General features: G+C 49.8%; 2 protein-coding genes and 1 non-coding gene across 3 annotated transcripts; all 3 read left to right on the forward strand.

Moving 5' to 3' along the window:
• Positions 1–12,852: 12,852 nt before the first annotated feature.
• On the forward strand, positions 12,853–12,927 carry Trnas-cga. The gene has a single exon. It is a non-coding gene; the product is annotated as a tRNA-Ser (tRNA).
• Positions 12,928–49,044: 36,117 nt separating this feature from the next.
• LOC124605927 (nuclear pore complex protein Nup98-Nup96-like) lies at positions 49,045–50,454 on the forward strand. Its single transcript, XM_047137884.1, has one exon. It carries the CDS (start codon positions 49,045–49,047, stop codon positions 50,452–50,454), a length of 1,410 nt encoding a protein of 469 aa, XP_046993840.1.
• Positions 50,455–59,796: 9,342 nt separating this feature from the next.
• On the forward strand, positions 59,797–61,185 carry LOC124605928. Its single transcript, XM_047137885.1, has one exon. It carries the CDS (start codon positions 59,797–59,799, stop codon positions 61,183–61,185), a length of 1,389 nt encoding a protein of 462 aa, XP_046993841.1.
• The last annotated feature ends 9,874 nt before the right edge of the window (positions 61,186–71,059 follow it).

The raw sequence follows: 71,059 nt of genomic DNA on the forward strand, positions 1-71,059 counted from the left end.
CGAACTAAATGTTCAAAAAGATTTCGTGCTACCCGGCAAATTAGCAAGGCACTTGCAATTAAGCCAAAGAAACAGGGAGTGGAGAAAGAAGAGAGCACGTCTACTAAAGCTTTTCTTCCCTTTGTTGGCAACATTTCCTTCAAAATTGCAAGAATCCTCCACTGTTTCGAAGTGAAAGTGATTTTCCGTCCACCATCGAAGATTTCCGACCTGCTGGGATCAGTGAAAGACGATCTGGTATTGATGAGGGCGGGAATTTATAAAATACCTTGTCAGTGTGGCATGACATATATAGGACAAACATTGCGAACAGTAGAAGAACGTTGCACTGAACATCAACGCTGTACTCGCCTTTTGCAACCTAGCAAGTCTGCAGTTTTGCTGAGCATTGCATTTCCACTGGACACTCAATGGAGTATAACAAGACAACAATTTTGGCCACAGAAATATCCTTTCGGGACTCCGTCATAAAAGAATCAGTGGAAATTCGTATGACAGACAATCTTATGAACCGTGACAATGGCTACCAGCTAGATAATGCGTGGAACCCCGTCATCTCTAAGATCTGCTCCAGACGAAACTGTCAGAGTACTGCCGGCCGAAGTGGCCGTGCGGTTAAAGGCGCTGCAGTTTGGAACCGCAAGACCGCTACGGTCGCAGGTTCGAATCCTGCCTCAGGCATGGATGTTTGTGATGTCCTTAGGTTAGTTAGGTTTAACTAGTTCTAAGTTCTAGGGGACTAATGACCTCAGCAGTTGAGTCCCATAGTGCTCAGAGCCATTTGAACCGTTTTTTGTCAGAGTACTCCGATGTCCGCGGCAATTGACAACGCCGAAGACAGCTGACAAGGGAACCTCCCCATCGCACCCCCCTCAGATTTAGTTATAAGTTGGCACAGTGAATAGGCCTTGAAAAACTGAACACACATCAATCGTCAAAACAGGAAGAAGTTGTGTGGAACTATGAAAAAAATAAGCAAAATATACAAACTGAGTAGTCCATGCGCAGCATAGGCAACTTCAAGGAGACTCTGAGCTTAGGAGCACCGTGGTCCCGTGGTTAGCGTGAGCGCCTGAAGAACGAGAGGTCCTTGTTTCAAGCCTTCCTTCGAGCGAAAATTTTAACTTTTTGTTTTCAGACAATTATTATCTGTCCGTCTGTCGTCCGATGCGAGGTAACTGCGCCGTAGTATCGGGCAAGGTAGAAGAATGTTTTTACCCATTCGCCAAGTGTACAAGTTAGTTGGGTCGACAACATATTCCTGTCATGTGACGCATATGCCGTCACCTGTGTCGTATAGAATATATCAGACGTGTTTTCTTGTGGAGGAATCGGTTGACCTATGGCTTTACGATCAAATGTTTTCGGTTCGCATTGGAGAGGAACGTCCTTTCGTCTACTAATAGCATGGTTTTGCGGTGCGGTCGCAAAACATAGACACTAAACTTATTACAGTGAACAGAGACGTCAGTGAACGAACGGACAGATCATAAATAAAAAAAAAAAAAAAACGAAAGTAAACTGTTCACTCGAGGGAAGACTTGAACCAAGGACCTCTCATTCCGCAGCCGCTCACGCTAACCACGGGACCACGGCGCTCCTGAGCTGACAGGCTCCTTGATGTTGCCTATCGTGCTCATGGGCTACTCAGTTTGTACGTTTTGCTTATTTTTTTCATAGTTCCACACAACTTCTTCCTTTTTTCTCGATTGATGTATGTTCAGTTTTTCAAGGTCTATCCACTGTGCCAACTTATAACTAAATCTGAGGGGGGTGCGATGGGGAGGTTCCCTTGTGAGTTCTGCAGTTCCACCAGCGAGGGCGCTGCTGGCGGGCGGTGTGCTTCGTCTGTCAATATGATTTTGACGCACGCGCGGAATACTAGCTGCACGCTATATATTGTGGAACGGAGGGCGTCTTCGTCGGTCTTCGATGGCTCACCTGAGGATAGCTGGCACTTGTCCAGTCGAAATATCGTGGATGGAAGCTAACGACGACCGGCTGCAAGACCGAAATCTTTTTGAATAAGTCAGGAGCTAGCGTTGCAAATGAACTGTTAACCGGACGCTGAAAAGAGTATAATTAATGGGAAACAGTAAGATAGACTACAAACATTTGACAATGATATCGGACTAGATCAGGAGCAGCTCGTTGTTTCCATACTGGGAAAGGCTGCGACATTTACCGATCGCGACAATGGTCCCACGTCTCTCTGAAGGTGTAAAAACTGTGGCTCCTATCCTTTCATAAACAGCTACTAAATAAAACTTCCTGGCAGATTAAAACTGTGTGCCGAACCGAGACTCGAACTCGGGACCTTTGTCTTTCGCGGACAAGTGCTCGCAGGAGAGCTTCTGTAGTTTGGAAGGTAGGAGACGAGGTAATGGTGGAATTAGAGCTGTGAGAACGGGGCGTGAATCGTCCTTGGGTAGCTCAGTTGGTAGAGCACTTGCCGCGAAAGGCAAAGGTCCCGAGTTTGAGTCTCGGTCCGGCACACAGTTTTAATCAGCCAGGATGTTTCATATCAGAGCACACTCCGCTGTAGAGTGAAAATTTCATTCTAGCTACTAAATAATTTCAAACTGATATTCGAGTACGTTTTGTAGCCGCAATAGTCACATTTCCCGACACTAAAGCTCAACAAACTGTACTAGAAATGGCGCACTTTCGAGGGAACTTTCATTAAATTGCATCTTCCTTTGGACTGCATATATGGAACCACGAAACTAAAGCTTCGCTGCATGCTTGATATTTTTCGAGTTTTCAGTTCTGTTTTTAATGTGTGTTCAGTTCGCGACGAAACCTCGTGGCATCACAGATCCTCTGCTGTATTTAGTTGACAGAATGGCTCTGAGCACTATGGGACTCAACTGCTGTGGTTATAAGTCCCCTAGAACTTAGAACTACTTAAACCTAACTAACCTAAGGACATCACACACATCCATGCCCGAGGCAGGATTCGAACCTGCGACCGGAGCAGTCGCACGGTTCCGTACTGCGCGCCTAGAACCGCGAGACCACCGCGGCCGGCTTAGTTGACAGAAGCAACATGCCGCATTTATCACGTTTCGTATTTGTGCTTGCCTATTGCGAAAATAAGCAGTTTCAGTGAAAAACCGCACTAAGGTCTCTCCAAAACGCGTCAGTTTTTAGTACGGTTCGATGCAAAAAAAAGTGTCAGTAACTATTGCATCGTTGGCTAAAAATGTTACCAATGCATACTGTGCTCTTTCGAGACTCAAGGTATGCTTCAATTACTCAAATGAAAATAAAACTCATAAAAACTCAGGCAGAATACTGTCACAACAAAGCGAAACTTGCTAATAACGCACTTCATCCCACGAACACCATCAATCAGCAATTAAATTGTTAGCAGCTGAGGGTAAAGGCACATATCTCGCGCCTTTATTTGATTCTTGTTACTCTTGCCCGGCGGTGACATATCCGTTACAGTATTCTAATGCGCACTAACGAGACATTTACAGACTTAGCATTTAGCATGCATTTGCTGCACTGGCTAGAACTGCCAGTGTCAGAAACAAGAAAAGTATCTTTAATATTATCAAGAAAGCGATGTTAAACGTCGATTAATGAAGTATCAATACTTATTTCTTTCATATTATAACAATGGATGTAGCAGTAGATATCTCTGTGTGTTTCACATCTCCTCCTGAACCACTGCCGGCCGGAGTGCCGGTTCTACGCGCTTCAGTCTGGAACCGCGCGATCGATGCGGTCGCAGGTTCGAATCCTGCCTCGGGCATGGATGTGTGTGATGTCCTTAGGTTAGTTAGGTTTAAGTAGTTCTAAGTTCTAGGGGACTGATGACTTCAGCTGTTAAGTTGAACTATTTGAACCTAAACCACTGGTTCGTTTTTAACCAAACTTGGTACGCTTACCGCTTATTGTCTACAAAGAATCGCCATGTGTGTAAGAACCACCTTCCCGTCAATACGGTGGGGTTGGGGGTGAAAACGAAGTATAGACCACGACGCGCGAATATCCAGACTTTCATCCAGTATTTGAGAATGAGAACACTTAGTGACTTTCAATAAACCTGACACATAATTTCAAACGTCTACGAAAGTTTTTGTCACTGATAACGCCCACCAAACGATGAAAGGGAAACAGTTTATTGCTTACTACATTTTCGCTGTTCATGTAGTAAAACTGCTATTTTAATTTATTGCTTCTTTACTAACAAATCTATTTGCAAAACATTTTGCACGCAGTATTCGCATATACCACTGCGTGTACCTACAACATTATATCATTTTATGACAATTAAGAAGATAGGATGTCACCGGGCGGTGTAGCCGAGCGGTTCTTGGCGCTTCAGTCTGGAACCGCGCGACCGCTACGGTCGCAGGTTCGAATCCTGCCTCGGGCATGGATGTTTGTGATGTCCTTAGGTCAGTTAGGTTTAAGTAGTTCTATGTTCTAAGGGACTGATGACCTCAGATGTTAAGTCCCATAGTGCTCGGAGCCATTTGAACCAAGATAGGATGTCATAAACATTGAACTGCGTGAAAACGAAAGTGCACAGCGAAATCGCTAGAGATATAAGTGAAATAAGTGTACAAATATGAATGAAATGTATTAAATATGTCTGCAGCTCGTGGTCTTGCGGTAGCGTTCTCGCTTCTCGCACACGGGGTCCCGGGTTCGATTCCCGGCGGGGTCAGGGATTTTTCCCTGCCTCGAGATGACTGGGTGTTTTGTGCCGTCTTCATCATCATCGTCATTCATTCCCATTAATGTCGGAGGAAGGCAATGGCAAACCACCTCCGCTAGGACCTTGCCTAGTCGGTGGTGAGGGTCTTCAGCATCGTCCCTTTAGCTCCTCAGAATATGGGACCTCATCATCATTATATTAAATATATGCGAGATTTAGATGACAGCTGCATATTCGTGGAAAACTGCTGTGAAAGAACTGATCTGAATCACGTGGACCGATTTGAACCAAACTTTGTACACATATCATTTACAATCTGGAAAGCAATAGTGTAAAGGTAAGAACGAGCAAACTCCTACTGGGGATAACATAGAGAGAGGCAGGGGAAGGAAGAGATGGATGGAGTTGGGGACGGAAAGCGGCGAGAAAGATATGGGGGAGGATGAAATGCAGAGGGAAAGAGAGGGAGATGGAAAGTGAAGAATGGATGAGGAGGAGATGGATAGAGAGAGGGTGGAGGAGGAGTTGGACGAAGTGTGGAGGAGGAACTGGACAGAGAAAGGGGAGACAGAGAGATTGGGAGGGGGGGGGGGAGATACGTGGTGATTGAAAGAAACAGGGGGAGGAGGAGGCAGAGGGGGCAGGATGAGAGGGCTCAGAGGGAGTAGGAGGAGATGGAGAGAGGGCGAAAGAGGAGAAGGGCCAAGTGCGGAGGAACAGATGGACAGAGTCGGGTGGAGTAGATGGACAGAGAGAGGCAGGAGGAGATGGACTAATAGAGTTGGAATAAATACATAGCCGGGCTACACCTGGTACTCATACAGCAGAGATGTACAGAGGGAGGGTTTTGAGAGTGGAAGGTTCATGCATTCTGTTGATTCCCTTTGACCACATGCAGCGCAATGTGAACATCGTGCGGAGACTGGTAACACAGATTTAGGCTGAAAAACTGGTCCTTTGGAAAGCCCATAAGAGCTGTACTCTGTAGAAGGCACTAATAGACGTGGAGGCACTACTCATGAAGCTAACCAGCATTTCAAAACGAAGCCTTAACGCTAGCTACTACCCTTTCGAAAAACATAACTCGATATCAACAGTCCCGACAGAGTTGAATGTCATTATTAAAATCAGTGTGGAAAATATTAGGAATGATTCCTGAAAATTTAAATTCTGTAATAACATCATTGAAAACATATTCTGGGGCTGCTCCGGCTAAGAGCCTTTAACTGTAAATCGTGTCTGCACTAGACAATAATCGAGCTTGTGAGAATAAAATAAAATCCACGCTCAGGGTGAAAAAAGAGGTGGTACCTGATTGGTTGAGGGTAATGCTGTCGTAGGAGCAGCGAGGACGACTGTGTGTTCTAGCTCCTCTTCATAGGTGGCATTATACGTACGGAACTTACACGGTGACGCCGGAATGTTAATCATTTGTATATCCATCTATGTAGCATACCTCATGCTATTTTATTTTTTATTTTTTTTTGCATGCTACCTTTGGTGTCTTGCAATTTGTATTGACTGCAGTGTACTGATGTCGGTTTTAAGTGAGTGCAAAATACATCTATAATTTCACAGAATCTCTGTAGAACGAACTGTCGGATTTGTATGGTTCTTCAAATCATTTGTTCTTTAACGCAGAAGAATTACTCATGGTGACAGTCATTATAATGTTCTATCAGCTAGTAAGCGGTCTGTGTAGGGGTTAGAAAAGATACCGCAACTCATTACTGTGCCTAATATCGTTCAGAAAAACAGCTGACATCCAAAACATATACAAGTCGTCTCAGAATGAATAAACACACTCCGTAACGCCGATTATATGTGATCTGAGCTGAGAAGAAAGTACGAAAAATGTTTCAGATTAAGTAATGTCCAAAGTCGAACTGATTCATCAATGAATCGATCAATCATCAATGTCATTCTCAAAAGAGAGAAGTCTTCCGAAGTAAGAGTGATTTCAGGTGTGCGGCAGGGGAGTGTCGTAGGACAGTTGCTATTCAAAATATATACAAATGACCTCGTGGATAACATCGGAACTTCACTGAGGCTTTTTGCGGATGATGTTGTAGTATATCGAGAGGTTGTAACAATGGAAAATTGTACTGAAATACAGAAGGATCTGCAACGAATTCACGCATGGTGCAGGGAATGGCAATTGAATCTCAATGTAGACAAGTGTAATGCGCTGAGAATACTTAGAAAGAAAGAAACTTTATCATTTAGCTACAATATAGCAGGTCAGCAACTGGAAGCAGTTAATTCTATAAATTATCTGAGAGTAGGCATCAGGAGTGATTTAAAATGGAATGATCATATAAAATTAATCGTCGGTAAAGCAGACGCCAGACTGAGATTCATTGGAAGAATCCTAAGGAAATGCAATACGAAAACAAGGGAAGTAGGTTACAGTACGCTTGTTCGCCCACTGCTTGAATTTTGCTCACCGGTGTGGGATCCATACCAGATAGTGTTGATGGAAGAGATAGAGAAGATCCAACGGAGAGCAGCGCGCCTCGTTACAGGATCATTTAGTAATCGCGAAAGCGTTACGGAGATGATAGATAAACTCCAGTGGAGAACTCTGCAAGAGAGACGATCAGTGGCTCAGTACGAGAACATACCTTCACCGAGGAGTCAAGCAATATATTGCTCCCTCCTACGTATATCTCGCGAAGAGACCATGAGGATAAAATCGGAGATATTAGAGTCCATACAGAGTCATACCGACAATCTTTCCTTCCACGAACAATACGAGACTGGAATAGAAGGGAGAAGCGCTGGAGGTACTCAAGGTACCCTCCGCCACACACTGTCAGGTGGCTTGCGGAGTATGGATGTAGATGTAGATCTAGAATCGTGGTTTCAGGTCACATAGAATGTCCATCGCAACGGTGAGAGAGAAAACTATATTGCAGTTTTTCATAATAAATCTTTCACTATAAAATGTCTTACTCTCATGCTGTTACTACTAATGAGAACATGAAGTATTATCTTTGGTATTAACTGGCTTGGTTGGAATTCTATGATTGTGAAATTTAAAATTGTAAGTGCACCAATTTCTGTTCACACTGGCAGATGTGACTTCGTCAAGAAAAAACAAGCAGGTTCTACGTAATAAATAATACCTGTAATTGTCTCAGTGAGACAGCCGCAATGGCGGCTGAACGAGTCGCAACCAAACCGTGTAATTCTAATTACAAAAACTCGCCTCTTCATCCATGAGATAAGCAGTTAAAGCGTAATGTTGACATTAAAATGAAGGAACAGAATACAATGAATTCCATTTTATCGTTACTTATTATTCAAGAAGACTTACATGGATAATATGTCTGTATAGATACATGCAAGAAGGAGACCATCGGATCAGATAACAAGAGAAGAATGAAACAAATGACAAAAAAAGGCGGAGATGCCTCCCCTTTACTCAAGGACATCACAGCTATTATGATTCAAGTTCAAACACAAATTCTGTTCTTATCATAGAAGTACTGTTTTCTTTTCAGTAAAACCTCACTGTCCATTCAAGGTAAGTTGTAGAGGCAAAGAAAAAAATGCCATTGTGACCTATCAAGATCGGGTGTGATTTTCAAGGAAATCTTTCACCTTTATTCCTCCAAAATGGTGTCAAATTCAGGTGCAATGATTGATGTGGATAGCCATCATGCAACCTTCTCTCCAGAGTAGATCAGAAAGCATCAATAATATTCAGGCCTGATGACCAGCGGCAAGGAGAGATGCGACAATTCATCATCGTGCTCACAAAACCTGTGTGAACCGCGGTTATGTGCTCTTGGAACACAGAATTACTACTGGGGGATAAACACGCTACAATTTGACGGATCTGATAGGCCAAAATGGTCAAATAATCTATGGAGGTAATGACACCTTGCAGACTACCAGTGGGCCCGTGGAATAGCACGAGATGTCTCCCCAAATCGTCAGCGAACCCCCGCCATGTTTCACCCTTGGGACCTAAACTCGGACAGAAGTTTTAAAAATTGGTAAACGGGACTTATACGACCAAATGACTTCCTTCCATTGCTCCACAGTCCAGGTTTTTCAGCTTTGTCACCACAGTTTCCTTTTACAGGCGTTTGCATCACTGATTTTTCGTTTTGGAGTTCCAGCTCGCTGATTCCCAGCGTGTGGGGATCCCTTCGTGTTGTTTTGCTGCTATTTGGGTTAGCGAGCTGCGGCTTTGCGTTGCGCAATGACTTTTGCACCTGACTGCGTCTTATTTGTCGTCACAATCCCCTTCTGGTGTGGTGATTGCACACTCTAACCTTGTGTACCAGTAACACAACCAGTTTGTAGTTGCAACACTTCTTTATTAATTACATATACACATGAATTTCATCAGCAGTAATAATCAATTAACAACATTTGCATATCAAGACCCTATCCACAATTAGTATTTACAATATTAACCGTCACACTTGTGACAACGGCCCCTTTACGTGCCGGTAACAACACCCAAAGTAATAGATGAAATAGATAACCAAATGTATACACTGTCGGCTATCGCCTTTCTCACTCAGTTTTACACTTACTGAAAAGGTAAAATTAATTTGATACTATCTGACCTGAAGAGGGTACTACTAATTGTTCTGTTTACACTTAGCATTCTATTACACTCAACGTCCGGAAGATTCTAGACTTTATGCAAGCTTAAGGCAAAACGTCAATTTGATGAACATGTGATGGACGCGAGCAGACGTTAATCTATTACGATTTCACAAACACACGATACAAAGGGTGAACTAAATGGCTCTGAGCACTATGGGACAAAGGGTGAATTTAACTTTGGGCAGTAGGCAATCTTCTGCCTAAAACAAGTCTCTCGTTGAATGGAATAGAGAAATCGCGCGTTAACGGGATCCGGACGGCCCTGAGTTCAAATCCTGAAATCCTGAGATTTCCGTCACACTGTAAGCTCGCGGGGCGAGGTTTGCTCGCGTCGACCACTATACACGTTTCTGAAAACAGGAAAACATGAGCGGCAGACGCACTGTAGTATATACAAATATATATATATATATATATATAGAAAAGCAATACCTTAATATAAACATATTACAAGTTAACCAATGAACAGAATTAAGGAGCCTAGTTTCCCTTGATAAAAAAAATCTAGATACTACGTGAAAAGATGTGTCAGTCCACATCCAATGACTTAAGGTCTACCTTACAAGATAATCTGTCTTTGCTGAATGGCTGACACCACATAAATCAAACGTGCAGTACCTAACGTGACAATCAACCTTCAGATAGGTATTTGAAACTGCAATAGAAAACTAATGTCCCTTCAATAGGTCGCTAATGCAATAAGCACGGCCCCTATGACCACAGACCAAAATACACACGGCCTCTATCCGACAAATAAAACACAATGTGACCTATATTTATCATGGTCACTTACCTTCCATACACACAAGAAATTATTAAGAAACAACTACCACTAGTTCGTAAAACCAGAAAATTCTAAATCTATATCTAAATTAAGAAATGACGTTCAGGTACCAGCTACCTTCAGCGTGCCACTAAGCACCAAATCCAAACTTACAAATGCGAGGCGCTATTTCTAGCCACTTTAGTAACATAATTTCATGGCCGTTCCAGAACATAACTCGCCTCGCCACCATTACAGTGAATGTTTTGCTGGCCACTAGCTCGAGCAACTGCAACAGTCAACAGTCCTTAAGTACACAATAATATTCACTATATGTAGAAGGAGGAACCCAACACGAAAGCTTGGCGATTAATTTTTTCTTCTTCATGTGAAATTCACACACCATCCATCCACATAGCTCTCGAGGTATTAGCAAATCCTGGTCGCCACTGGCCAGCCGTGTCAGTACAACTTTAATACTTTCCGGCAGCTGCCCATGCTTCTTCGTTGCTCCAACTCAACTCGTCCTTACAGCATACGGCCGTGCCACGTGACATGGAGTCGTCAACTCCCCACAACGACAACATCGAAAGCACGTGACTTCACAGACTGGCTCGGCTCATGCGCGGACCCACTCTCCTCGACTTGCGCACGCGCGCCACCATAAATAGCCTGCCTCAAAGATGCAAAGAGAACAAGGGACAGGGGCAACGATCAAGATGGAAGTAACAATCGATTTCGCCTGGAGCCAGAAACTCACCGGCTCACCCTTCAATGACCGTCTGTCACTATCATTCAACACAGACTTTAGTCCGCGTTGTGATTAGCGAAAAGGTAGGAAGATCGGGTTTGACGTCCCGTGGACATCGAGATCGTAAGAAGCGGAGTGAGAGTTCGTAAGGAACCATTCCGGCATATACTTGGAGTGATTTAGGGAATTCACGGGAAACCTAAATCTGGATGGCCGGACTCGGGTTTGAACTGTCGTCTTCCCGAATGCGAGTGACTTAGCGGATGTTGTTTCTTTGCCTTCCTCGTATGCGGTAGGGTCAATAATTTCTCGATGGCACTTGGCTCCTACATAACGCGCTCGTAACTATGCAGAACACAGACACTAATAGCGTAGTGACGGCTTTGCTGAGTTGCCGTTCGTGTCAAGTTCAATAGCTCAATCTGCAGGCTTGCCTAGCATCTACATTTATGTCCAAGAACTTTTTTCTCGCGGAGTTCCAACCCCTGTCTGTACTAATACACATTTGTTGTAATCATCAGACGTCGTAGTAATGTAATACGGTGCTGACTGGCTGGAATGTAGACGAAAAGCCAATAATTACAGTAAATACGCAACGTAAGGAAACTCAGGGATCGGCTGTTTTAACCACAACACTCGACGCTTTGTGACTGCGCATTCCGATAAAAGGGAAATAACTCAAATTCTTTGTTGCTCTCGCCTGTAGGTGAATTAAAGAGGATTTAATAAAGTGAAACTATGCTGTTGCTGATTTAACGACGGTCCGTAAGACGAAATTAAATATTCTTGTTTTACTGTGCTTCCACGACGAGACATTCTCGAGCGCCTGATTAACTTAGTAATAGGATCTTTGGCAAGGAAGCTCTTACCTCTTGTGAAGTATGGCGGCATAACTTGGCTCGATGCAATTACCTATTGTCGCCCGTCGCAGGCGCCGTCTTCTTTGATGGCACGCGCAGTTATGAGGCGTTTAAATAGCACCTCTATGCCTCACGGCGCGTTCGCCAACGTCGATAGAGAGGAACGATAGGGTTCGTAAAAAAAACCGGTCGAACGATATTAAAAATTTTGTTCCGCTAGCTAGGGGGGGGGGGGGGGGGGGGGGAGTTGCCGCCGCGACTTGTAGATACGAAGTATTAACGGGGACTCGATGTGAGCCGTCTCGTAGCGGCCCCACTTTATTTTTACGCAGACTGCGCGAAAGAGCGCAGATAACCGGCCGTCTGATTATTTTGATGCGTGATGGGGCGCCCGCACTTCACTCGGCCAGAGGCGGGGACGTTATTTCGAGATCGGGCACTACATTATGCGTCCGCAGTCGTAAATAAGCAGTAACTGCGCATTCCGACGTCCGCCATTATTAATTCACGCGGGCCGCCGGTAGCACATCGTAACAATAAAGCCGGAGTGGCCATCAGCGTGGCGTGAGCGCAGGGCGTAACTCCGGCTGCAGGGGTGCGGGCTATCGCCTCTCTGCTCTGGCGGAAGCGGGCCGTGCTAAGGGCACGGACGGACGCCCCTCTCCGGTTAAGTGGAGGGAGGGACCAGCTGCCGTCGTGAAACCAGCTGGTGCCGTGTCACGGGGCTGACGGGGCACGCTCGGAACAGGAACTTATGGCTCCGATCAAAACAGTTGCAGTGACGCAAAGTAGGCCAACTCACTTCAAGGGCCTGGACACAATTAAAAAAAAAATGGCGAGGGGGGGGGGGGGCTGTACGCATTCCGACTTTAGTCTCTCAGAATGAGATTTTCACTCTGCAGCGGAGTGTGCGCTGATATGAAACTTCTTGGCAGAATAAAACTGTGTGCCCGACCGAGACTCGAACTCGGGACCCCTGCCTTTCGCGGGCAAGTGCTCTACCAACTGAGCTACCGAAGCACAACTCACGCCCGGTACTCACAGCTTTACTTCTGCCAGTACCTCGTCTCCTACCTTCCAAGGTAGGAGACGAGGTACTGGCAGAAGTACCACCTTCCAAGGTAGGAGACGAGGTACTGGCAGAAGTAAAGCTGTGAGTACCGGGCGTGAGTCGTGCTTCGGTAGCTCAGTTGGTAGAGCACTTGCCCGCGAAAGGCAAAGGTCCCGAGTTCGAGTCTCGGTCGGGCATACAGTTTTAATCTGCGAGGAAGTTTCTTTAGTCTCTCAGTCTCTACCGTTTCTCTCTCTCTCTCTCTCTTATTTCGTATTAAAGCGTTTTGATTTTAATGTACACAACTGGCCATTAAAATTGCTTCACCAAGAACCCATGAACTATGGACCTTGCCGTTGGTGGGGAGGCTTGCGTGCCTCAACGATACAGATAGCCGTACCGTAGGTGCAACCACAACGGAGGGGTATCTGTTGAGAGGCCAGACAAACGTTCCTGAAGAGAGGCAGCGGCCTTTTCAGTAGTTGCAGGGGTAACAGTCTGGATGATTGACTGATCTGGCCTTGTAACACTAACCAAAACGGCCTTGCTGTGCTGGTACTGCGAACGGCTGAAAGCAAGGGGAAACTACAGCCGTAATTTTTCCAGAGGGCATGCAGCTTTACTGTATGATTAAATGATGATGGCGTCCTCTTGGGTAAAATAGTCCCCCATTCTGATCTCCGGTCGAGGACTTCTCAGGAGAATGTTGATATGAGCGTGGAATGTCAGATCCCTTAATCGGGCAGGTAGGTTAGAAAATTTAAAAAGGGAAATGGATAGGTTAAGGTTAGATATAGTGGAAATTAGTGAAGTTCGGTGGCAGGAGGAACAAGACTTTTGGTCAGGTGAGTACAGGGTTATAAATACAAAATCAAGTAGGGGTAATGCAGGAGTAGGTTTAATAATGAATAAAAAAATAGGAGTACGGATAAGCTACTACAAACAGCGTAGTGAAAGCATTATTGTAGATAGACACGAAGCCCACGCCTACTACAGTAGTACAAGTTTATATGTCAACTAGCTCTGCAGATGATGAAGAAATTGATGAAATGTATGATGAGATAAAATAAATTATTCAGGTAGTGAAGGGAGACGAAAATTTAATAGTCATGGGGGGCTGGAATTCAAGAGTAGGAAAAGTGAGAGAAGGAAACATTGTAGGTGAATATGGATTGGGGCTAAGAAATGAAAGAGGAAGCCGCCTGGTAGAATTTTGGGCAGAGCATAACTTAATCATAGCTAACACTTGGTTTAACAATCATGAAAGAAGGTTGTATACATGGAAGATCCCTGGAGATACTAATAGGTATGACATAGATTATATAATGGTAAGACAGAGATTTAGGAACCAGGTTTTAAATTGTAAGACACTTCCATGGGCAGATGTGGACTCTGACCACAATGGTTATGAACTGTAGATTAAAACTGAAGAAACTGCAAAAAGGTGGGAATTTAAGGAGATGGGAGCTGGATAAACTGAAAGAACCAGAGTTTCAGGGAGAGGGTAAGGGAACAATTGACAGGAATGGGGGAAAGAAATATACTAGAACAAGAATGGGTAGCTTTGAGGGATGAAATAGTGAAGGCAGCAGAGAATCAAATAGGTAAAAAGACGAGGGCTAGTAGAAACCCTTGGGTAACAGAAGAAATATTGAATTTAATTGATGAAAGGAGAAAATATAAAAATGCAGCAAATGAAGGAGGCAAAAAGGAATACAAACGTCTCAAAAATGATATCGACAAGAAGTGCAAAATGGCTAAGCAGGGATGGATAGAGGACAAATGTAAGGATGTGGAGGCTTATCTCAATAGGGGTAAGATAGATACTGCGTACAGGAAAATTAAAGAGACCTTTGGAGAAAGGAGAACCACTTGCATGAATATCAAGAGCTTTGATGGAAACCCAGTTCTAAGCAAAGAAGGGAAAGCAGAAAGGTGGAAGCAGTATATAGAGGGTCTGTCCAAGGGCGATGTAATTGAGGACAATATTATGGTAATGGAAGAGGCATTGAGCACTATGGGACTTAACTTCTGAGATCATCAGTCCCGTAGAACTTGGAACTACTTAAACCTAACTAACCTAAGGACATCACACACATCCACGCCCGAGGCAGGATTCGAACTTGCGACCGTAGCGGTAGCGCGGTTCCAGACTGTAGCGCCTAGAACCGCTCGGCCACAACCGGCCGGCTGGTAATGGAAGAGGATGTAGATGAAGATGAAATGGGAAGAGTTTGACAGAGTACTGAAAGACCAAGGTTGAAACAAGGCCCCCGGAGTAGATAACATTCCATTAGAACTACTGACAATCTTGCGAGAGCCAGTCCTGACAAAACTCTACCATCTGGTGAGCACGATGTATGAGACAGGCGAAGTACCCTCAGACTTCAAGAAGAATATAATAATTCCAATCCCAAAGAAAGCAGGTCTTGACAGATGTGAAAATTACCGAACAATCAGTTTAATAAGCCACAGCTGCAAAATACTAACGCGAATTCTGTATAGACGACTGGAAAAACTGATAGAAGCCGACCTCGGGGAATATCAGTTTGGATTCCGTAGAAATGTTGGAACACGTGAGGCAATACTGACCGTACGACTTATCTTAGAAGGAAGATTAAGGAAAGGCAAACCTACGTTTCTAGCACTTGTAGACATAGAGAAAGCTTTTGACAATGTTGACTGGAATACTCTCTTTCAAATTCTGAGGGTGGCAGGGGTAAAATACAGAGAGCTAAAAGCTATTTACAATTTGTACAGAAAGCAGATAGCAGTTATAGGAGCCGAGGAGTATGAAAGGGAAGCAGTGGTTGGGAAGATGAGTGAGACAGGGTTGTAGCCTATCCCCGATGTTATTCAATCTGTATATTGAGAATGCAATAAAGGAAACAAAAGAAAAGTTAGGACTAGGTATTCAAATCCATGGAGAAGAAATAAAAACTTTAAGGTTCGCCGATGACATTGTAATTCTGTCAGAGACAGCAAAGGACTTGGAAGAGCAGTTGAACGGAATGGACAGTTTCTTGAAAGGAGGGTATAAGATGAACATCAACAAAAGCAAAACGAGGATAATGGAATGTAGTCGTATTAAGTCGGGTGGTGCTGAGGGAATTAGATTAGGAAATGAGACACTTAAAGTAGTAAAGGAGTTTTGCTATTTGGGGAGCAAAATAACTGATGATGATCGAAGTAGAGAGGACATAAAATATTGACTGGCAATGGCAAGGAAAGCGTTTCTGAAGAAGAAAAATTTGTTAACATCGAGTACAGATTTAAGTGTGAGGAAGTCCTTTCTGAAAGTATTAGTATGGAGTGTAGCCATGTATGGAAGTGAAACGTGGACGATAAATAGCTTAGACAAGAAGAGAATAGAAGCTTTCGAAATGTGGTGCTACGGAAGAATGCTGAAGATTCGATGGGTAGATGACATAACAAATGTGGAGGTATTGAATAGAACTGGGGAGAAGAGGAGCTTGTGGCACAACTTGACTAGAGGAAGGGATCGGTTGGTAGGACATGTTCTGAGGCATCAAGGGATCACCAATTTAGTATTGGAGGGCCACGTGGAGGGTAAAAATCGTAGAGGGAGACCAAGAGATGAATACACTAAGCAGATTCAGAAGGATGTAGGCTGCAGTAGGTGCTGGGAGATGAAGAATCTTGCACAGGGTAGAGTAGCATGGAGAGCTCCATCAAACCAGTCTCAGGACTGAAGACCACAACAACAACAACAACAAGACATGCAGACGATAAACGGGTATTCATTGGACAAATATATTATAGTAGAACTGACCTGTGATTACATTTTCACGCAATTTGGATGCATAGATCCTGAGAAATCAGTACCCAGAACAACCACCTCTGGCCATAATAACGGCCTTTATACGCCTGGGCATTGAGTCAAACAGAGCTTGGATGGCGTGTACAGGTACAGCTGCCCATGCAGCTTCAACACGATACCACAGTTCATCAAGAGTAGTGACTGGCCTATTGTGACGAGCCAGTTGCTCGGGCACCATTGACTAGACGTTTTCAATTGGTGAGAGATCTGGAGACTGTGCTGGCCAGGGCAACAGTCGAACATTTTCTGTATCCAGAAAGGCCCGTACATTATCCTGCTGAAATGTAGGGTTTCGCGGGGATCGAATGTAGGGTAGAGCCACGGGTCGTAACACATTTGAAATGTAGCGTCCACTGTTCAAAGTGCCGTCAACACGAACAAGAGGTGACTGAGACGTATAACCAATGGCACCCATTACCATCACGCCGTACGCCGTACCCCGGTATGGCGATGATGAATATACGCTTCCAATGTGCGTTCACTGCGATGTCGCCAAACACGGATGCGACCATCATTATGCTGTAAACAAACCTGGATTCATCCGAAAAAATGACTTTTTGCCATTCGCGCACCCAGGTTTGTCGTTGAGTACACCATCAAAAAAATGGTTCAAATGGCTCTGAGCACTATGGGACTTAACTACTGTGGTCATCATCCCCTAGGACAACTTAAACCTAACCAACCTAAGGACATCACACACGTCCATACCCGAGGCAGGATTTGAACCTGCGACCGTAGCGGTTGCGCGGCTCCAGACCGTAGCGCCTAGAACCGCTTGGCCACTCCGGCCGCAGTACAGCATCACAGGGGCTCCTGTCTTTGATGCAGCGTCAAGGGTAACCGCAGCCATGGTCTCTGAGCTGATAGTCCATGCTGCTGCATACGTCGTCGAACTGTTCGTGCAGATGGTTGTTGTCTTGCAAACGTCCCCATCTGTTGACTCAGGGATCTAGACGTGGCTGCACGATCTGTTACAGCCATGCGGATAAGATGCCTGTCATCTCGACTGCTAGTGATACGAGGCCGTTGGAATCCGGCACGGCATTCCGTATTACCCTCCTGAACCCACCGATTCCATATTCTGCTAACAGTCATTGGATCTCGACCAACGCGAGCAGCAATGTCGCGATACGATAAACCGCAATCGCGATAGGCTACTATCCGACCGTTATGGTACGCATTTCTCCTCCTTATACGAGGCATCACAACAAAGTTTCACCAGGAAACGCCAGTCAACTGCTGTTTGAGTATGAGACATCGGCTGGAAACTATCCTTGTGTCAGCACGTTGTAGGTGTTGCCACTGGCGCCAGCCTTGTGTGATTGCTCTGAAAAGCTAATCATTTGCATATCACAGCATCTTCTTGGTGTCGGTTAAATTTCGCGTCTGTTGCACGTCATCTTCTTGGTGTAGCAATTTTAATGATAGTAGTGTACTTAGTGTGCATGCGTTTGTTCTTAATTAGGAATTCAATAGGTCTTGGCATTGTTTCTATGAGTCTTAAGCAAGAAGTTTTGACATCTTCATCATGGTGTTGTATTTGCACGAGTTCCTACATTAGTTGCAACTTTCTTGTGATCTTGATCTTCCTCAACTTCTGCTTCACAATTGCCAACAGATTCTCTATAGGGCTCATGTCTGGACTATTCCCAGGTCATGGCATCGTTTGTACATTATTTTCGGCTGAGAACCCGAAACTGATTTAGCTTTATGGCACGGTGCACCATCGTGCATGAACTCAGTCGCCGTGAGAAAACCATTCCATCACCTGAGATAAAAGCCTCTTTTCCAAAACTTTCCTATACTGATTCTGATTCATAGTGCCTTCCACAGTGTAAAATCGGCCAGTACCCCTTGCTGACATGACACTCCACACCGCAACAGACGTGGGATGCTGTACAGTTTACGCTATACAAAGCTCACAAAACTCTTCGTCAACCGTTCTTCGGACATACTGGCTACTTTCTTCACATACAGAGAATACTGACTCGTCAGAAAAGCAGACATGAAAGGAATAAAACATTTTAATCATAAAAGTCTATGATTTCAGATGTTATATCCTCAAATGAAACGTACTGTACATAACAAAATTTCAGCTTGTCTTTGTGGAATATTTTCTTGAAAACGATTATTCATTTGTCAAAAAAAATTTTCACATACAGATTGTCAATTGCTTTAAATAAAGTTTATTTACCTTGCTATAGTCCTCCCCAAACTTGCCGGGTGATCAAAAAGTCAGTATAAATTTGAAAACGTAATAAACCACGAAATAATGTAGATGTAAAAATTGACACACTTGCTTGGAATGACATGGGGTTTATTAGAAGAGAAAAAAAAACAATGTTCACAAAATGTCCGACAGATGGCGCTGGACAGCAAAACGTCAATAACTGCGCATGACAATCGTGTATAAAAGGAGCTGTAATGAGAGAGAGAATCAGATGCGGCAGCAGTCGCAGTATGTTGACGTTACCTGAAAAGGCGCTTTTAGTGAAGCTGTATTATCAGAATGGGGAATGTTCTAGTTCAGCGTTACGATCCTTTCGCCATAGGAAGGGGATTCGAACGGGTAAAGATCCATTGACAAATGCAGCTGTGCCGAGAATGATTTCGAAGTTCGAAGCCACGGGTTGTTTAGACGATAGAACCCGTAGTGGTCGACTGAGCACAAGGCGTAATGCTGCTGAGACAGTTCAGGAAGAAATGGAGACTGTAGCGGCTTCGTCTATGCACGGGGAAGTCAGCGCTTGTGCAGTCGCACGTCGCACCGGAATTCCATACACTACTGTTTGGTTCGCACTTAGGCGTACCCTCCGATGCTATCCGTACAAAATTCATCGGCGTCGTGAACTGTTACCTGGCGATGTAGTGAAGCGGAGGGCATTTGCGGTGTGGGCGTTTCAAAAGATGGCGGAAGATGACGATTGGTTGAGTAACGTGTTGTGGACCGACGAAGCTCATTTCATGCTCCGAGGGTCGGTCAACGCGCACAACTGCAGAATTTGGGCTACCGAAAATCCTAGAACTGTCGTGGAAACTCCATTGCACGACGAGAAAGTCACGGTATGGGTTGGATTTAGCACATCTACCGTTACCGGAGCTTTTTTCTTCGAGGAAATGCGTGATTCTGGTTTTGTAACTGCTACCGTGACGGGTGAGAGGTACGCCGATATGTTACAGAATCGCATCATCCCCAGCCTGGCCGATAAACACCTGCTGCAACGTACGATGTTTATGCAGGATGGCGCTCCACCCCATATTGCTAGAAGCGTGAAAGATCTCTTGCGCGCGTCGTTTGGTGATGATCGTGTGCTCAGCCGCCACTTTCGTCATGCTTGGCCTCCCAGGTCCCCAGACCTCAGTCCGTGCGATTATTGGCTTTGGGGTCGCAAGTGTATCGTGATCGACCTACATCTCTAGGGATGCTGAAAGACAACATCCGACGCCAGTGCCTCACCATAACTACGGACATGCTATACAGTGCTGTTCACAACATTATTCCTCGACTACAGCTATTGTTGAGGAATGATGGTGGACATATTGAACATTTCCTGTAAAGAACATTATCTTCATTATCTTTGCTTTGTCTTTCTTTGTTATGCTAATTATTGCTATTCCGATCAGATGAAGCGCCATCTGTCGGACATTTTTTGAACTTTTGCATTTTTTGGTTCTAATAAAACCCCATGTCTATCTAAGCGTGTCAATTTGTACCTCTCTATCTACATTATTCCGTGATTGATCCAGTTTTCAAATTTATACTGACTTTTTGATCACCTGGTATTTCTAACTTCAGGAGCCCATTTAAGCCTCTTTGCACTCATTGCACATCGACTTCTTAGTTATCCAAAGCCTTGTTCAATACTTGGCTTGTAGTTCTTCTGTTGTCTTTCGCCATCTGGACAAGTTGTCCTTGTGTTTTAGGAGAAAGTTTGCCCTTGCGTCCACACTTTCCTCGACGTGCTGGTCTGAAGTTAAGGCCCCTTTTTCCTCTGCCTGGCAAATGCCGCTTACAGATTTTTGTGAAATCTGTAACCTGTTTGCTATTTCTCGCTGTGAATACTGTTTTTATTCTAGTAACAGTTTTATAGTCGCACCTTTCCTTGGCGAAGTATCACTTTTCCGACACATAACCAACAAATTTCTCACAAACAAAAGAATTATCCATAACAGTAAAAATATTTATGTTTTATGGCTAAAAGTGCAAATAGAAATCCTCATTGGTTATTGTTTGAGGATACAGTATGCATAAAACCAACCTTAAGAACATCCCAGCTGAACTGAACTGTCTCCAAAACAGCTGCAACCATGCAATCTTTCCCGCAACAGTAACAACTGACTGCTTTGGAAGTGTTGCCAACATTGTTAGTAGCACAGTACTGCCAGTAGCAAATGTAAATATTGGAAATTGGATGTAATTGAGTGAAAATGCCAATATCATATGGCTGAATAATTGTAGAGTGAGAGAAGATAGGAAATATCAATATTTTCGTTTTGAGTCCCATAATTTTCACTCCTCTGTAAATATGCGCCGATGGTAATCAAATTTGCTCCGCAGGCAAAATTTTTAGTAACAATGGGAACAGTTTTGCTTGCAATGGTTTTATTACGTTATCCAAACTCGCGGCTAGCTCACTGATATTCAGAAGTAGCACTAAATTATTACTGTTATTGTCCGATAAATTAATTGTTGCAAAGAGAGAGGCGATGTGACAACCTAGTAGCGTAACGATTTATACTCGCGGTTAATAATTTCATTTGTATCACACTGGCTTCTGTTTGGTGAAGCATTTACTTGACAGAAATAAATTTAATTCCAAACATAAAGATATCGTGAGGCAAACGTAACAGTCGTTGGCTACTGCAGTTAATTTATCTATGAAATTCTGTAAAAAATTTCAGATAAAACGAACTTAGCAAATACTTATGCTTGAAAACCGTTATCGTTTTATAAGTATTTATTCTGTTAACCTGAGGGTGAAGCCCAATATTTAATACAGACCGTTAATAATGAATGTCGGGGTTTTAACGCTTTATAATATTTATTACATTAAACTTACAGTTATAAATGATATGTCAAATGAAAGAGCAACTCAAACAGTTTTACCAAGAACCTTATAAATGTTCAATGTGAGCACTGGCATAGCGAAGTACTCGATTGGTTGAATTTCACTGTGCCCAAGTGCTGCATAGGCCACGAGGGGCCCAATGACAGGGCTTGCTTTGCATGGCCTCCACGTTCGCCCGACCTAACGCAATGCGAATTTTTCCTTTGGGACTTCAACAAGGATCGTGTGTACGTGCCTCCGCTACCAGCAGACCTCCCTGAATTAAAAAACCGTATTGCAGCAGCTGTTGCTACAATCACTGAAGACACACCTCATCAACGTTTGTGAAGAACTCGGCTATAGCCTTGATGTGTGCCGTGTGACAAATGGTGCTCACATTGAACATTTATAAGGTTCTTGGTAAAACTGTTTGAGTTGCTCTTTCATTTGACACGTCATTTATAACTGTAAGTTTAATATAATAAATATTATAAAGCGATAAAACCCCGATATTCATTTATAAATACCCTGTATTTGAATTAAATTAATTGCCACCCGTGAGCTATTACGACAAAAGAAAGCCAGATGGGCAGTCTTATACAACACCCACTTTCAATAATTATTTTCACTTAAATATTTTCACAGGGAGGTAGATGTTTTGAATCAGAACAAGAGAAATTAACTTTTCACCGTATATCATAACAGAAAATACGTGCAGCAAATACTTAGTGCGTGAGAACAGCTAAGGGACTTAACTGTTCAACAGCAGAGACAAAAGTAGTATTAGATCTTTGAACCAAGTCTTTTTGACCTTAATGAGATAGGATTCGCATAGTTAGATTGTTGTTGGATTGTTTTTTGGGGAAGGAGACCAGACAGCGAGGTCATCGGTCTCATCGGATTAGGGAAGGACGGGGAAGGAAGTCGGCCGTGCCATTTGAAAGGAACCATCCCGGCATTTGCCTGGAGCGATTTAGGGAAATCACGGAAAACCTAAATCAGGATGGCCGGACGCGGGATTGAACCGTCGTCCTCCCGAATGTGAGTCCAGTGTTTAGCCACTGCGCCACCTCGCTCGGTGCGTAGTTAGAAGGAATGTATTTACACTTATTGCTGTGTCGTCCGAACAAGACACATCCAGGGCAAAAACACCAGAGGCGCGAAGATGCGAGCTGCTGCCAGTGCCGTAGGGACTCGCCACTTGCGCGAGCTCACCAGCGCCATGGGCGGCGCTGAGGCAATGTGGACGCGATCGAACCGCAGCACTGACCGTCCAGGCATGGTCGAACTACAGAAAACACGAGCGGTGTACCTTCTTCCTGGTGGAATGACTGCAACTGATCGGCTGTCGGACCCCCTCCGTCTAATAGGCGCTGCTCATGCATGGTTGTTTACATCTTTGGGCGAGTCTAGTGACGTCTCTGAACAGTCGAAGAGACTGTGTCTGTGATACAATATCCCGTCAACGTGCATCTGGGAACTGGGATGGTGAAACCTTTTTTTGATGTGAGTATAGCCGGCCGCTGTGGCCGAGTGGTTCTAGGTGCTTCAGTCCGGAACCGCGCGACTGCTACGGTCGCAGGTTCGAATTCTGCATGGATGTGTGTGATGTCCTTAGGTTAGTTAGGTTTAAGTATCTCTAAGTCTAGGGGACTGATGACCTCAGATGTTAAGTCCCACAGTGTTTAGAGCCATTTGAACCATTTGTGAGTATAATTTTGATCCGTCACATGTGCACCAGTGCCATCTACACAAGTTTTCGTGGTACTTGCGACGTCTTCTGTGAAGTCCTATATAATTAACTAAACCTATAACAGACGTGTAAATGTGAAGCGCACAGAAAGTACAAAACTGAGTGTATTTTGTTCGACAAAAACCTTAGCTAATACGACAGATAATTATAAAACATACGGCTGGTTAATATGATATTTTACTATCAAAAATGTTAATAAAATATGTATTTCAGTATCAAAGAATAAGTTTTGTAGACCTCCTCCCCAGTTTTGTAAAGGCCTCGTCGCTACCGTTGTGGAGGCCGAGTTGCCACTGCTGTTACGACAGGCCAGGTTTGTGTTTGTGAAACGGCTTCTGGTGCAGTACACAGGTAAGTCAATTTCTCCCCGCCACTATTGCACAGCAATGTCCCAGGTTCAGGTGGCAGGATAGGAGAACGAAGGTTCTAAAACTCTCCAACAAATTATTAACAAAATCACACAAATGAATTAAAAGGTTTACTTATTTTTGTGACTAGTTGAATATTGAAGTCTGCAGCACTGATGTAATATAACACAAGAAAAGACCTCAATGTTCAAATAACCGTAGGTACAATTCACGGTATATAGCAAATACAGATTACAACTGTCTGTTAACTTCTAACAGTTCACTAAACAACGTTCCCTGTCTAAGTCAGCCCTGGACTATGATGTATAACCAAATGGGCGAGAGCTGCTCTTATGTTTTCCGAGTAGCCTTCTGCACTTTTTCGTCCGGTCATTGGTGGATTGTACTGGGCTGGCAAATGACCAAGGCGAGGGAAGTGTCCAGGCGTCTCGGAGTGAACCAAAGTGATGTTGAAACTTCCTGGCAGATTAAAACTGTGTGCCCGACCGAGACTCGAACTCGGGACCTTTGCCTTTCGCGGGCAAGTGCTCTACCAACTGAGCTACCGAAGCACGACTCACGCCCGATACTCACAGCTTTACTTCTGCCAGTACCTCGTCTCCTACCTTCGAAACTTTACAGAAGCTCTCCTGCGAACCTTGCAGAACTAGCACTCCTGAAAGAAAGGATATTGCGGAGACATGTAAAGTTTGGAAGGTAGGAGACGAGGTACTGGCAGAAGTAAAGCTGTGAGTATCGGGCGTGAGTCGTGCTTCGGTAGCTCAGTTGGTAGAGCACTTGCCCGCGAAAGGCAAAGGTCCCGAGTTCGAGTCTCGGTCGGGCACACAGTTTTAATCTGCCAGGAAGTTTCATATCAGCGCACACTCCGCTGCAGAGTGAAAATCTCATTCCCCAAGGCGATGTTGTTCGGACATGGAGGATATACAGAGAGACAGGAACTGTCGATGACATGCCTCACTCAGGTCGCCCAATGGCTACTACTGAAGTGGATGACCGTAACCTACGGATTATGACTCAGAGGAACTCTGACAGCAACGTCACCATGTTGAATAATGATTTTCGTGCAGCCAAAGGGCGTCGTGTTACGACTCAAACTGTGCGCAATAGGCCACACGATGTGCAGCTTCACTCCCGACGTCCATGGGTAGGTCCACGACAACATGGGCTCAACAACATGCCGAATGGACTGCTCAGGATATGCATCACGCCCTCTTCAGTGATGAGTGTCGCATATGCCTCCAAACAGACAATCGTCCGAGACGTGTATGGAGGCAACCCGGTGAGTGGAGATTCCCTGATGTTTTGGAGTAGCGCCTGCAACCAGACAGTCCGCAGAGACCTGTTTGGAGGCAACCCGGTAAGTGGAGATTCCCTGATGTTTTGGAGTAGCGCCTCCAAACAGACAGTCGTCAGAGACGTGTTTGGAGGCAACCCAGTGAGTGGAGATTCCCTGATGTTTTGGAGTAGCGCCTCAAACCAGACAGTCTTCAAAGACGTGTTTGTTGGGAACCCAGTCAGTGGAGATTCCCTGATGTTTTGGAGTAGCGACTCCAACCAGACAATCCTCAGAGACCTGTTTGGAGGCAACCCAGTGAGTGGAGATTCCCTGATGTTTTGGAGTAGCGCCACCAACCAGACAATCGTCAGAGACGTGTTTGGAGGCAACCCAGTGAGTGGAGATTCCCTGATGTTTTGGAGTAGCGCCTCCAAACAGACAGTCCTCAGAGACGTGTTTGGAGGCAACCCAGTGAGTGGAGATTCCATAATGTTTTGGAGTAGCGCCTCCAACCAGACAATCGTCAGAGATGTGTTTGGAGGCAACCCAGTGAGTGGAGATTCCCTGATGTTTTGGAGTAGCGCCTCCAACCAGACAGTCCTCAGAGACCTGTTTGGAGGCAACCCAGTGAGTGGAGATTCCCTGATGTTTTGGAGTAGCTCCTCCAACCAGACAATCGTCAGAGACGTGTTTGGAGGCAACCCAGTGAGTGGAGATTCCCTGATGTTTTGGAGTAGCGCCTCCAACCAGACAGTCCTCAGAGACCTGTTTGGAGGCAACCCAGTGAGTGGAGATTCCCTGATGTTTTGGAGTAGCGCCTCCAACCAGACAGTCCTCAGAGACGTGTTTGGAGGAAACCCAGTGAGTGGAGATCCCTGATGTTTTGGAGTAGCGCCTCCAACCAGACAATCGTCAGAGACGTGTTTGGAGGCAACCCAGTGAGTGGAGATTCCCTGATGTTTTGGAGTAGCGCCTCCAACCAGACAATCGTCAGAGACGTGTTTGGAGGCAACCCAGTGAGTGGAGATTCCCTGATGCTTTGGAGTAGCGCCTGCAACCAGACAATCGTCAGAGACCTGTTTGGAGGCAACCCAGTGAGTGGAGATTCCCTGATGTTTTGGAGTAGCGCCTCCAACCAGACAGTCCTCAGAGACCTGTTTGGAGGCAACCCAGTGAGTGGAGATTCACTGATGTTTTGGAGAAGCGCCTCCAACCAGACAATCGTCAGAGACGTGTTTGGAGGCAACCCAGTGAGTGGAGATTCCCTGATGTTTTGGAGTAGCGCCTCCAACCAGACAGTCCTCAGAGACGTGTTTGGAGGCAACCCAGTGAGTGGAGATTCCCTGATGTTTTGGAGTAGCGCCTCCAACCAGACAGTCCTCAGAGACCTGTTTGGAGGCAACCCAGAAAGTGGAGATTCCCTGATGTTTTGGAGTAGCGCCTCCAACCAGACAATCGTCAGAGACATGTTTGGAGGCAACCCAGTGAGTGGAGATTCCCTGATGTTTTGGAGTAGCGCCTCCAACCAGACAGTCCTCAGAGACCTGTTTGGAGGCAACCCAGTGAGTGGAGATTCCCTGATGTTTTGGAGTAGCGCCTCCAACCAGACAATCGTCAGAGACGTGCTTGGAGGCAACCCAGTGAGTGGAGATTCGCTGATGTTTTGGAGTAGCGCCTCCGACCAGACAATCGTCCGAGACGTGTTTGGAGGCAACCCGGTGAGTGGAGATTCCCTGATGTTTTGGAGTAGCGCCTCCAACCAGACAATCGTCACAGACGTGTTTGGAGGCAACCCAGTGAGTGGAGATTCCCTGATGTTTTGGAGTAGCGCCTCCAACCAGACAATCGTCAGAGACGTGTTTGGAGGCAACCCAGTGAGTGGAGATTCCCTGATGTTTTGGAGTAGCGCCTCCAACCAGACAATCGTCAGAGACGTGTTTGGAGGCAACCCAGTGAGTGGAGATTCCCTGATGTTTTGGAGTAGCGCCTCCAACCAGACAATCGTCAGAGACGTGTTTGGAGGCAACCCAGTGAATGGAGATTCCCTGATGTTTTGGAGTAGCGCCTCCAACCAGACAATCGTCCGAGACATGTTTGGAGGCAGCCCGGTGAGTGGAGATTCCCTGATGTTTTGGAGTAGCGCCTCCAAACAGACAATTGTAAGAGACGTGTTTGGAGGCAACCCAGTGAGTGGAGATTCCCTGATGCTTTGGAGTAGCGCCTCCAACCAGACAATCGTCAGAGACGTGTTTGGAGGCAACCCAGTGAGTGGAGATTCCCTGATGTTTTGGAGTAGCGCCTCCAACCAGACAATCGTCCGAGATGTGTTTGGAGGCAACCCGGTGAGTGGAGATTCCCTGATGTTTTGGAGTAGCGCCTCCAACCAGACAATCGTCAGAGACGTGTTTGGAGGCAACCCAGTGAGTGGAGATTCCCTGATGTTTTGGAGTAGCGCTTGCAACCAGACAGTCCTCAGAAACCTGTTTGGAGGCAACCCAGTGAGTGGAGATTCCCTGATGTATTGGAGTAGCGCCTCCAACCAGACAATCGTCAGAGACGTGTTTGGAGGCAACCCAGTAAGTAGAGATTCCCTGATGTTTTGGAGTAGCGCCTGCAACCAGACAGTCCTCAGAGACCTGTTTGGAGGCAACCCAGTGAGTGGAGATTCCCTGATGTTTTGGAGTAGCGCCTCCAACCAGACAGTCCTCAGAGACCTGTTTGGAGGCAACCAAGTGAGTGGAGATTCCCTGATGTTTTGGAGAAGCGCCTCCAACCAGACAATCGTCAGAGACGTGTTTGGAGGCAACCCAGTGAGTGGAGATTCCCTGATGTTTTGGAGTAGCGCCTCCAACCAGACAGTCCTCAGAGACGTGTTTGGAGGCAACCCAGTCAGTGGAGATTCCCTGATGGTTTGGTGTAGCGCCTCCAACCAGACAGTCCTCAGAGACGTGTTTGGAGGCAACCCAGCGAGTGGAGATTCCCTGATGTTTTGGAGTAGCGCCTCCAACCAGACAATCGCCAGAGACGTGTTTGGAGGCAACCCAGTGAGTGAGGATTCCCTGATGTTTTGGAGTAGCGCCTCCAACCAGACAGTCCACAGAGACCTTTTTGGGGGCAACCCGGTGAGTGGAGATTCCCTAATGTTTTGGAGTAGCGCCTCTAACCAGACAATCGTCAGAGACGTGTTTGGAGGCAACCCAGTGAGTGGAGATTCCCTGATGTTTTGGAGTAGCGCCTCCAACCACACAGTCCTCAGAGACCTGTTTGGAGGCAACCCAGAGAGTGGAGATTCCCTGATGTTTTGGAGTAGTGCCTCCAACCAGACAGTCCTCAGAGACCTGTTTGGAGGCAACCCAGTGAGTGGAGATTCCCTGATGTTTTGGAGTAGCGCCTCCAACCAGACAGTCCTCAGAGACCTGTTTGGAGGCAACCCAGTGAGTGGAGATTCCCTGATGTTTTGGAGTAGTGCCTCCAACCAGATAATCGTCAGAGACGTGTTTGGAGGCAACCCAGTGAGTGGAGATTCCCTGATGTTTTGGAGTAGCGCCTCCAACCAGACAATCGTCAGAGACGTGTTTGGAGGCAACCCAGTGAGTGGAGATTCCCTGATGTTTTGGAGTAGCGCCCCCAACCAGACAATCGTCAGAGACGTGTTTGCAGGCAACCCAGTGAGTGGAGATTCCCTGATGTTTTGGAGTAGCGCCTCCAACCAGACAATCGTCCGAGACGTGTTTGGAGGCAACCCGGTGAGTGGAGATTCCCTGATGTTTTGGAGTAGCGCCTCCAAACAGACAATCGTCAGAGACGTGTTTGGAGGCAACCCAGTGAGTGGAGATTCCCTAATGTTTTGGAGTAGCGCCTCCAACCAGACAATCGTCAGAGACGTGTTTGGAGGCAACCCAGTGAGTAGAGATTCCCTGATGTTTTGGAGTGGCGCCTCCAACCAGACAATCGTCAGAGACGTGTTTGGAGGCAATCCAGTGAGTGGAGATTCCCTGATGTTTTGGAGTAGCGCCTCCAACCAGACAATCGTCCGAGATGTGTTTGGAGGCAACCTGGTGAATGGAGATTCCCTGATGTTTTGGAGTAGCGCCTCCAACCAGACAATCGTCAGAGATGTGTTTGGTGGCAACCCAGTGAGCGGAGATTCCCTGATGTTTTGGAGTAGCGCCTGCAACCAGACAGTCCTCAGAGACCTGTTTGGAGGCAACCGAGTGAGTGGAGATTCCCTGATGTATTGGAGTAGCGCCTCCAACCAGGCAGTCGTCAGAGACGTGTTTGGAGGCAACCCAGTGAGTGGAGATTCCCTGATGTTTTGGAGTAGCGCCTCCAACCAGACAATCGTCCGAGACGTGTTTGGAGGCAACCCGGTGAGTGGAGATTCCCTGAATATTTTGGAGTAGCGCCTCCAACCAGACAATCGTCAGAGACGTGTTTGGAGGCAACCCAGTGAGTGGAGATTCCCTGATGTTCTGGAGTAGCGCCTCCAACCAGACAATCGTCAGAGACGTGTTTGGAGGCAACCCAGTGAGTGGAGATTCCCTGATGTTTTGGAGTAGCGCCTGCAACCAGACAGTCCTCAGAGACCTGTTTGGAGGCAACCCAGTGAGTGGAGATTCCCTGATGTTTTGGAGTAGCGCCTCCAACCAGACAGTCGTCAGAGACGTGTTTGGAGGCAACCCAGTGAGTGGAGATTCCCTGATGTTTTGGAGTAGCGCCACCAACCAGACAATCGTCCGAGATGTGTTTGGAGGCTACCCGGTGAGTGGAGATTCCCTGATAATTTGGAGTAGCGCCTCCAACCAGACAATCGTCAGAGACGTGTTTGGAGGCAACCCAGTGAGTGGAGATTCCCTGATGTTGTAGAGTAGCGCCTGCAACCAGACTGCCGTCAGAGACCTGTTTGGAGGCAACCCAGTGACTGGAGATTCCCTGATGTTTTGGAGTAGCGCCTCCAACCAGACAGTCGTTAGAGACGTGTTTGGAGGCAACCCGATGAGTGGAGATTCCCTGATGTTTTGGAGTAGCGCCTCCAACCAGACAGTCGTCAGAGACGTGTTTGGAGGCAACCCAGTGAGTGGAGATTCCCTGATGTTTTGGAGTAGCGCCTCCAACCAGACAATCCTCAGAGACCTGTTTGGAATCAACCCAGTGAGTGGAGATTCCCTGATGTTTTGGAGTAGCGCCTCCAACCAGACAGTCGTTAGAGACGTGTTTGGAGGCAACCCGGTGAGTGGAGATTCCCTGATGTTTTGGAGTAGCGCCTCCAACCACACAGTCGTCAGAAACGTGTTTGGATGCAACCCAGTGAGTGGAGATTCCCTGATGTTTTGGAGTAGCGCCTCCAACCAGACAGTCGTCAGAGACGTGTTTGGAGGCAACCCAGTGAGTGGAGGTTCCCTGATGTTTTGGAGTAGCGCCTCCAACCAGACAATCGTCCGAGACGTGTTTGGAGGCAACCCGGTGAGTGGAGATTCCCTGATGTTTTGGAGTAGCGCCTCCAACCAGACAATCGTCAGAGACGTGTTTGGAGGCAACCCAGTGAGTGGAGATTCCCTGATGATTTGGAGTAGCGCCTCCAACCAGACAATCGTCAGAGACGTGTTTGGAGGCAACCCAGTGAGTGGAGATTCCCTGATGTTTTGGAGTAGCGCTTCCAACCAGACAGTCGTTAGAGATGTGTTTGGAGGCAACCCTTTGAGTGGAGATTCCCTGATGTTTTGGAGTAGCGCCTCCAACCAGACAGTCCTCAGAGACCTGTTTGGAGGCAACCCAGTGAGTGGAGATTCCCTGATGCTTTGGAGTAGCGCCTCCAGCCAGACAATCGTCAGAGACGTGTTTGGAGGCAACCCAGTGAGTGGAGATTCCCTGATGTTTTGGAGTAGTGCCTCCAACCAGACAGTCGTTAGAGACGTGTTTGGAGGCAACCCGGTGAGTGGAGATTCCCTGATGTTTTGGAGTAGCGGCTGCAACCAGACAGTCCTCATAGACCTGTTTGGAGGCAACCCAATGAGTGGAGATTCCCTGATGTTTTGGAGTAGCGCCTCCAACCAGACAATCGTCAGAGACGTGTTTGGAGGCAACCCAGTGAGTGGAGATTCCCTGATGTTTTGGAGTAGCGCCTCCAACCAGACAATCGTCAGAGACGTGTTTGGAGGCAACCCAGTGAGTGGAGATTCCCTGATGTTTTGGAGTAGCGCCTGCAACCAGACAGTCCTCAGAGACGTGTTTGGAGGCAACCCAGTGAGTGGAGATTCCCTGATGTTTTGGAGTAGCGCCTGCAACCAGACAGTCCTCAGAGACCTGTTTGGAGGCAACCCAGTGAGTGGAGATTCCCTGATGTTTTGGAGTAGCGCCTCCAACCAGACAGTCCTCAGAGACCTGTTTGGAGGCAACCCAGTGAATGGTGATTCCCTGATGTTTTGGAGTAGCACCTCCAACCAGACAGTCCTCAGAGACCTGTTTGGACGCAACCCAGTGAGTGGAGATTCCCTGATATTTTGGAGTAGCGCCTTCAACCAGACAATCGTCAGAGACGTGTTTGGAGGCAACCCAGTGAGTGGAGATTCCCTGATGTTTTGGAGTAGCGCCTCCAACCAGACAATTGTCAGAAACGTGTTTGGAGGCAACCCAGTGAGTGGAGATTCCCAGATGTTTTGGAGTAGCGCCTGCAACCAGACAGTCCTCAGAGACCTGTTTGGAGGCAACCCAGTGAGTGGAGATTCCCTGATGTTTTGGAGTAGCGCCTCCAACCAGACAATCGTCAGAGACCTGTTTGGAGGCAACCCATTGAGTGAAGATTCCCTGATGTTTTGGAGTAGCGCCTCCAACCAGACAATCATCAGACGTGTTTGGAGGCAACCCAGTGAGTGGAGATTCCCTGATGTTTTGGAGTAGCACCTCCAACCAGACAATCGTCAGAGACGTGTTTGGAGGCAACCCAGTGAACGGAGATTCCCTGATGTTTTGGAGTAGCGCCTCCAACCAGACAATCGTCCGAGATGTGTTTGGAGGCAAGCCGGTGAGTGGAGATTCCCTGATGTTTTGGAGTAGCGCCTCCAACTAGGCAGTCGTCAGAGACGTGTTTGGAGGCAACCCAGTGAGTAGAGATTCCCTGATGTTTTGGAGTAGCGCCTCCAACCAGACAATCGTCCGAGACGTGTTTGGAGGCAACCCGGCGAGTGGAGATTCCCTAATGTTTTGGAGTAGCGCCTCCAACCAGACAATCGTCAGAGACGTGTTTGGAGGCAACCCAATGAGTTGAGATTCCCTGATGTTCTGGAGTAGCGCCTCCAGCCAGACAATCGTCAGAGACGTGTTTGGAGGCAACCCAGTGAGTGGAGATTCTCTGATGTTTTGGAGTAGCGCCTCCAACCAGACAGTCCTCAGAGACCTGTTTGGAGGCAACCCAGTGAGTGGAGATTCCCTGATGTTTTGGAGTAGCACCTGCAACCAGACAGTCCTCAGAGACCTGTTTGGAGGCAACCCAGTGAGTGGAGATTCCCTGATGTTTTGGACAAGCGCCTCCATCCAGACAATCGTCAGAGACGTGTTTGGAGGCAACCCAGTGAGTAGAGATTCCCTGATGTTTTGGAGTAGCGCTTCCAACCAGACAGTCCTCAGGGACGTGTTTGGAGGCAACCCAGTCAGTGGAGATTCCCTGATGTTTTGGAGTAGCGCCTCCAACCAGACAGTCCTCAGAGACCTGTTTGGAGGCAACCCAGTGAGTGGAGATTCCCTGATGTTTTGGAGTAGCGCCTCCAACCAGACAATCGTCAGAGACGTGTTTGGAGGCAACCCAGTGAGTGGAGATTCCTTGATGTTTTGGAGTAGCGCCTCCAACCAGACAGTCCTCAGAGATCTGTTTGGAGGCAACCCGGTGAGTGGAGATTCCCTAATGTTTTGGAGTAGCGCCTCCAACCAGACAATCGTCAGAGACGTGTTTGGAGGCAACCCAGTGAGTGGAGATTCCCTGATGTTTTGGAGTAGCGCCTGCAACCAGACAGTCCTCAGAGACGTGTTTGGAGGCAACCCAGTGAGTGGAGATTCCCTGATGTTTTGGAGTAGCGCCTCCAACCAGACAATCGTCCGAGACGTGTTTGGAGGCTACCCGGTGAGTGGAGATTCCCTGATGTTTTGGAGTAGCGCCTCCAAACAGACAATCGTCAGAGACGTGTTTGGAGGCAACCCAGTGAGTGGAGATTCCCTGATGTTTTGGAGTAGCGCCTCCAACCAGACAATCGTCAGAGACGTGTTTGGAGGCAACCCAGTGAGTGGAGATTCCCTGATGTTTTGGAGTAGCGCCTCCAACCAGACAATCGTCAGAGACATGTTTGGAGGCAACCCAGTGAGTGGAGATTCCCTGATGTTTTGGAGTAACGCCTCCAACCAGACAATCGTCCGAGATGTGTTTGGAGGCAACCCGGTGAGTGGAGATTCCCTGATGTTTTGGAGTAGCGCCTCCAACCAGACAATCGTCAGAGACGTGTTTGGAGGCAACCCAGTGGGTGGAGATTCCCTGATGTTTTGGAGTAGCACCTGCAGCCAGACAGTCCTCAGAGACCTGTTTGGAGGCAACCCGGTGAGTGGAGATTCCCTGATGTATTGGAGTAGCGCCTCCAACCAGACAGTCGTCAGAGACGTGTTTGGAGGCAACCCAGTGAGTGGAGATTCCCTGATGTTTTGGAGTAGCGCCTTCAACCAGACAATCGTCCGAGACGTGTTTGGAGGCAACCCCATGAGTGGAGAATCCCTGATGTTTTCGAGTAGCGCCTCCAACCAGACAATCGTCAGAGACGTGTTTGGAGGCAACCCAGTGAGTGGAGATTCCCTGATGTTTTGGAGTAGCGCCTCCAACCAGACAATCGTCCGAGACGTGTTTGGAGGCAACCCGGTGAGTGGAGATTCCCTGATAATTTGGAGTAGCGCCTAATACCAGACAATCGTCAGAGACGTGTTTGGAGCCAACCCAGTGAGTGGAGATTCCCTGATGTTGTAGAGTAGCGCCTGCAACCAGACAGTCGTCAGAGACCTGTTTGGAGGCAACCCAGTGAGTGGAGATTCCCTGAGGTTTTGGAGTAGCGCCTCCAACCAGACAGTTGTCAGAGACGTTTTTGGAGGCAACCCAGTGAGTGGAGATTCCCTGGTGTTTTGGAGTAGCGCCTCCAACCAGACAATCGTCAGAGACGCGTTTGGAGGCAACCCAGTGAGTGGAGATTCCCTGATGTTTTGGAGTAGCGCCTCAGCCAGACAGTCGTTAGAGATGTGTTTGGAGGCAACCCTTTGAGTGGAGATTTCCTGATGTTTTGGAGTAGCGCCTCCAACCAGACAGTCCTCAGAGACCTGTTTGGAGGCAACCCAGTGAGTGGAGATTCCCTGATGCTTTGGAGTAGCGCCTCCAACCAGACAATCTTATGAGACGTGTGTGGAGGCAACCCAGTGAGTGGAGATTCCCTGATGTTTTGGAGTAGCGCCGGCAACCAGACAGTCCTCAGAGACCTGTTTGGAGGCAACCCAGTGAGTGGAGATTCCCTGATGTTTTGGAGTAGCGCCTCCAACCAGACAGTCGTTAGAGACGTGTTTGGAGGCAACACGGTGCGTGGAGATTCCCTGATGTTTTGGAGTAGCGGCTGCAACCAGACAGTTCTCATAGACCTGTTTGGAGGCAACCCAGTGAGTGGAGATTCCCTGATGTTTTGGAGTAGCGCCTCCAACCAGACAATCGTCAGAGACATGTTTGGAAGCATTCCAGTGAGTGGAGATTCCCTGATGTTTTGGAGTAGCGCCTGCAACCAGACAGTCCTCATAGACGTGTTTGGAGGCAACCCAGTGAGTGGAGATTCCCTGATGTTTTGGAGTAGCGCCTCCAAACAGACAATCGTCAGAGACGTGTTTGGAGGCAACCCAGTGAGTGGAGATTCCCTGATGTTTTGGAGTAGCGCCTCCAACCAGACATTGTCAGAGACGTGTTTGGAGGCAACCCAGTGAGTGGAGATTCCCTGATGTTTTGGAGTAGCGCCTGCAACCAGACAGTCCTCAGAGACCTGTTTGGAGGCAACCCAGTGAGTGGAGATTCCCTGATGTTTTGGAGTAGCGCCTCCAACCAGACAATCGTCAGAGACCTGTTTGGAGGCAACCCAGTGAGTGGAGATTCCCTGATGTTTTGGAGTAGCGCCTCCAACCAGACAATCATCAGACGTGTTTGGAGGCAACCCAGTGAGTGGAGATTCCCTGATGTTTTGGAGTAGCGCCTCCAACCAGACAATCGTCAGAGACGTGATTATAGGCAACCCAGTGAGAGGAGATTCCCTGATGTTTTGGAGTAGCGCCTCCAACCAGACAATCGTCCGAGATGTGTTTGGAGGCAACCCGGCGAGTGGAGATTCCCTGATGTTTTGGAGTAGCGGCTCCAACCAGACAATCGTCAGAGACGTGTTTGGAGGCAACCCAGTGAGTGGAGATTCCCTGATGTTTTGGAGTAGCGCTTCCAACCAGACAGTCCTCAGGGACGTGTTTGGAGGCAACCCAGTGAGTGGAGATTCCCTGATGTTTTGGAGTAGCGCCTCCAACCAGACAGTCCTCAGAGACCTGTTTGGAGGCAACCCAGTGAGTGGAGATTCCCTGATGTTTTGGAGTAGCGCCTCCAACCAGACAATCGTCAGAGACGTGTTTGGAGGCAACCCAGTGAGTGGAGATTCCTTGATGTTTTGGAGTAGCGCCTCCAACCAGACAGTCCTCAGAGACCTGTTTGGAGGCAACCCGGTGAGTGGAGATTCCCTAATGTTTTGGAGTAGCGCCTCCAACCAGACAATCGTCAGAGACGTGTTTGGAGGCAACCCAGTGAGTGGAGATTCCCTGATGTTTTGGAGTAGCGCCTGCAACCAGACAGTCCTCAGAGACGTGTTTGGAGGCAACCCAGTGAGTGGAGATTCCCTGATGTTTTGGAGTAGCTCCTCCAACCAGACAATCGTCAGAGACGTGTTTGGAGGCAACCCAGTGAGTGGAGATTCCCTGATGGTTTGGAGTAGCGCCTCCAACCAGACAGTTCTCAGAGACCTGTTTGGAGGCAACCCAGTGAGTGGAGATTCCCTGATGTTTTGGAGTAGCGCCTCCAACCAGATAGTCCTCAGAGACCTGTTTGGAGGCAACCCAGTGAGTGGAGATTCCCTGATGTTTTGGAGTAGCGCCTCCAACCAGACAATCGTCCGAGACGTGTTTGGAGGCAACCCGGTGAGTGGAGATTCCCTGATGTTTTGGAGTAGCGCCTCCAAACAGACAATCGTCAGAGACGTGTTTGGAGGCAACCCAGTGAGTGGAGATTCCCTGATGTTTTGGAGTAGCGCCTCCAACCAGACAATCGTCAGAGGCGTGTTTGGAGGCAACCCAGTGAGTGGAGATTCCCTGATGTTTTGGAGTAGCGCCTCCAACCAGACAATCGTCAGAGACGTGTTTGGAGGCAACCCAGTGAGGGGAGATTCCCTGATGTTTTGGAGTAACGCCTCCAACCAGACAATCGTCCGAGATGTGTTTGGAGGCAACCCGGTGAGTGGAGATTCCCTGATGTTTTGGAGTAGCGCCTCCAACCAGACAATCGTCAGAGACGTGTTTGGAGGCAACCCAGTGAGTGGAGATTCCCTGATGTTTTGGAGTAGCACCTGCAGCCAGACAGTCCTCAGAGACCTGTTTGGAGGCAACCCGGTGAATGGAGATTCCCTGATGTATTGGAGTAGCGCCTCCAACCAGGCAGTCGTCAGAGACGTGTTTGGAGGCAACCCAGTGAGTGGAGATTCCCTGATGTTTTGGAGTAGCGCCTTCAACCAGACAATCGTCCGAGACGTGTTTGGAGGCAACCCCATGAGTGGAGAATCCCTGATGTTTTGGAGTAGCGCCTCCAACCAGACAATCGTCAGAGACGTGTTTGGAGGCAACCCAGTGAGTGGAGATTCCCTGATGTTTTGGAGTAGCGCCTAATACCAGACAATCGTCAGAGACGTGTTTGGAGCCAACCCAGTGAGTGGAGATTCCCTGATGTTGTAGAGTAGCGCCTGCAACCAGACAGTCGTCAGAGACCTGTTTGGAGGCAACCCAGTGAGTGGAGCTTCCCTGATGTTTTGGAGTAGCGCCTCCAACCAGACAGTTGTCAGAGACGTGTTTGGAGGCAACCCAGTGAGTGGAGATTCCCTGGTGTTTTGGAGTAGCGCCTCCAACCAGACAATCGTCAGAGACGTGTTTGGAGGCAACCCAGTGAGTGGAGATTCCCTGATGTTTTGGAGTAGCGCCTGCAACCAGACAGTCCTCAGAGACCTGTTTGGAGGCAACCCAGTGAGTGGAGATTCCCTGATGTTTTGGAGTAGCGCCTCCAACCAGACAGTCGTTAGAGACGTGTTTGGAGGCAACCCGGTGAGTGGAGATTCCCTGATGTTTTGGAGTAGCGGCTGCAACCAGACAGTGCTCATAGACCTGTTTGGAGGCAACCCAGTGAGTGCAGATTCCCTGATGTTTTGGAGTAGCGCCTCCAACTAGACAATCGTCAGAGACATGTTTGGAGGCATTCCAGTGAGTGGAGATTCCCTGATGTTTTGGAGTAGCGCCTGCAACCAGACAGTCCTCAGAGACGTGTTTGGAGGCAACCCAGTGAGTGGAGATTCCCTGATGTTTTGGAGTAGCGCCTCCAAACAGACTATCGTCAGAGACCTGTTTGGAGGCAACCCAGTGAGTGGAGATTCCCTGATGTTTTGGAGTAGCGCCTCCAACCAGACAATTGTCAGAGACGTGTTTGGAGGCAACCCAGTGAGTGGAGATTCCCTGATGTTTTGGAGTAGCGCCTGCAACCAGACAGTCCTCAGAGACCTGTTTGGAGGCAACCCAGTGAGTGGAGATTCCCTGATGTTTTGGAGTAGCGCCTCCAACCAGACAATCGTCAGAGACCTGTTTGGAGGCAACCCAGTGAGTGGAGATTCCCTGATGTTTTGGAGTAGCGCCTCCAACCAGACAATCATCAGACGTGTTTGGAGGCAACCCAGTGAGTGGAGATTCCCTGATGTTTTGGAGTAGCGCCTCCAACCAGACAATCGTCAGAGACGTGATTATAGGCAACCCAGTGAGTGGAGGTTCCCTGATGTTTTGGAGTAGCGCCTCCAACCAGACAATCGTCCGAGATGTGTTTGGAGGCAACCCGGTGGGTGGAGATTCCCTGATGTTTTGGAGTAGCGGCTCCAACCAGACAATCGTCAGAGACGTGTTTGGAGGCAACCCAGTGAGTGGAGATTCCCTGATGTTTTGGAGTAGCGCCTGCAACCAGACAGTCCTCAGAGACCTGTTTGGAGGCAACCCAGTGAGTGGAGATTCCCTGATGTATTGGAGTAGCGCCTCCAACCAGGCAGTTGTCAGAGACGTGTTTGGAGGCAACCCAGTGAGTGGAGATTCCCTGATGTTTTGGAGTAGCGCCTCCAACCAGACAATCGTCCGAGACGTGTTTGGAGGCAACCCGGTGAGTGGAGATTCCCTGATGTTTTGGAGTAGCGCCTCTAACCAGACAATCGTCAGAGACGTGTTTGGAGGCAACCCAGTGAGTTGAGATTCCCTGATGTTCTGGAGTAGCGCCTCCAACCAGACAATCGTCAGAGACGTGTTTGGTGGCAACCCAGTGAGTAGAGATTCCCTGATGTTTTGGTGTAGTGCCTGCAACCACACAGTCCTCAGAGACCTGTTTGGAGGCAACCAAGTGAGTGGAGATTCCCTGATGTTTTGGAGTAGCGCTTCCAACCAGACAGTCCTCAGGGACGTGTTTGGAGGCAACCCAGTCAGTGGAGATTCCCTGATGTTTTGGAGTAGCGCCTCCAACCAGACAATCGTCAGGGACGTGTTTGGAGGCAACCCAGTGAGTGGAGATTCCCTGGTGTTTTGGAGTAGCGCCTAAAACCAGACAGTCCTCAGAGACCTGTTTGGAGGCAACCCAGTGAGTGGATATTCCCTGATGTTTTGGAGTAGCGCCTCCAACCAGGCAATCGTCCGAGACGTGTTTGGAGGCAACCCGGTGAGTGGAGATTCCCTGATAATTTGGAGTAGCGCCTCCAACCAGACAATCGTCAGAGACATGTTTGGAGCCAACCCAGTGAGTGGAGATTCCCTGATGTAATAGAGTAGCGCCTGCAACCAGACAGTCGTCAGAGACCTGTTTGGAGGCAACCCAGTGAGTGGAGATTCCCTGATGTTTTGGAGTAGCGCCTCCAACCAGACAATCGTCAGAGATGTGTTTGGAGGCAACCCAGTGAGTGGAGATTCCCTGATGTTTTGGAGTAGCTCCTCCAACCAGACAATCGTCCGAGATGTGTTTGGAGGCAACCCAGTGAGTGGAGATTCCCTGATGTTTTGGAGTAGCGCCTCCAACCAGACAATCGTCAGAGACGTGTCTGGAGGCAACCCAGTGAGTGGAGATTCCCTGATGTTTTGCAGTAGCGCCTGCAACCAGACAGTCCTCAGAGACCTGTTTGGAGGCAACCCAGTGATTGGAGATTCCCTGATGTATTGGAGTAGCGCCTCCAACCAGGCAGTCGTCAGAGACGTGTTTGGAGGCAACCCAGTGAGTGGAGATTCCCTGATGTTTTGGAGTAGCGCCTCCAACCAGACAATCGTCCGAGACGTGTTTGGAGGCAACCCGGTGAGTGGAGATTCCCTGATGTTTTGGAGTAGCGCCTCCAACCAGGCAATCGTCCGAGACGTGTTTGGAGGCAACCCGGTGAGTGGAGATTCCCTGATAATTTGGAGTAGCGCCTCCAACCAGACAATCGTCAGAGACATGTTTGGAGCCAACCCAGTGAGTGGAGATTCCCTGATGTAATAGAGTAGCGCCTGCAACCAGACAGTCGTCAGAGACCTGTTTGGAGGCAAGCTAGTGAGTGGAGATTCCCTGATGTTTTGGAGTAGCGCCTCCAACCAGACAGTCGTTAGAGACGTGTTTGGAGGCAACCCGGTGAGTGGAGATTCCCTGATGTTTTGGAGTAGCGCCTCCAACCAGACAGTCGTCAGAGACGTGTTTGGAGGCAACCCAGTGAGTGGAGATTCCCCGATGTTTTGGAGTAGCACCTCCAACCAGACAATCGTCAGAGACGTGTTTGGAGGCAACCCAGTGAGTGGAGGTTCCCCGATGTTTTGGAGTAGCGCCTCCAACCAGACAATCGTCCGAGACGTGTTTGGAGGCAACCCGGTGAGTGGAGATTCCCTGATGTTTTGGAGTAGCGCCTCCAACCAGACAGTCGTTAGAGATGTGTTTGGAGGCAACCCTTTGAGTGGAGATTCCCTGATGTTTTGGAGTAGCGCTTCCAACCAGACAGTCCTCAGAGACGTGTTTGGAGGCAACCCAGTCAGTGGAGATTCCCTGATGTTTTGGACTAGTGCCTCCAACCAGACAATCGTCAGGGACGTGTTTGGAGGCAACCCAGTCAGTGGAGATTCCCTGATTTGGAGTAGCGCCTCCAACCAGACAATCGTCAGGGACGTGTTTGGAGGCAACCCAGTGAGTGGAGATTCCCTGATGTTTTGGAGTAGCGCCTCCAATCAGACAGTCCTCAGAGACCTGTTTGGAGGCAACCCAGTGAGTGGAGATTCCCTGATGTTTTGGAGTAGCCCCTCCAACCAGACAATCGTCCGAGATGTGTTTGGAGGCAACCCAGTGAGTGGAGATTCCCTGATGTTTTGGAGTAGCGCCTCCAACCAGACAATCGTCAGAGACGTGTTTGGAGGCAACCCAGTGAGTGGAGATTCCCTGATGTTTTGCAGTAGCACCTGCAACCAGACAGTCCTCAGAGACCTGTTTGGAGGCAACCCAGTGAGTGGAGATTCCCTGATGTATTGGAGTAGCGCCTCCAACCAGGCAGTCGTCAGAGACGTGTTTGGAGGCAACCCAGTGAGTGGAGATTCCCTGATGTTTTGGAGTAGCGCCTCCAACCAGACAATCGTCCGAGACGTGTTTGGAGGCAACCCGGTGAGTGGAGATTCCTTGATGTTTTGGAGTAGCGCCTCTAACCAGACAATCGTCAGAGACGTGTTTGGAGGCAACCCAGTGAGTTGAGATTCCCTGATGTTCTGGAGTAGCGCCTTCAACCAGACAATCGTCAGAGACGTGTTTGGTGGCAACCCAGTGAGTGGAGATTCCCTGATGTTTTGGAGTAGTGCCTGCAACCAGACAGTCCTCAGAGACCTGTTCGGAGGCAACCAAGTGAGTGGCGATTCCCTGATGTTTTGGAGTAGTGCCTCCAACCAGACAGTCCCCAGAGACCTGTTTGGAGGCAACCCAGTGAGTGGAGATACCCTGATGTTTTGGAGAAGCGCCTCCAACCAGACAATCGTCAGAGACGTGTTTGGAGGCAACCCAGTGAGTGGAGATTCCCTGATGTTTTGGAGAAGCGCCTCCAACCAGACAATCGTCAGAGACGTGTTTGGAGGCAACCCAGTGAGTGGAGATTCCCTGATGTTTTGGAGTAGCGCTTCCAACCAGACAGTCCTCAGGGACGTGTTTGGAGGCAACCCAGTCAGTGGAGATTCCCTGATGTTTTGGAGTAGCGCCTCCAACCAGACAATCGTCAGAGACGTGTTTGGAGGCAACCCAGTGAGTGGAGATTCCCTGACGTTTTGGAGTAGCGCCTCCAACCAGACAGTCCTCAGAGACCTGTTTGGAGGCAACCCAGTGAGTGGAGATTCCCTGATGTTTTGGAGTAGCGCCTCCAACCAGACAGTCGTCAGAGACGTGTTTGGAGGCAACCCAGTGAGTGGAGATTCCCTGATGTTTTGGAGTAGCTCCTCCAACCAGACAATCGTCCGAGATGTGTTTGGAGGCAACCCAGTGAGTGGAGATTCCCTGATGTTTTGGAGTAGCGCCTCCAACCAGACAATCGTCAGAAACGTGTTTGGAGGCAACCCAGTGTGTGGAGATTCCCTGATGTTTTGGAGTAGCGCCTTCAACCAGACAGTTGTCAGAGACGTGTTTGGAGGCAACCCAGTGAGTGGAGATTCCCTGGTGTTTTGGAGTAGCGCCTCCAACCAGACAATCGTCAGAGACGCGTTTGGAGGCAACCCAGTGAGTGGATATTCCCTGATGTTTTGGAGTAGCGCCTCAACCAGACAGTCGTTAGAGATGTGTTTGGAGGCAACCCTTTGAGTGGAGATTTCCTGATGTTTTGGAGTAGCGCCTCCAACCAGACAGTCCTCAGAGACCTGTTTGGAGGCAACCCAGTGAGTGGAGATTCCCTGATGCTTTGGAGTAGCGCCACCAACCAGACAATCTTATGAGACGTGTTTGGAGGCAACCCAGTGAGTGGAGATTCCCTGATGTTTTGGAGTAGCGCCTGCAACCAGACAGTCCTCAGAGACCTGTTTGGAGGCAACCCAGTGAGTGGAGATTCCCTGATGTTTTGGAGTAGCGCCTCCAACCAGACAATCGTCAGAGACGTGATTATAGGCAACCCAGTGAGTGGAGATTCCCTGATGTTTTGGAGTAGCGCCTCCAACCAGACAATCGTCCGAGATGTGTTTGGAGGCAACCTGATGAGTGGAGATTCCCTGATGTTTTGGAGTAGCGGCTCCAACCAGACAATCGTCAGAGACGTGTTTGGAGGCAACCCAGTGAGTGGAGATTCCCTGATGTTTTGGAGTAGCGCCTGCAACCAGACAGTCCTCAGAGACCTGTTTGGAGGCAACCCAGTGAGTGGAGATTCCCTGATGTATTGGAGTAGCGCCTCTAACCAGGCAGTCGTCAGAGACGTGTTTGGAGGCAACCCAGTGAGTGGAGATTCCCTGATGTTTTGGAGTAGCGCCTCCAACCAGACAATCGTCCGAGACGTGTTTGGAGGCAACCCGGTGAGTGGAGATTCCCTGATGTTTTGGAGTAGCGCCTCTAACCAGACAATCGTCAGAGACGTGTTTGGAGGCAACCAAGTGAGTTGAGATTCCCTGATGTTCTGGAGTAGCGCCTCCAACCAGACAATCGTCAGAGACGTGTTTGGTGGCAACCCAGTGAGTGGAAATTCCCTGATGTTTTGGAGTAGTGCCTGCAACCAGACAGTCCTCAGAGACCTGTTTGGAGGCAACCAAGTGAGTGGAGATTCCCTGATGTTTTGGAGTAGCGCCTCCAACCAGACAGTCCTCAGAGACCTGTTTGGAGGCAACCCAGTGAGTGGAGATTCCCTGATGTTTTGGAGAAGCGCCTCCAACCAGACAATCGTCAGAGACGTGTTTGGAGGCAACCCAGTGAGTGGAGATTCCCTGATGTTTTGGAGAAGCGCCTCCAACCAGACAATCGTCAGAGACGTGTTTGGAGGCAACCCGGTGAGTGGAGATTCCCTGATGTTTTGGAGTAGCGCTTCCAACCAGACAGTCCTCAGGGACGTGTTTGGAGGCAACCCAGTCAGTGGAGATTCCCTGATGTTTTGGAGTAGCGCCTCCAACCAGACAATCGTCAGGGACGTGTTTGGAGGCAACCCAGTGAGTGGAGATTCCCTGATGTTTTGGAGTAGCGCCTCCAACCAGACAGTCCTCAGAGACCTGTTTGGAGGCAACCCAGTGAGTGGAGATTCCCTGATGTTTTGGAGTAGCCCCTCCAACCAGATAATCGTCAGAGACGTGTTTGGAGGCAACCCAGTGAGTGGAGATTCCCTGACGTTTTGGAGTAGCGCCTCCAACCAGACAGTCCTCAGAGACCTGTTTGGAGGCAACCCAGTGAGTGGAGATTCCCTGATGTTTTGGAGTAGCGCCTCCAACCAGACAATCGTCAGAGACGTGTTTGGAGGCAACCCAGTGAGTGGAGATTCCCTGATGTTTTGGAGTAGCTCCTCCAACCAGACAATCGTCCGAGATGTGTTTGGAGGCAACCCAGTGAGTGGAGATTCCCTGATGTTTTGCAGTAGCGCCTGCAACCAGACAGTCCTCAGAGACCTGTTTGGAGGCAACCCAGTGATTGGAGATTCCCTGATGTATTGGAGTAGCGTCTCCAACCAGGCAGTCGACAGAGACGTGTTTGGAGGCAACCCAGTGAGTGGAGATTCGCTGAAGTTTTGGAGTAGCGCCTCCAACCAGACAATCGTCCGAGACGTGTTTGGAGGCAACCCGGTGAGTGGAGATTCCCTGATGTTTTGGACTAGCGCCTCCAACCAGACAATCGTCAGAGACGTGTTTGGAGGCAACCCGGTGAGTGGAGATTCCCTGATGTTTTGGAGTAGCGCCTCCAACCAGGCAATCGTCCGAGACGTGTTTGGAGGCAACCCGGTGAGTGGAGATTCCCTGATGTTTTGGAGTAGCGGCTCCAACCAGACAATCGTCAGAGACGTGTTTGGAGGCAACCCAGTGAGTGGAGATTCCCTGATGTTTTGGAGTAGCGCCTGCAACCAGACAGTCCTCAGAGACCTGTTTGGAGGCAACCCAGTGAGTGGAGATTCCCTGATGTATTGGAGTAGCGCCTCCAACCAGGCAGTTGTCAGAGACGTGTTTGGAGGCAACCCAGTGAGTGGAGATTCCCTGATGTTTTGGAGTAGCGCCTCCAACCAGACAATCGTCCGAGACGTGTTTGGAGGCAACCCGGTGAGTGGAGATTCCCTGATGTTTTGGAGTAGCGCCTCTAACCAGACAATCGTCAGAGACGTGTTTGGAGGCAACCCAGTGAGTTGAGATTCCCTGATGTTCTGGAGTAGCGCCTCCAACCAGACAATCGTCAGAGACGTGTTTGGTGGCAACCCAGTGAGTAGAGATTCCCTGATGTTTTGGTGTAGTGCCTGCAACCAGACAGTCCTCAGAGACCTGTTTGGAGGCAACCAAGTGAGTGGAGATTCCCTGATGTTTTGGAGTAGCGCTTCCAACCAGACAGTCCTCAGGGACGTGTTTGGAGGCAACCCAGTCAGTGGAGATTCCCTGATGTTTTGGAGTAGCGCCTCCAACCAGACAATCGTCAGGGACGTGTTTGGAGGCAACCCAGTGAGTGGAGATTCCCTGGTGTTTTGGAGTAGCGCCTAAAACCAGACAGTCCTCAGAGACCTGTTTGGAGGCAACCCAGTGAGTGGATATTCCCTGATGTTTTGGAGTAGCGCCTCCAACCAGGCAATCGTCCGAGACGTGTTTGGAGGCAACCCGGTGAGTGGAGATTCCCTGATAATTTGGAGTAGCGCCTCCAACCAGACAATCGTCAGAGACATGTTTGGAGCCAACCCAGTGAGTGGAGATTCCCTGATGTAATAGAGTAGCGCCTGCAACCAGACAGTCGTCAGAGACCTGTTTGGAGGCAACCCAGTGAGTGGAGATTCCCTGATGTTTTGGAGTAGCGCCTCCAACCAGACAATCGTCAGAGATGTGTTTGGAGGCAACCCAGTGAGTGGAGATTCCCTGATGTTTTGGAGTAGCTCCTCCAACCAGACAATCGTCCGAGATGTGTTTGGAGGCAACCCAGTGAGTGGAGATTCCCTGATGTTTTGGAGTAGCGCCTCCAACCAGACAATCGTCAGAGACGTGTCTGGAGGCAACCCAGTGAGTGGAGATTCCCTGATGTTTTGCAGTAGCGCCTGCAACCAGACAGTCCTCAGAGACCTGTTTGGAGGCAACCCAGTGATTGGAGATTCCCTGATGTATTGGAGTAGCGCCTCCAACCAGGCAGTCGTCAGAGACGTGTTTGGAGGCAACCCAGTGAGTGGAGATTCCCTGATGTTTTGGAGTAGCGCCTCCAACCAGACAATCGTCCGAGACGTGTTTGGAGGCAACCCGGTGAGTGGAGATTCCCTGATGTTTTGGAGTAGCGCCTCCAACCAGGCAATCGTCCGAGACGTGTTTGGAGGCAACCCGGTGAGTGGAGATTCCCTGATAATTTGGAGTAGCGCCTCCAACCAGACAATCGTCAGAGACATGTTTGGAGCCAACCCAGTGAGTGGAGATTCCCTGATGTAATAGAGTAGCGCCTGCAACCAGACAGTCGTCAGAGACCTGTTTGGAGGCAAGCTAGTGAGTGGAGATTCCCTGATGTTTTGGAGTAGCGCCTCCAACCAGACAGTCGTTAGAGACGTGTTTGGAGGCAACCCGGTGAGTGGAGATTCCCTGATGTTTTGGAGTAGCGCCTCCAACCAGACAGTCGTCAGAGACGTGTTTGGAGGCAACCCAGTGAGTGGAGATTCCCCGATGTTTTGGAGTAGCACCTCCAACCAGACAATCGTCAGAGACGTGTTTGGAGGCAACCCAGTGAGTGGAGGTTCCCCGATGTTTTGGAGTAGCGCCTCCAACCAGACAATCGTCCGAGACGTGTTTGGAGGCAACCCGGTGAGTGGAGATTCCCTGATGTTTTGGAGTAGCGCCTCCAACCAGACAGTCGTTAGAGATGTGTTTGGAGGCAACCCTTTGAGTGGAGATTCCCTGATGTTTTGGAGTAGCGCTTCCAACCAGACAGTCCTCAGAGACGTGTTTGGAGGCAACCCAGTCAGTGGAGATTCCCTGATGTTTTGGACTAGTGCCTCCAACCAGACAATCGTCAGGGACGTGTTTGGAGGCAACCCAGTCAGTGGAGATTCCCTGATTTGGAGTAGCGCCTCCAACCAGACAATCGTCAGGGACGTGTTTGGAGGCAACCCAGTGAGTGGAGATTCCCTGATGTTTTGGAGTAGCGCCTCCAATCAGACAGTCCTCAGAGACCTGTTTGGAGGCAACCCAGTGAGTGGAGATTCCCTGATGTTTTGGAGTAGCCCCTCCAACCAGACAATCGTCCGAGATGTGTTTGGAGGCAACCCAGTGAGTGGAGATTCCCTGATGTTTTGGAGTAGCGCCTCCAACCAGACAATCGTCAGAGACGTGTTTGGAGGCAACCCAGTGAGTGGAGATTCCCTGATGTTTTGCAGTAGCACCTGCAACCAGACAGTCCTCAGAGACCTGTTTGGAGGCAACCCAGTGAGTGGAGATTCCCTGATGTATTGGAGTAGCGCCTCCAACCAGGCAGTCGTCAGAGACGTGTTTGGAGGCAACCCAGTGAGTGGAGATTCCCTGATGTTTTGGAGTAGCGCCTCCAACCAGACAATCGTCCGAGACGTGTTTGGAGGCAACCCGGTGAGTGGAGATTCCCTGATGTTTTGGAGTAGCGCCTCTAACCAGACAATCGTCAGAGACGTGTTTGGAGGCAACCCAGTGAGTTGAGATTCCCTGATGTTCTGGAGTAGCGCCTTCAACCAGACAATCGTCAGAGACGTGTTTGGTGGCAACCCAGTGAGTGGAGATTCCCTGATGTTTTGGAGTAGTGCCTGCAACCAGACAGTCCTCAGAGACCTGTTTGGAGGCAACCAAGTGAGTGGCGATTCCCTGATGTTTTGGAGTAGTGCCTCCAACCAGACAGTCCCCAGAGACCTGTTTGGAGGCAACCCAGTGAGTGGAGATACCCTGATGTTTTGGAGAAGCGCCTCCAACCAGACAATCGTCAGAGACGTGTTTGGAGGCAACCCAGTGAGTGGAGATTCCCTGATGTTTTGGAGAAGCGCCTCCAACCAGACAATCGTCAGAGACGTGTTTGGAGGCAACCCAGTGAGTGGAGATTCCCTGATGTTTTGGAGTAGCGCTTCCAACCAGACAGTCCTCAGGGACGTGTTTGGAGGCAACCCAGTCAGTGGAGATTCCCTGATGTTTTGGAGTAGCGCCTCCAACCAGACAATCGTCAGAGACGTGTTTGGAGGCAACCCAGTGAGTGGAGATTCCCTGACGTTTTGGAGTAGCGCCTCCAACCAGACAGTCCTCAGAGACCTGTTTGGAGGCAACCCAGTGAGTGGAGATTCCCTGATGTTTTGGAGTAGCGCCTCCAACCAGACAGTCGTCAGAGACGTGTTTGGAGGCAACCCAGTGAGTGGAGATTCCCTGATGTTTTGGAGTAGCTCCTCCAACCAGACAATCGTCCGAGATGTGTTTGGAGGCAACCCAGTGAGTGGAGATTCCCTGATGTTTTGGAGTAGCGCCTCCAACCAGACAATCGTCAGAAACGTGTTTGGAGGCAACCCAGTGTGTGGAGATTCCCTGATGTTTTGGAGTAGCGCCTTCAACCAGACAGTTGTCAGAGACGTGTTTGGAGGCAACCCAGTGAGTGGAGATTCCCTGGTGTTTTGGAGTAGCGCCTCCAACCAGACAATCGTCAGAGACGCGTTTGGAGGCAACCCAGTGAGTGGATATTCCCTGATGTTTTGGAGTAGCGCCTCAACCAGACAGTCGTTAGAGATGTGTTTGGAGGCAACCCTTTGAGTGGAGATTTCCTGATGTTTTGGAGTAGCGCCTCCAACCAGACAGTCCTCAGAGACCTGTTTGGAGGCAACCCAGTGAGTGGAGATTCCCTGATGCTTTGGAGTAGCGCCACCAACCAGACAATCTTATGAGACGTGTTTGGAGGCAACCCAGTGAGTGGAGATTCCCTGATGTTTTGGAGTAGCGCCTGCAACCAGACAGTCCTCAGAGACCTGTTTGGAGGCAACCCAGTGAGTGGAGATTCCCTGATGTTTTGGAGTAGCGCCTCCAACCAGACAATCGTCAGAGACGTGATTATAGGCAACCCAGTGAGTGGAGATTCCCTGATGTTTTGGAGTAGCGCCTCCAACCAGACAATCGTCCGAGATGTGTTTGGAGGCAACCTGATGAGTGGAGATTCCCTGATGTTTTGGAGTAGCGGCTCCAACCAGACAATCGTCAGAGACGTGTTTGGAGGCAACCCAGTGAGTGGAGATTCCCTGATGTTTTGGAGTAGCGCCTGCAACCAGACAGTCCTCAGAGACCTGTTTGGAGGCAACCCAGTGAGTGGAGATTCCCTGATGTATTGGAGTAGCGCCTCTAACCAGGCAGTCGTCAGAGACGTGTTTGGAGGCAACCCAGTGAGTGGAGATTCCCTGATGTTTTGGAGTAGCGCCTCCAACCAGACAATCGTCCGAGACGTGTTTGGAGGCAACCCGGTGAGTGGAGATTCCCTGATGTTTTGGAGTAGCGCCTCTAACCAGACAATCGTCAGAGACGTGTTTGGAGGCAACCAAGTGAGTTGAGATTCCCTGATGTTCTGGAGTAGCGCCTCCAACCAGACAATCGTCAGAGACGTGTTTGGTGGCAACCCAGTGAGTGGAAATTCCCTGATGTTTTGGAGTAGCGCCTGCAACCAGACAGTCCTCAGAGACCTGTTTGGAGGCAACCAAGTGAGTGGAGATTCCCTGATGTTTTGGAGTAGCGCCTCCAACCAGACAGTCCTCAGAGACCTGTTTGGAGGCAACCCAGTGAGTGGAGATTCCCTGATGTTTTGGAGAAGCGCCTCCAACCAGACAATCGTCAGAGACGTGTTTGGAGGCAACCCAGTGAGTGGAGATTCCCTGATGTTTTGGAGAAGCGCCTCCAACCAGACAATCGTCAGAGACGTGTTTGGAGGCAACCCGGTGAGTGGAGATTCCCTGATGTTTTGGAGTAGCGCTTCCAACCAGACAGTCCTCAGGGACGTGTTTGGAGGCAACCCAGTCAGTGGAGATTCCCTGATGTTTTGGAGTAGCGCCTCCAACCAGACAATCGTCAGGGACGTGTTTGGAGGCAACCCAGTGAGTGGAGATTCCCTGATGTTTTGGAGTAGCGCCTCCAACCAGACAGTCCTCAGAGACCTGTTTGGAGGCAACCCAGTGAGTGGAGATTCCCTGATGTTTTGGAGTAGCCCCTCCAACCAGATAATCGTCAGAGACGTGTTTGGAGGCAACCCAGTGAGTGGAGATTCCCTGACGTTTTGGAGTAGCGCCTCCAACCAGACAGTCCTCAGAGACCTGTTTGGAGGCAACCCAGTGAGTGGAGATTCCCTGATGTTTTGGAGTAGCGCCTCCAACCAGACAATCGTCAGAGACGTGTTTGGAGGCAACCCAGTGAGTGGAGATTCCCTGATGTTTTGGAGTAGCTCCTCCAACCAGACAATCGTCCGAGATGTGTTTGGAGGCAACCCAGTGAGTGGAGATTCCCTGATGTTTTGCAGTAGCGCCTGCAACCAGACAGTCCTCAGAGACCTGTTTGGAGGCAACCCAGTGATTGGAGATTCCCTGATGTATTGGAGTAGCGTCTCCAACCAGGCAGTCGACAGAGACGTGTTTGGAGGCAACCCAGTGAGTGGAGATTCGCTGAAGTTTTGGAGTAGCGCCTCCAACCAGACAATCGTCCGAGACGTGTTTGGAGGCAACCCGGTGAGTGGAGATTCCCTGATGTTTTGGACTAGCGCCTCCAACCAGACAATCGTCAGAGACGTGTTTGGAGGCAACCCGGTGAGTGGAGATTCCCTGATGTTTTGGAGTAGCGCCTCCAACCAGGCAATCGTCCGAGACGTGTTTGGAGGCAACCCGGTGAGTGGAGATTCCCTGATAATTTGGAGTAGCGCCTCCAACCAGACAATCGTCAGAGACATGTTTGGAGCCAACCCTGTGAGTGGAGATTCCCTGATGTAATAGAGTAGCGCCTGCAACCAGACAGTCGTCAGAGACCAGTTTGGAGGCAACCTAGTGAGTGGAGATTCCCTGATGTTTTGGAGTAGCGCCTCCAACCAGACAGTCGTTAGAGACGTGTTTGGAGGCAACCCGGTGAGTGGAGATTCCCTGATGTTTTGGAGTAGCGCCTCCAACCAGACAGTCGTCAGAGACGTGTTTGGAGGCAACCCAGTGAGTGGAGATTCCCCGATGTTTTGGAGTAGCACCTCCAACCAGACAATCGTCAGAGACGTGTTTGGAGGCAACCCAGTGAGTGGAGGTTCCCCGATGTTTTGGAGTAGCGCCTCCAACCAGACAATCGTCCGAGACGTGTTTGGAGGCAACCCGGTGAAGGGAGATTCCCTGATGTTTTGGAGTAGCGCCTCCAACCAGACAATCGTCAGAGACGTGTTTGGAGGCAACCCAGTGAGTGGAGATTCCCTGATGTTTTGGAGTAGCGCCTCCAACCAGACAGTCCTCAGAGACGTGTTTGGAGGCAACCCAGTGAGTGGAGATTCCCTGATGTTTTGGGGTAGCGCCTCCAACCAGACAATCGTCAGAGACGTGTTTGGAGGTAAACCCAGTGAGTGGAGATTCCCTGATGTTTTGGAGTAGCGCCTCCAACCAGACAGTCGTTAGAGATGTGTTTGGAGGCAACCCTTTGAGTGGAGATTCCCTGATGTTTTGGAGTAGCGCTTCCAACCAGACAGTCCTCAGAGACGTGTTTGGAGGCAACCCAGTCAGTGGAGATTCCCTGATGTTTTGGAGTAGTGCCTCCAACCAGACAATCGTCAGGGACGTGTTTGGAGGCAACCCAGTCAGTGGAGATTCCCTGATTTGGAGTAGCGCCTCCAACCAGACAATCGTCAGGGACGTGTTTGGAGGCAACAAAGTGAGTGGAGATTCCCTGATGTTTTGGAGTAGCGCCTCCAATCAGACAGTCCTCAGTGACCTGTTTGGAGGCAACCCAGTGAGTGGAGATTCCCTGATGTTTTGGAGTAGCCCCTCAAACCAGACAATCGTCCGAGATGTGTTTGGAGGCAACCCAGTGAGTGGAGATTCCCTGATGTTTTGGAGTAGCGCCTCCAACCAGACAATCGTCAGAGACGTGTTTGGAGGCAACCCAGTGGTTGGAGATTCCCTGATGTTTTGCAGTAGCACCTGCAACCAGACAGTCCTCAGAGACCTGTTTGGAGGCAACCCAGTGAGTGGAGATTCCCTGATGTATTGGAGTAGCGCCTCCAACCAGGCAGTCGTCAGAGACGTGTTTGGAGGCAACCCAGTGAGTGGAGATTCCCTGATGTTTTGGAGTAGCGCCTCCAACCAGACAATCGTCAGAGACGTGTTTGGAGGCAACCCAGTGAGTGGAGATTCCCTGATGTTTTGGAGTAGCGCCTCTAACCAGACAATCGTCAGAGACGTGTTTGGAGGCAACCCAGTGAGTTGAGATTCCCTGATGTTCTGGAGTAGCGCCTCCAACCAGACAATCGTCAGAGACGTGTTTGGTGGCAACCCAGTGAGTGGAGATTCCCTGATGTTTTGGAGTAGTGCCTGCAACCAGACAGTCCTCAGAGACCTGTTTGGAGGCAACCAAGTGAGTGGAGATTCCCTGATGTTTTGGAGTAGCGCCTCCAACCAGACAGTCCTCAGAGACCTGTTTGGAGGCAACCCAGTGAGTGGAGATTCCCTGATGTTTTGGAGAAGCGCCTCCAACCAGACAATCGTCAGAGACGTGTTTGGAGGCAACCCAGTGAGTGGAGATTCCCTGATGTTTTGGAGAAGCGCCTCCAACCAGACAATCGTCAGAGACGTGTTTGGAGGCAACCCAGTGAGTGGAGATTCCCTGATGTTTTGGAGTAGCGCTTCCAACCAGACAGTCCTCAGGGACGTGTTTGGAGGCAACCCAGTCAGTGGAGATTCCCTGATGTTTTGGAGTAGCGCCTCCAACCAGACAATCGTCAGGGACGTGTTTGGAGGCAACCCAGTGAGTGGAGATTCCCTGATGTTTTGGAGTAGCGCATCCAACCAGACAGTCCTCAGAGACCTGTTTGGAGGCAACCCAGTGAGTGGAGATTCCCCGATGTTTTGGAGTAGCCCCTCCAACCAGACAATCGTCAGAGACGTGTTTGGAGGCAACCCAGTGAGTGGAGATTCCCTGACGTTTTGGAGTAGCGCCTCCAACCAGACAGTCCTCAGAGACCTGTTTGGAGGCAACCCAGTGAGTGGAGATTCCCTGATGTTTTGGAGTAGCGCCTCCAACCAGACAATCGTCAGAGACGTGTTTGGAGGCAACCCAGTGAGTGGAGATTCCCTGATGTTTTGGAGTAGCTCCTCCAACCAGACAATCGTCCGAGATGTGTTTGGAGGCAACCCAGTGAGTGGAGATTCCCTGATGTTTTGGAGTAGCGCCTCCAACCAGACAATCGTCAGAGACGTGTTTGGAGGCAACCCAGTGTGTGGAGATTCCCTGATGTTTTGCAGTAGCGCCTGCAACCATACAGTCCTCAGAGACCTGTTTGGAGGCAACCCAGTGATTGGAGATTCCCTGATGTATTGGAGTAGCGCCTCCAACCAGGCAGTCGTCAGAGACGTGTTTGGAGGCAACCCAGTGAGTGGAGATTCGCTGAAGTTTTGGAGTAGCGCCTCCAACCAGACAATCGTCCGAGACGTGTTTGGAGGCAACCCGGTGAGTGGAGATTCCCTGATGTTTTGGAGTAGCGCCTCCAACCAGACAATCGTCAGAGACGTGTTTGGAGGCAACCCGGTGAGTGGAGATTCCCTGATGTTTTGGAGTAGCGCCTCCAACCAGGCAATCGTCCGAGACGTGTTTGGAGGCAACCCGGTGAGTGGAGATTCCCTGATAATTTGGAGTAGCGCCTCCAACCAGACAATCGTCAGAGACATGTTTGGAGCCAACCCAGTGAGTGGAGATTCCCTGATGTAATAGAGTAGCGCCTGCAACCAGACAGTCGTCAGAGACCTGTTTGGAGGCAACCTAGTGAGTGGAGATTCCCTGATGTTTTGGAGTAGCGCCTCCAACCAGACAGTCGTTAGAGACGTGTTTGGAGGCAACCCGGTGAGTGGAGATTCCCTGATGTTTTGGAGTAGCGCCTCCAACCAGACAGTCGTCAGAGACGTGTTTGGAGGCAACCCAGTGAGTGGAGATTCCCTGATGTTTTGGAGTAGCACCTCCAACCAGACAATCGTCAGAGACGTGTTTGGAGGCAACCCAGTGAGTGGAGGTTCCCCGATGTTTTGGAGTAGCGCCTCCAACCAGACAATCGTCCGAGACGTGTTTGGAGGCAACCCGGTGAGTGGAGATTCCCTGATGTTTTGGAGTAGCGCCTCCAACCAGACAATCGTTAGAGACGTGTTTGGAGGCAACCCAGTCAGTGGAGATTCCCTGATGTTTTGGAGTAGCGCCTCCAACCAGACAATCGTCAGGGACGTGTTTGGAGGCAACCCAGTCAGTGGAGATTCCCTGATTTGAAGTAGCGCCTCCAACCAGACAATCGTCAGGGACGTGTTTGGAGGCAACCCAGTGAGTGGAGATTCCCTGATGTTTTGGAGTAGCGCCTCCAATCAGACAGTCCTCAGAGACCTGTTTGGAGGCAACCCAGTGAGTGGAGATTCCCTGATGTTTTGGAGTAGCCCCTCCAACCAGACAATCGTCCGAGATGTGTTTGGAGGCAACCCAGTGAGTGGAGATTCCCTGATGTTTTGGAGTAGCGCCTCCAACCAGACAATCGTCAGAGACGTGTTTGGAGGCAACCCAGTGAGTGGAGATTCCCTGATGTTTTGCAGTAGCACCTGCAACCAGACAGTACTCAGAGACCTGTTTGGAGGCAACCCAGTGATTGGAGATTCCCTGATGTATTGGAGTAGCGCCTCCAACCAGGCAGTCGTCAGAGACGTGTTTGGAGGCAACCCCGTGAGTGGAGATTCGCTGAAGTTTTGGAGTAGCGCCTCCAACCAGACAATCGTCCGAGACGTGTTTGGAGGCAACCCGGTGAGTGGAGATTCCCTGATGTTTTGGAGTAGCGCCTCCAACCAGACAATCGTCAGAGACGTGTTTGGAGGCACCCGGTGAGTGGAGATTCCCTGATGTTTTGGAGTAGCGCCTCCAACCAGACAATCGTCCGAGACGTGTTTGGAGGCAACCCGGTGAGTGGAGATTCCCTGATAATTTGGAGTAGCGCCTCCAACCAGACAATCGTCAGAGACATGTTTGCAGCCAACCCAGTGAGTGGAGATTCCCTGATGTTGTAGAGTAGCGCCTACAACCAGACAGTCGTCAGAGACCTGTTTGGAGGCAACCTAGTGAGTGGAGATTCCCTGATGTTTTGGAGTAGCACCTCCAACCAGACAGTCGTTAGAGACGTGTTTGGAGGCAACCCAGTGAGTGGAGGTTCCCCGATGTTTTGGAGTAGCGCCTCCAACCAGACAATCGTCCGAGACATGTCTGGAGGCAACCCGGTGAGTGGAGATTCCCTGATGATTTGGAGTAGCGCCTCCAACCAGACAATCGTCAGAGACGTGTTTGGAGGCAACCCAGTGAGTGGAGATTCCCTGATGTTTTGGAGTAGCGCCTCCAACCAGACAATCGTTAGAGACGTGTTTGGAGGCAACCCAGTGAGTGGAGATTCCCTGATGTTTTGGAGTAGCGCCTCCAACCAGACAGTCGTTAGAGATGTGTTTGGAGGCAACCCTTTGAGTGGAGATTCCCTGATGTTATGGAGTAGCGCTTCCAACCAGACAGTCCTGAGAGACCTGTTTGGAGGCAACCCAGTGAATGGAGATTCCCTGATGCTTTGGAGTAGCGCCTCCAACCAGACAATCGTCAGAGACGTATTTGGAGGCAACCCAGTGAGTGGAGATTCCCTGATGTTTTGGAGTAGCGCCTCCAACCAGACAGTCGTTAGGGACGTGTTTGGAGGCAACCCGGTGAGTGGAGATTCCCTGATGTTTTGGAGTAGCGCCTCCAACCAGACAGTCGTTAGAGATGTGTTTGGAGGCAACCCTTTGAGTGGAGATTCCCTGATGTTTTGGAGTAGCGCTTCCAACCAGACAGTCCTCAGAGACGTGTTTGGAGGCAACCCAGTCAGTGGAGATTCCCTGATGTTTTGGAGTAGCGCCTCCAACCAGACAATCGTCAGGGACGTGTTTGGAGGCAACCCAGTCAGTGGAGATTCCCTGATTTGAAGTAGCGCCTCCAACCAGACAATCGTCAGGGACGTGTTTGGAGGCAACCCAGTGAGTGGAGATTCCCTGATGTTTTGGAGTAGCGCCTCCAATCAGACAGTCCTCAGAGACCTGTTTGGAGGCAACCCAGTGAGTGGAGATTCCCTGATGTTTTGGAGTAGCCCCTCCAACCAGACAATCGTCCGAGATGTGTTTGGAGGCAACCCAGTGAGTGGAGATTCCCTGATGTTTTGGAGTAGCGCCTCCAACCAGACAATCGTCAGAGACGTGTTTGGAGGCAACCCAGTGAGTGGAGATTCCCTGATGTTTTGCAGTAGCACCTGCAACCAGACAGTACTCAGAGACCTGTTTGGAGGCAACCCAGTGATTGGAGATTCCCTGATGTATTGGAGTAGCGCCTCCAACCAGGCAGTCGTCAGAGACGTGTTTGGAGGCAACCCCGTGAGTGGAGATTCGCTGAAGTTTTGGAGTAGCGCCTCCAACCAGACAATCGTCCGAGACGTGTTTGGAGGCAACCCGGTGAGTGGAGATTCCCTGATAATTTGGAGTAGCGCCTCCAACCAGACAATCGTCAGAGACATGTTTGCAGCCAACCCAGTGAGTGGAGATTCCCTGATGTTGTAGAGTAGCGCCTACAACCAGACAGTCGTCAGAGACCTGTTTGGAGGCAACCTAGTGAGTGGAGATTCCCTGATGTTTTGGAGTAGCACCTCCAACCAGACAGTCGTTAGAGACGTGTTTGGAGGCAACCCAGTGAGTGGAGGTTCCCCGATGTTTTGGAGTAGCGCCTCCAACCAGACAATCGTCCGAGACATGTCTGGAGGCAACCCGGTGAGTGGAGATTCCCTGATGATTTGGAGTAGCGCCTCCAACCAGACAATCGTCAGAGACGTGTTTGGAGGCAACCCAGTGAGTGGAGATTCCCTGATGTTTTGGAGTAGCGCCTCCAACCAGACAATCGTTAGAGACGTGTTTGGAGGCAACCCAGTGAGTGGAGATTCCCTGATGTTTTGGAGTAGCGCCTCCAACCAGACAGTCGTTAGAGATGTGTTTGGAGGCAACCCTTTGAGTGGAGATTCCCTGATGTTATGGAGTAGCGCTTCCAACCAGACAGTCCTGAGAGACCTGTTTGGAGGCAACCCAGTGAATGGAGATTCCCTGATGCTTTGGAGTAGCGCCTCCAACCAGACAATCGTCAGAGACGTATTTGGAGGCAACCCAGTGAGTGGAGATTCCCTGATGTTTTGGAGTAGCGCCTCCAACCAGACAGTCGTTAGGGACGTGTTTGGAGGCAACCCGGTGAGTGGAGATTCCCTGATGTTTTGGAGTAGTGCCTGCAACCAGACAGTCTTCAGAGACGTGTTAGGAGGCAACCCAGTGAGTTGAGATTCCCTGATGTTTTGGAGTAGCGCCTCCAACCAGACAATCGTCAGAGACGTGTTTGGCGGCAACCCAGTGAGTGGAGATTCCCTGATGTTTTGGAGTAGCGCCTCCAACCAGAAAATCCCCGGAGACGTGTTTGGAGGCAACCCAGTGAGTGGAGATTCCCTGATGTTTTGGAGTAGCGCCTGCAACCAGACAGTCCGCAGAGACCAGTTTGGAGGCAACCCAGTGAGTGGAGATTCCCTGATGTTTTGGAGTAGCGCCTCCAACCAGGCAATCGTCAGAGACGTGTTTGGAGGCACCCAGTGAGTGGAGATTCCCTGATGTTTTGGAGTAGCTCCTCCAACCAGACAATCGTCCGAGATGTGTTTGGAGGCAACCCAGTGAGTGGAGATTCCCTGATGTTTTGGAGTAGCGCCTCCAACCAGACAATCGTCAGAGACGTGTTTGGAGGCAACCCAGTGAGTGGAGATTCCCTGATGTTTTGCAGTAGCGCCTGCAACCAGACAGTCCTCAGAGACCTGTTTGGAGGCAACCCAGTGATTGGAGATTCCCTGATGTATTGGAGTAGCGCCTCTAACCAGGCTGTCGTCAGAGACGTGTTTGGAGGCAACCCAGTGAGTGGAGATTCGCTGATGTTTTGGAGTAGCGCCTCCAACCAGACATTCGTCCGAGACGTGTTTGGAGGCAACCCGGTGAGTGGAGATTCCCTGATGTTTTGGAGTAGCGCCTCCAAACAGACAATCGTCAGAGACGTGTTTGGAGGCAACCCAGTGAGTGGAGATTCCCTGATGTTTTGGAGTAGCGCCTCCAACCAGACAATCGTCCGAGACGTGTTTGGAGGCAACCCGGTGAGTGGAGATTCCCTGATAATTTGGAGTAGCGCCTCCAACCAGACAATCGTCAGAGACGTGTTTGGAGCCAACCCAGTGAGTGGAGATTCCCTGATGTTGTAGAGTAGCGCCTGCAACCAGACAGTCGTCAGAGACCTGTTTGGAGGCAACCTAGTGAGTGGAGATTCCCTGATGTTTTGGAGTAGCGCCTCCAACCAGACAGTCGTTAGAGACGTGTTTGGAGGCAACCCGGTGAGTGGAGATTCCCTGATGTTTTGGAGTAGCGCCTCCAACCAGACAGTCGTCAGAGACGTGTTTGGAGGCAACCCAGTGAGTGGAGATTCCCTGATGTTTTGGAGTAGCACCTCCAACCAGACAATCGTCAGAGACATGTTTGGAGGCATCCCAGTGAGTGGAGGTTCCCCGATGTTTTGGAGTAGTGCCTCCAACCAGACAATCGTCCGAGACGTGTTTGGAGGCAACACGGTGAGTGGAGATTCCCTGATGTTTTGGAGTAGCGCCTCCAAACAGACAATCGTCAGAGACGTGTTTGGAGGCAACCCAGTGAGTGGAGATTCCCTGATGTTTTGGAGTAGCTCCTCCAACCAGACAATCGTCCGAGATGTGTTTGGAGGCAACCCAGTGAGTGGAGATTCCCTGATGTTTTGGAGTAGCGCCTCCAACCAGACAATCGTCAGAGACGTGTTTGGAGGCAACCCAGTGAGTGGAGATTCCCTGATGTTTTGCAGTAGCGCCTGCAACCAGACAGTCCTCAGAGACCTGTTTGGAGGCAACCCAGTGATTGGAGATTCCCTGATGTATTGGAGTAGCGCCTCCAACCAGGCTGTCGTCAGAGACGTGTTTGGAGGCAACCCAGTGAGTGGAGATTCGCTGATGTTTTGGAGTAGCGCCTCCAACCAGACATTCGTCCGAGACGTGTTTGGAGGCAACCCGGTGAGTGGAGATTCCCTGATGTTTTGGAGTAGCGCCTCCAACCAGACAATCGTCAGAGACGTGTTCGGAGGCAACCCAGTGAGTGGAGATTCCCTGATGTTTTGGAGTAGCGCCTCCAACCAGACAATCGTCCGAGACGTGTTTGGAGGCAACCCGGTGAGTGGAGATTCCCTGATAATTTGGAGTAGCGCCTCCAACCAGACAATCGTCAGAGACGTGTTTGGAGCCAACCCAGTGAGTGGAGATTCCCTGATGTTGTAGAGTAGCGCCTGCAACCAGACAGTCGTCAGAGACCTGTTTGGAGGCAACCTAGTGAGTGGAGATTCCCTGATGTTTTGGAGTAGCGCCTCCAACCAGACAGTCGTTAGAGACGTGTTTGGAGGCAACCCGGTGAGTGGAGATTCCCTGATGTTTCGGAGTAGCGCCTCCAACCAGACAGTCGTCAGAGACGTGTTTGGAGGCAACCCAGTGAGTGGAGATTCCCTGATGTTTTGGAGTAGCACCTCCAACCAGACAATCGTCAGAGACATGTTTGGAGGCATCAAAGTGAGTGGAGGTTACCCGATGTTTTGGAGTAGTGCCTCCAACCAGACAATCGTCCGAGACGTGTTTGAAGGCAACACGGTGAGTGGAGATTCCCTGATGTTTTGGAGTAGCGCCTCCAAACAGAAAATCGTCAGAGACGTGTTTGGAGGCAACCTAGTGAGTGGAGATTCCCTGATGTTTTGGAGTAGCGCCTCCAACCAGACAATCGTCAGAGACGTGTTTGGAGGCAACCCAGTGAGTGGAGATTCCCTGATGTTTTGGAGTAGCGCCTCCAAACAGACAATCGTCAGAGACCTGTTTGGAGGCAACCCAGTGAGTGGAGATTCCCTGATGTTTTGGAGTAGCGCCTCCAACCAGTCAATCGTCAGACGTGTTTGGAGGCAACCCAGTGAGAGGAGATTCCCTGATGTTTTGGAGTAGCGCCTCCAACCAGACAATCATCAGGGACGTGTTTGGAGGCAACCCGGTGAGTGGAGATTCCCTGATGTTTTGGAGTAGCGCCTGCAACCAGACAGTCTTCAGAGACGTGTTTGGAGGCAACCCAGTGAGTGGAGATTCCCTGATGTTTTGGAGTAGCGCCTCCAACCAGACAATCGTCAGAGACGTGTTTGGCGGCAACCCAGTGAGTGGAGATTCCCTGATGTTTTGGAGTAGCTCCTCCAACCAGAAAATCCCCGGAGACGTGTTTGGAGGCAACCCAGTGAGTGGAGATTCCCTGATGTTTTGGAGTAGCGCCTGCAACCAGACAGTCCGCAGATACCAGTTTGGAGGCAACCCAGTGAGTGGAGATTCCCTGATGTTTTGGAGTAGCGCCTCCAACCAGGCAGTCCTCAGAGACCTGTTTGGAGGCAACCCAGTGAGTGGAGATTCCCTGATGTTTTGGAGTAGCACCTCCAACCAGACAGTCCTCAGAGACCTGCTTGGACGCAACCCAGTGAGTGGAGATTCCCTGATATTTTGGAGTAGCGCCTCCAACCAGACAATCGTCAGAGACGTGTTTGGAGGCAACCCAGTGAGTGGAGATTCCCTGATGTTTTGGAGTAGCGCCTCCAACCAGACAATCGTCAGAGATGTGTTTGGAGGCAACCCAGTGAGTGGAGATTCCCTGATGCTTTGGAGTAGCGCCTGCAACCAGACAGTCTTCAGAGACGTGTTTGGAGGCAACCCAGTGAGTGGAGATTCCCTGATGTTTTGGAGTAGCGCCTCCAACCAGACAATCGTCAGAGACGTGTTTGGCGGCAACCCAGTGAGTGGAGATTCCCTGATGTTTTGGAGTAGCTCCTCCAACCAGAAAATCCCCGGAGACGTGTTTGGAGGCAACCCAGTGAGTGGAGATTCCCTGATGTTTTGGAGTAGCGCCTGCAACCAGACAGTCCGCAGATACCAGTTTGGAGGCAACCCAGTGAGTGGAGATTCCCTGATGTTTTGGAGTAGCGCCTCCAACCAGGCAGTCCTCAGAGACCTGTTTGGAGGCAACCCAGTGAGTGGAGATTCCCTGATGTTTTGGAGTAGCACCTCCAACCAGACAGTCCTCAGAGACCTGTTTGGACGCAACCCAGTGAGTGGAGATTCCCTGATATTTTGGAGTAGCGCCTCCAACCAGACAATCGTCAGAGACGTGTTTGGAGGCAACCCAGTGAGTGGAGATTCCCTGATGTTTTGGAGTAGCGCCTCCAACCAGACAATCGTCAGAGATGTGTTTGGAGGCAACCCAGTGAGTGGAGATTCCCTGATGCTTTGGAGTAGCGCCTGCAACCAGACAGTCCTCAGAGACCTGTTTGAGGCAAAACAGTAAGTGGAGATTCCCTGATGTTTTGGAGTAGCGCCTCCAACCAGACAATCGTCAGTGACCTGTTTGGAGGCAACCCAGTGAGTGGAGATTCCTTGATGTTTTGGAGTAGCGCCTCCAACCAGACAATCGTCAGACGTGTTTGGAGGCAACCCAGTGAGTGGAGATTCCCTGATGTTTTGGAGTAGCGCCTCCAACCAGACAATCGTCAGAGACGTGTTTGGAGGCAACCCAGTGAGTGGAGATTCCCTGAAGTTTGGAGTAGCGCCTCGAACCAGACATTCGTCACACGTGTTTGGAGGCAACCCAGTGAGTGGAGATTCCCTGATGTTTTGGAGTAGCGCCTCCAACCAGACAATCGTCAGACATGTTTGTAAGCAACCCAGTGAGTGGTGAATCCCTGATGTTTTGGAGTAGCGCCTGCAACCAGACAGTCCTCAGAGACCTGTTTGGAGGCAACCCAATGAGTGGAGATTCCCTGATGTTTTGGAGAAGCGCCTCTGACCAGACAATCGTCAGAGACGTGTTTGGAGGCAACCCAGTGAGTGGAGATTCCCTGATGTTTTCGAGTAGTGCCTGCAACCAGACAGTCATCAGAGACGTGTTTGGAGGCAACCCAGTGAGTGGAGATTCCCTGATGTTTTGGAGTAGCGCCTCCAACCAGACAATCGTCAGAGACGTGTTTGGAGGCAACCCAGTGAGTGGAGATTCCCTGATGTTCTGGAGTAGCGCCTGCAACCAGAGAGTCCTCAGAGACCTGTTTGGAGGCAACCCAGTGAGTGGAGATTCCCTGATGTTTTGCAGTAGCGCCTCCAACCAGAAAATCGTCCGAGACGTGTTTGGAGGCAACCCACTGAGTGGAGATTCCCTGATGTTTTGGAGTAGCGCCTGCAACCAGGCAGTCCTCAGAAACCTGTTTGGAGGCAACCCAGTGAGTGGAGATTCCCTGATATTTGAAGTAGCGCCTCCAACCAGACAATCGTCAGAGACGTGTTTGGAGGCAACCCAGTGAGCGGAGATTCCCTGATGTTTTGGAGTAGCGCCTCTAACCAGACAATCGTCAGAGACGTGTTTGGAGGCAACCCAGTCAGTGGAGATTCCCTGATGTTTTGGAGTAGCGCCTGCAACCAGACAGTCCTCAGAGACCTGTTTGGAGGCAACCCAGTGAGTGGAGATTCCCTGATGTTTTGGAGTAGCGCCTCCAACCAGACAATCGTCCGAGACGTGTTTGGAGGCAACCCGGTGAGTGGAGATTCCCTGATAATTTATAGTAGCGCCTCCAACCAGACAATCGTCAGAGACGTGTTTGGAGGCAACCTTGTGAGTGGAGTTACCCTGATGTTTTGGAGTAGCGCCTGCAACCAGACAGTCCTCAGAGACCTGTCTGGAGGCAACCCAGTGAGTGGAGATTCCCTGATGTTTTGGAGTAGCGCCTCCAACCAGACAGTCGTCAGAGACATGTTTGGAGGCAACTCGGTGAGTGGGGATTCCCTGATGTTTTGGAGTAGCGCCTCCAACCAGACAGTCCACAGAGACCTGTTTGGAGGCAACCCAGTGAGTGGAGATTCCCTGATGTTTTGGAGTAGCGCCTCCAAACAGACAATTGTCAGAGACGTGTTTGGAGGCAACCCAGTGAGTGGCGATTCCCTGATGCTTTGGAGTAGCGCGTCCAACTAGACAGTCCTCAGTGACCTGTTTGGAGGCAACCCAGTGAGTGGAGATTCCCTGATGTTTTGGAGTAGCGCCTCCAACCAGACAATCGTCAGAGACCTGTTTGGAGGCAACCTAGTAAGTGGAGATTCCCTGATGTTTTGGAGTAGTGCCTCCAACCAGACAATCGTCAGAGACGTGTTTGAAGGCAACCCAGTGAGTGGAGATACCCTGATTTTTTGGAGCAGCGCCTCCAACCAGACAGTCCTCATAGACCTGTTTGGAGGCAACCCGGTGAGTGGAGATTCCCTGATGTTTTGGAGTAGCGCCTCCAACCAGACAATCGTCAGCGACCTGTTTGGAGGCAACCCAGTGAGTGGAGATTCCCTGATGTTTTGGAGTAGCGCCTGCAACCAGACAGTCCTCAGAGACGTGATTGGAGGCAACCCAGTGAGTGGAGATTCCCTGATGTTTTGGAGTAGCGCCTCCAACCAGACAATCGTCAGAGACGTGTTTGGAGGCAGCCCAGTGAGTGGAGATTCCCTGATGTTTTGGAGTAGCGCCTCCAACCAGACAATCGTCAGAGACGTGTTTGGAGGCAACCCAGTCAGTGGAGAACCCTGATGTTTTGGAGTAGCGCCTCCAACCAGACAATCGTCAGAGACGTGTTTGGAGGCAACCCAGTGAGTGGAGATTCCCTGATGTTTTGGAGTAGCGCCTGCAACCAGACAATCCTCAGAGACGTGTTTGGAGGCAACCCAGTGAGTGGAGATTCCCTGGTGATTTGGAGTAGCGCCTGCAACCAGAGAGTCCTCAGAGACCTGTTTGGAGGCAACCCAGTGAGTGGAGTTTCCCTGATGTTTTGGAGTAGCGCCTCCAACCAGACAATCGTCAGAGACGTGTTTGGAGGCAACCCAGTGAGTGGAGATTCCCTGATGCTTTGGAGTAGGGCCTGCAACCAGACAGTCCTCACAGACGTGTTTGGAGGCAACCCAGTGAGTGGAGATTCCCTGATGTTTTGGAGTAGCGCCTCCAACCAGAGAATCGTCAGAGATGTGTTCTCGCCAACCCGGTGAGTGGAGATTCCCTCATGTTTTGGAGTAGTGCCTGCAACCAGACAGTCCTCAGAGACGTGTTTGGAGGCAACCCGGTGAGTGGAGATTCCCTGATGTTTTGGAGTAGCGCCTCCAACCAGACAGCCCTCAGAGACCTGTTTGGAGGCAAGCCAGTGAGTGGAGATTCCCTGATGTTTTGGAGTAGCGCCTCCAACCAGAAAATCGTCAGAGACGTGTTTCGAGGCAACCCAGTGAGTGGAGATTCCCTGATATTTTGGAGTAGCACCTGCAACCAGACAGTCCTCAGAGACGTGTTTGGAGGCAACCCAGTGAGTGGGGATTCCCTGATGTTTTGGAGTAGCGCCTCCAACCAGACAATCGTCAGAGACGTGTTTGGAGGCAACCTGGTGAGTGGAGATTCCCTGATGTTTTGGAGTAGCGCCTGCAACCAGACAGTCCTCAGAGACGTGTTTGGAGGCAACCCAGTGAGTGGAGATTCCCTGATGTTTTGGAGTAGCGCCTCCAACCAGACAATCGTCAGAGACGTGTTTGGAGGCAACCCAGTGAGTGGAGATTCCCTGATGTTTTGGAGTAGCGCCTCCAACCAGACAATCGTCAGAGACGTGTTTGGAGGCAACCCAGTGAGTGGAGATTCCCTGATGTTTTGGAGTAGCGCCTCCAATCAGAAAATCGTCAGAGACGTGTTTGGAGGCAACCTAGTGAGTGGAGATTCCCTGATGTTTTGGAGTAGCGCCTGCAACCAGACAGTTCTCATAGACGTGTTTGGACTCAACCCAGTGAGTGGAGATTCCCTGATGTTTTGGAGTAGCGCCTGCAACCAGACAGTCCTCAGAGACGTGTTTGGAGGCAACCCAGTGAGTGGAGATTCCCTGATGTTTTGGAGTAGCGCCTCCAACCAGAGAATCGTCAGAGATGTGTTCTCGCCAACCCGGTGAGTGGAGATTCCCTCATGTTTTGGAGTAGCGCCTGCAACCAGACAGTCCTCAGAGACGTGTTTGGAGGCAACCCGGTGAGTGGAGATTCCCTGATGTTTTGGAGTAGCGCCTCCAACCAGACAGAGACGTGTTTGGAGGCAACCCAGTGAGTGGAGATTCCCTGATGTTTTGGAGTAGCGCCTCCAACCAGACAATCGTCAGAGACGTGTTTGGAGGCAACCTGGTGAGTGGAGATTCCCTGATGTTTTGGAGTAGCGCCTGCAACCAGACAGAGACCTGTTTGGAGGCAACCCAGTGAGTGGAGATTCCCTGATGTTTTGGAGTAGCGCCTGCAACCAGACAGTCCTCAGAGACGTGTTTGGAGGCAACCCAGTGAGTGGAGATTCCCTGATGTTTTGGAGTAGCGCCTCCAACCAGACAGTCGTCAGAGACGTGTTTGGAGGCAACCCAGTGAGTGGAGATTCAATGATGTTTTGGAGTAGCGCCTCCAACCAGACAGTCCTCAGAGACCTCTTTGGAGGCAACCCAGTGAGTGGAGATTCCCTGATGTTTTGGAGTAGCGCCTCCAACCAGACAATCGTCAGAGACGTGTTTGGAGGCAACCCAGTGAGTGGAGATTCCCTGATGTTCTGGAGTAGCGCCTGCAACCAGAGAGTCCTCAGAGACCTGTTTGGAGGCAACCCAGTGAGTGGAGATTCCCTGATGTTTTGCAGTAGCGCCTCCAACCAGAAAATCGTCCGAGACGTGTTTGGAGGCAACCCACTGAGTGGAGATTCCCTGATGTTTTGGAGTAGCGCCTGCAACCAGGCAGTCCTCAGAAACCTGTTTGGAGGCAACCCAGTGAGTGGAGATTCCCTGATATTTGAAGTAGCGCCTCCAACCAGACAATCGTCAGAGACGTGTTTGGAGGCAACCCAGTGAGCGGAGATTCCCTGATGTTTTGGAGTAGCGCCTCTAACCAGACAATCGTCAGAGACGTGTTTGGAGGCAACCCAGTCAGTGGAGATTCCCTGATGTTTTGGAGTAGCGCCTGCAACCAGACAGTCCTCAGAGACCTGTTTGGAGGCAACCCAGTGAGTGGAGATTCCCTGATGTTTTGGAGTAGCGCCTCCAACCAGACAATCGTCCGAGACGTGTTTGGAGGCAACCCGGTGAGTGGAGATTCCCTGATAATTTATAGTAGCGCCTCCAACCAGACAATCGTCAGAGACGTGTTTGGAGGCAACCTTGTGAGTGGAGTTACCCTGATGTTTTGGAGTAGCGCCTGCAACCAGACAGTCCTCAGAGACCTGTCTGGAGGCAACCCAGTGAGTGGAGATTCCCTGATGTTTTGGAGTAGCGCCTCCAACCAGACAGTCGTCAGAGACATGTTTGGAGGCAACTCGGTGAGTGGGGATTCCCTGATGTTTTGGAGTAGCGCCTCCAACCAGACAGTCCACAGAGACCTGTTTGGAGGCAACCCAGTGAGTGGAGATTCCCTGATGTTTTGGAGTAGCGCCTCCAAACAGACAATTGTCAGAGACGTGTTTGGAGGCAACCCAGTGAGTGGCGATTCCCTGATGCTTTGGAGTAGCGCGTCCAACTAGACAGTCCTCAGTGACCTGTTTGGAGGCAACCCAGTGAGTGGAGATTCCCTGATGTTTTGGAGTAGCGCCTCCAACCAGACAATCGTCAGAGACCTGTTTGGAGGCAACCTAGTAAGTGGAGATTCCCTGATGTTTTGGAGTAGTGCCTCCAACCAGACAATCGTCAGAGACGTGTTTGAAGGCAACCCAGTGAGTGGAGATACCCTGATTTTTTGGAGCAGCGCCTCCAACCAGACAGTCCTCATAGACCTGTTTGGAGGCAACCCGGTGAGTGGAGATTCCCTGATGTTTTGGAGTAGCGCCTCCAACCAGACAATCGTCAGCGACCTGTTTGGAGGCAACCCAGTGAGTGGAGATTCCCTGATGTTTTGGAGTAGCGCCTGCAACCAGACAGTCCTCAGAGACGTGATTGGAGGCAACCCAGTGAGTGGAGATTCCCTGATGTTTTGGAGTAGCGCCTCCAACCAGACAATCGTCAGAGACGTGTTTGGAGGCAGCCCAGTGAGTGGAGATTCCCTGATGTTTTGGAGTAGCGCCTCCAACCAGACAATCGTCAGAGACGTGTTTGGAGGCAACCCAGTCAGTGGAGAACCCTGATGTTTTGGAGTAGCGCCTCCAACCAGACAATCGTCAGAGACGTGTTTGGAGGCAACCCAGTGAGTGGAGATTCCCTGATGTTTTGGAGTAGCGCCTGCAACCAGACAATCCTCAGAGACGTGTTTGGAGGCAACCCAGTGAGTGGAGATTCCCTGGTGATTTGGAGTAGCGCCTGCAACCAGAGAGTCCTCAGAGACCTGTTTGGAGGCAACCCAGTGAGTGGAGTTTCCCTGATGTTTTGGAGTAGCGCCTCCAACCAGACAATCGTCAGAGACGTGTTTGGAGGCAACCCAGTGAGTGGAGATTCCCTGATGCTTTGGAGTAGGGCCTGCAACCAGACAGTCCTCACAGACGTGTTTGGAGGCAACCCAGTGAGTGGAGATTCCCTGATGTTTTGGAGTAGCGCCTCCAACCAGAGAATCGTCAGAGATGTGTTCTCGCCAACCCGGTGAGTGGAGATTCCCTCATGTTTTGGAGTAGTGCCTGCAACCAGACAGTCCTCAGAGACGTGTTTGGAGGCAACCCGGTGAGTGGAGATTCCCTGATGTTTTGGAGTAGCGCCTCCAACCAGACAGCCCTCAGAGACCTGTTTGGAGGCAAGCCAGTGAGTGGAGATTCCCTGATGTTTTGGAGTAGCGCCTCCAACCAGAAAATCGTCAGAGACGTGTTTCGAGGCAACCCAGTGAGTGGAGATTCCCTGATATTTTGGAGTAGCACCTGCAACCAGACAGTCCTCAGAGACGTGTTTGGAGGCAACCCAGTGAGTGGAGATTCCCTGATGTTTTGGAGTAGCGCCTCCAACCAGACAATCGTCAGAGACGTGTTTGGAGGCAACCTGGTGAGTGGAGATTCCCTGATGTTTTGGAGTAGCGCCTGCAACCAGACAGTCCTCAGAGACGTGTTTGGAGGCAACCCAGTGAGTGGAGATTCCCTGATGTTTTGGAGTAGCGCCTCCAACCAGACAATCGTCAGAGACGTGTTTGGAGGCAACCCAGTGAGTGGAGATTCCCTGATGTTTTGGAGTAGCGCCTCCAACCAGACAATCGTCAGAGACGTGTTTGGAGGCAACCCAGTGAGTGGAGATTCCCTGATGTTTTGGAGTAGCGCCTCCAATCAGAAAATCGTCAGAGACGTGTTTGGAGGCAACCTAGTGAGTGGAGATTCCCTGATGTTTTGGAGTAGCGCCTGCAACCAGACAGTTCTCATAGACGTGTTTGGACTCAACCCAGTGAGTGGAGATTCCCTGATGTTTTGGAGTAGCGCCTGCAACCAGACAGTCCTCAGAGACGTGTTTGGAGGCAACCCAGTGAGTGGAGATTCCCTGATGTTTTGGAGTAGCGCCTCCAACCAGAGAATCGTCAGAGATGTGTTCTCGCCAACCCGGTGAGTGGAGATTCCCTCATGTTTTGGAGTAGCGCCTGCAACCAGACAGTCCTCAGAGACGTGTTTGGAGGCAACCCGGTGAGTGGAGATTCCCTGATGTTTTGGAGTAGCGCCTCCAACCAGACAGAGACGTGTTTGGAGGCAACCCAGTGAGTGGAGATTCCCTGATGTTTTGGAGTAGCGCCTCCAACCAGACAATCGTCAGAGACGTGTTTGGAGGCAACCTGGTGAGTGGAGATTCCCTGATGTTTTGGAGTAGCGCCTGCAACCAGACAGAGACCTGTTTGGAGGCAACCCAGTGAGTGGAGATTCCCTGATGTTTTGGAGTAGCGCCTGCAACCAGACAGTCCTCAGAGACGTGTTTGGAGGCAACCCAGTGAGTGGAGATTCCCTGATGTTTTGGAGTAGCGCCTCCAACCAGACAGTCGTCAGAGACGTGTTTGGAGGCAACCCAGTGAGTGGAGATTCAATGATGTTTTGGAGTAGCGCCTCCAACCAGACAGTCCTCAGAGACCTCTTTGGAGGCAACCCAGTGAGTGGAGATTCCCTGATGTTTTGGAGTAGCGCCTCCAACCAGACAATCGTCAGAGACGTGTTTGGAGGCAACCCAGTGAGTGGAGATTCCCTGATGTTCTGGAGTAGCGCCTGCAACCAGAGAGTCCTCAGAGACCTGTTTGGAGGCAACCCAGTGAGTGGAGATTCCCTGATGTTTTGCAGTAGCGCCTCCAACCAGAAAATCGTCCGAGACGTGTTTGGAGGCAACCCACTGAGTGGAGATTCCCTGATGTTTTGGAGTAGCGCCTGCAACCAGGCAGTCCTCAGAAACCTGTTTGGAGGCAACCCAGTGAGTGGAGATTCCCTGATATTTGAAGTAGCGCCTCCAACCAGACAATCGTCAGAGACGTGTTTGGAGGCAACCCAGTGAGCGGAGATTCCCTGATGTTTTGGAGTAGCGCCTCTAACCAGACAATCGTCAGAGACGTGTTTGGAGGCAACCCAGTCAGTGGAGATTCCCTGATGTTTTGGAGTAGCGCCTGCAACCAGACAGTCCTCAGAGACCTGTTTGGAGGCAACCCAGTGAGTGGAGATTCCCTGATGTTTTGGAGTAGCGCCTCCAACCAGACAATCGTCCGAGACGTGTTTGGAGGCAACCCGGTGAGTGGAGATTCCCTGATAATTTATAGTAGCGCCTCCAACCAGACAATCGTCAGAGACGTGTTTGGAGGCAACCTTGTGAGTGGAGTTACCCTGATGTTTTGGAGTAGCGCCTGCAACCAGACAGTCCTCAGAGACCTGTCTGGAGGCAACCCAGTGAGTGGAGATTCCCTGATGTTTTGGAGTAGCGCCTCCAACCAGACAGTCGTCAGAGACATGTTTGGAGGCAACTCGGTGAGTGGGGATTCCCTGATGTTTTGGAGTAGCGCCTCCAACCAGACAGTCCACAGAGACCTGTTTGGAGGCAACCCAGTGAGTGGAGATTCCCTGATGTTTTGGAGTAGCGCCTCCAAACAGACAATTGTCAGAGACGTGTTTGGAGGCAACCCAGTGAGTGGCGATTCCCTGATGCTTTGGAGTAGCGCGTCCAACTAGACAGTCCTCAGTGACCTGTTTGGAGGCAACCCAGTGAGTGGAGATTCCCTGATGTTTTGGAGTAGCGCCTCCAACCAGACAATCGTCAGAGACCTGTTTGGAGGCAACCTAGTAAGTGGAGATTCCCTGATGTTTTGGAGTAGTGCCTCCAACCAGACAATCGTCAGAGACGTGTTTGAAGGCAACCCAGTGAGTGGAGATACCCTGATTTTTTGGAGCAGCGCCTCCAACCAGACAGTCCTCATAGACCTGTTTGGAGGCAACCCGGTGAGTGGAGATTCCCTGATGTTTTGGAGTAGCGCCTCCAACCAGACAATCGTCAGCGACCTGTTTGGAGGCAACCCAGTGAGTGGAGATTCCCTGATGTTTTGGAGTAGCGCCTGCAACCAGACAGTCCTCAGAGACGTGATTGGAGGCAACCCAGTGAGTGGAGATTCCCTGATGTTTTGGAGTAGCGCCTCCAACCAGACAATCGTCAGAGACGTGTTTGGAGGCAGCCCAGTGAGTGGAGATTCCCTGATGTTTTGGAGTAGCGCCTCCAACCAGACAATCGTCAGAGACGTGTTTGGAGGCAACCCAGTCAGTGGAGAACCCTGATGTTTTGGAGTAGCGCCTCCAACCAGACAATCGTCAGAGACGTGTTTGGAGGCAACCCAGTGAGTGGAGATTCCCTGATGTTTTGGAGTAGCGCCTGCAACCAGACAATCCTCAGAGACGTGTTTGGAGGCAACCCAGTGAGTGGAGATTCCCTGGTGATTTGGAGTAGCGCCTGCAACCAGAGAGTCCTCAGAGACCTGTTTGGAGGCAACCCAGTGAGTGGAGTTTCCCTGATGTTTTGGAGTAGCGCCTCCAACCAGACAATCGTCAGAGACGTGTTTGGAGGCAACCCAGTGAGTGGAGATTCCCTGATGCTTTGGAGTAGGGCCTGCAACCAGACAGTCCTCACAGACGTGTTTGGAGGCAACCCAGTGAGTGGAGATTCCCTGATGTTTTGGAGTAGCGCCTCCAACCAGAGAATCGTCAGAGATGTGTTCTCGCCAACCCGGTGAGTGGAGATTCCCTC

This window comes from Schistocerca americana, chromosome 3, assembly GCF_021461395.2.
Source record: "Schistocerca americana isolate TAMUIC-IGC-003095 chromosome 3, iqSchAmer2.1, whole genome shotgun sequence".
NCBI lineage: Eukaryota > Metazoa > Arthropoda > Insecta > Orthoptera > Acrididae > Schistocerca > Schistocerca americana.

What these genes read in the sequence shown, in the direction of transcription:
- LOC124605927 (XM_047137884.1), top strand. Translation starts at nt 49,045, where the DNA reads ATGTTCTGGAGTAGCGCCTCCAACCAGACAATCGTCAGAGACGTGTTT.
- LOC124605928 (XM_047137885.1), top strand. Translation starts at nt 59,797, where the DNA reads ATGTTTTGGAGTAGCGCCTCCAACCAGACAATCATCAGGGACGTGTTT.